Consider the following 64,091-nt stretch of genomic DNA (forward strand, 5'->3'; position numbering starts at 1 on the left):
CACTAATATTCTGATCAATATTCTTGTTTCAGTGTAAATATATTACTCATGTACCTGTAGCATTGAAACACTTTGATAAATCACATAAAGCATTAAGAGTCAAACTCAAAAAGTATTTACGCCTCGTGTTGACGAGGAAAACAATAACTTCTGAGTCAACGACTCCTCAGTAAAGTGACATTTGATCTTTATTTTGCCTTTTTATTCAACATATATTTACTTCTACAGTATATGAGACCAACCACTGTTTGCTGGGCTCATAATAAATACAATACAAATAAATTGAAAATGAAAAGTGCTACAGAAATCTTTATTTAAATAATTTAAAGTAAAAAAAAACTCTTATCATTGAAATATTGACATTAGAAAATGATCTTAAGCTCTGCCGACTGAAAACACTTTGTTTTTGTCTTTGATCGGTGAAGCATGAAGGTTTGGAAAAAGGAAAAAAGGAAGAAACATGAACCAGATAAACGGTTGATGCTTCTCTCAAATAGAAAATAATTGTGGTTTATCTTTCTAACCTCAAGAACCAAACGATTATCAAAGTTTTGAAAACGAAATTACAATTGAAAACGATTGTTCACGTGATATTCATTGATTATAAACAAGAATTGATCTTCGACTGTACAAGTTGATGGAATGTTTGGAGACATGTTTGAAGACGAGGCAGTTCTCGACGTCCCTGGAGGACGAGCACCAGAGCCTGGAACCGTCTGCTGGTCCAGAACAACATGCGTCCTTCACACATCAGAAGATGAAGCCGAGCTTCTCTCTGGTTTCATCTCCAGACAAACATGTATTCGTGGGTCGGAGGTCACAGCTGTCGCTGCGGTTCAGCTGATCAAACAGAGGCTGAAAAGGTTCTTTACGAGTCTTTTATTAACGTGAGACAGTAAATATGAGCCCAGAATAGAAGACAAACACCAGAGACGCGTCATTTGATCCGTGAGCTTCAGTCACAGATCGTCTTCAAAACAGACAGATTTGGTGAAAACCAACCGACGACTATTTCTTTACATCGTTTCTAACGAGAGAAATTCATTAAAAATGATCTATTTTGATGAAACTTGAGTCGACACGTAATCATTCATCCGTTAAACTATACGTACTTTATTAAAATCGATTTTCGTCGAAAGTTTCTAGAAGTTTCAGCATTTTGGTAAATAGTTCAATAAAGTGTGTTATAAAAGTTTAATATTTTAATTTTTTTTAAATTTACAATTAAGATTCAAACGTTCTCAGCGTTTGTTCACGTTTGTGTTGCTATTAAACTTCCGGCCTCTAGATGGCAGCAGTTGTTTCGTCCTCCACAGCTAAAGGAAGAATGGTGACTGAGGACGAGAGGATACAGTGAGTCCAGCAGCTTTTAAAGCTGATGTTTGGACATATTTTGGTTTGAAAACAAATGAAAGCAGTTATGACTTTGTCAAGAGTCATGTGGTCTGTAAATACTACAACACCAGAGTCAAGTACTGGACAATACTACACATATATCCTTGTTACTACACTATCACAACACCAGAGTCAAGTACTGGACAATACTACACATATATACTTGTTACTATGCTATCACAACACCAGAGTCAATTACTGGACAATACTACACATATATACTTGTTACTATACTATCACAACACCAGAGTCAAGTACTGGACAATACTACACATATATACTTGTTACTACACTATCACAACACCAGAGTCAAGTACTGGACAATACTACACATATATCCTTGTTACTACACTATCACAACACCAGAGTCAAGTACTGGACAATACTACACATATATACTTGTTACTACACTATCACAACACCAGAGTCAATTACTGGACAATACTACACATATATACTTGTTACTACACTATCACAACACCAGAGTCAAGTACTGGACAATACTACACATATATACTTGTTACTACACTATCACAACACCAGAGTCAAGTACTGGACAATACTACACATATATATACTTGTTTCTACACTATCACAACACCAGAGTCAAGTACTGGACAATACTACACATATATACTTGTTACTACACTATCACAACACCAGAGTCAAGTACTGGACAATACTACACATATATACTTGTTACTACACTATCACAACACCAGAGTCAAGTACTCGACAATACTACACATATATACTTGTTACTACACTATCACAACACCAGAGTCAAGTACTGGACAATACTACACATATATACTTGTTACTACACTATCACAACACCAGAGTCAAGTACTGGACAATACTACACATATATACTTGTTACTACACTATCACAACACCAGAGTCAAGTACTCGACAATACTACACATATATACTTGTTACTACACTATCACAACACCAGAGTCAAGTACTGGACAATACTACACATATATACTTGTTACTACACTATCACAACACCAGAGTCAAGTACTGGACAATACTACACATATATACTTGTTACTACACTATCACAACACCAGAGTCAAGTACTCGACAATACTACACATATATACTTGTTACTACACTATCACAACACCAGAGTCAAGTACTCGACAATACTACATATATATATGTACTTGTTACTACACTATCACTATATATCACTATACATCTCATGGCCTGTCGTTGACCTTGTTTTGTTATACGTATCATCAGATTCTTACAAGTACAAAAACCTAAACTGTAAAAACAAATTCCTTCAGTCTTGAACTAAATCAGCAGCAACATTACCTAGTAGTTCAGGATAAAAAGGGCAAACAGAGGCGACTATCAAACAACAACACTATCAAACAACAACACTATCAAACATAAACACTATCAAACATAAACACTATCAAACAACAACACTATCAAACAACAACACTATCAAACAACAACACTATCAAACAACAACACTATCAAACATAAACACTATCAAACATAAACACTATCAAACAACAACACTATCAAACAACAACACTATCAAACAACAACACTATCAAACAACAACACTATCAAACATAAACACTATCAAACAACAACACTATCAAACAAAAACACTATCAAACAACAACACTATCAAACATAAACACTATCAAACAACAACACTATCAAACAACCACACTATCAAACAACAACACTATCAAACAACAACACTATCAAACATAAACACTATCAAACATAAACACTAGCAAACATAAACACTATCAAACAACAACACTATCAAACATAAACACTATCAAACAACAACACTATCAAACAACAACACTATCAAACAACAACACTATCAAACAACAACACTATCAAACATAAACACTATCAAACATAAACACTAGCAAACATAAACACTATCAAACAACAACACTATCAAACATAAACACTATCAAACAACAACACTATCAAACAACAACACTATCAAACAACAACACTATCAAACATAAACACTATCAAACATAAACACTATCAAACAACAACACTATCAAACAACAACACTATCAAACAACAACACTATCAAACATAAACACTATCAAACATAAACACTATCAAACAACAACACTATCAAACAACAACACTATCAAACAACAACACTATCAAACAACAACACTATCAAACAACAACACTATCAAACAACAACACTATCAAACATAAACACTATCAAACATAAACACTATCAAACAACAACACTATCAAACAACAACACTATCAAACAACAACACTATCAAACAACAACACTATCAAACATGAACACTATCAAACAACAACACTATCAAACAACAACACTATCAAACAACAACACTATCAAACAACAACACTATCAAACATAAACACTATCAAACATGAACACTATCAAACAACAACACTATCAAACAACAACACTATCAAACAACAACACTATCAAACATAAACACTATCAAACATAAACACTATCAAACATGAACACTATCAAACAACAACACTATCAAACAACAACACTATCAAACAACAACACTATCAAACAACAACACTATCAAACATAAACACTATCAAACAACAACACTATCAAACAACAACACTATCAAACATAAACACTATCAAACATAAACACTATCAAACAACAACACTATCAAACAACAACACTATCAAACAACAACACTATCAAACAACAACACTATCAAACAACAACACTATCAAACAACAACACTATCAAACAACAACACTATCAAACACTGAGCGGTCGTCACCCTGGAGCGAAGTCTTGTTTATTTTATTCCGTCTTGTCTTCACGTTTCTCCGCCTCGGCTTTGATTCTCTGCCCGTCGAGTCCTGATCCGACACTTTACACTCGCCGGTGAGTAAGAAAACACAAGTGTGATGTGTGTGTGATGTGTGTGTGGTGTGTGTGTGTGAAGTGTGTGTGGTGTGTGTGTGTGAAGTGTGTGTGGTGTGGACGTCTCGTGGAGCGCTGGCCTGCTCCGGACCTGTCACTGATGTGGATCGGTGTCGAACTGATGCACTTCCATGACCTCATCCCTGAGGTCGCGCTTCATATTTCTGGCTCCGGGCCTGGAAACGCGAGACGGCGGCGCTGAGGTCGTCTGAGGTCGTCTGAGGTCGTCTGAGGTCGACTGAGGTCGACTGAGGTAGCTGCTGATGTTGTAATCCAGCTGAGACCTCAACATCTGCATGTGCGTGAGCGAGGCCGCACATCTGGCCACCATCAGCTCCCCCCCCCCCCCTCCTCAGCCCGGACCAGCTGACTGGACGACAGGTTCAGTGCCGACCCGACCCCGGCTGGCTGGGAGTCTGTCGACTGAAAGAAACCATTGACTCGACGGATGTTTGACATTGATCCGGAGCGACGGCGCCCGTTATGGATGCGTATTTAGTCATGTGACATGAACGACCTTTGACCTGCTCGGGTTTCATCTTACGAAACATCATCATTGTATACATTACTCAGTAGTATTACTCAGTAGTATTACTTAGTAGTATTACTCAGTAGTATTACTCGGTAGTATTACTCAGTAGTATTACTCGGTAGCATTACTCGTTAGCATTATTCGGTAGCATTACTCGATAGTATTACTCTGTAGTATTGCTCAGTAATATTAATCGATAGTATTACTCAGTATTATTACTCTGTAGCATTACTCGGTAATATTACTCAGTAGTATTACTCAGTAGTATTACTCAGTAGTATTACTCGGTAGTATTACTCAGTAGTATTACTCAGTATTATTACTCGGTAGTATTACTCGGTAGTATTACTTAGTAGTATTACTCGGTAGTATTACTCAGTAGTATTACTCGGTAGCATTACTCGGTAGCAGTACTCTGTAGTATTACTTGGTAGTATTACTCTGTAGTATAACTCAATAGTATTACTCAGTAGTATTACTTGGTAGCATTTTAACTTAACCAGACAGAAGAACACAAGGATACTCGATAGTATTACTCAGTATTATTACTCTGTAGCATTTCTCGGTAGTATTACTCAGTAGTATTACTCGGTAGTATTACTCAGTAGTATTACTCAGTAGTATTACTCGGTAGTATTACTCGGTAGCATTTTAACTTAACCAGACAGAAGAACACAAGGATACTCAATGGTATTACTCAGTATTAATACTCTGTAGCATTTCTCGGTAGTATTACTCAGTAGTATTACTCAGTAGTATTACTCAATCGTATTACTCGGTAGTATTACTCGGTAGCATTTTAACTTAACCAGACAGAAGAACACAAGGATACTCGATAGTATTACTCAGTATTATTACTCTGTAGCATTTCTCGGTAGTATTACTCAGTAGTATTACTCGGTAGTATTACTCAGTAGTATTACTCAGTAGTATTACTTGGTAGCATTTTAACTTAACCAGACAGAAGAACACAATGATACTCGATAGTATTACTCAGTATTAATACTCTGTAGCATTTCTCGGCAGTATTACTCAGTAGTATTACTCGGTAGTATTACTCAGTAGTATTACTCAGTAGTATTACTCTGTAGTATTACTCAGTAGTATTACTCGGTAGTATTACTCAGTAGTATTACTCAGTAGTATTACTTGGTAGCATTTTAACTTGACCAGACAGAAGAACACAAGGATACTCAATAGTATTACTCAGTATTATTACTCTGTAGCATTTCTCGGTAGTATTACTCAGTAGTATTACTCGGTAGTATTACTCAGTAGTATTACTCGGTAGTATTACTCATTAGTATTACTCATTAGTATTACTCAGTAGTATTACTCGGTAGTATTACTCGGTAGTATTACTCAGAAGTATTACTTGGTAGCATTTTAACTTAACCAGACAGAAGAACACAAGGATACTCGATAGTATTACTCAGTATTATTACTCTGTAGCATTTCTCGGTAGTATTACTCAATAGTATTACTTGGTAGTATTACTCAGTAGTATTACTCAGTAGTATTACTCGGTAGTATTACTCAGTAGTATTACTCGGTAGTATTACTCGGTAGTATTACTCGGTAGTATTACTCAGTAGTATTACTCAGTATTACTACTCTGTTGCATTTCTCGGTAGTATTACTCAGTAGTATTACTCGGTAGTATTACTCAGTAGTATTACTCAGTAGTATTACTCGGTAGTATTACTCAGTAGTATTACTCAGTAGTATTACTTGGTAGCATTTTAACTTGACCAGACAGAAGAACACAAGGATACTCGATAGTATTACTCAGTATTATTACTCTGTAGCATTTCTCGGTAGTATTACTCAGTAGAATTACTCGGTAGTATTATTCAGTAGTATTACTCAGTAGTATTACTCGGTAGTATTACTCAGTAGTATTACTCGGTAGTATTACTCTGTAGCATTACTCGGTAGCAGTACTCGGTAGTATTACTTGGTAGTATTACTCTGTAGTATAACTCAGTAGTATTACTCAGTAGTATTACTCGGTAGCATTATTCGGTAGCATTACTCGATAGTATTACTCTGTTGTATTACTCAGTAGTATTACTCAGTAGTATTACTCGGTAGTATTACTCAGTAGTATTACTCAGTAGTATTACTTGGTAGCATTTTAACTTAACCAGACAGAAGAACACAAGGATACTCGATAGTATTACTCAGTATTATTACTCTGTAGCATTTCTCGGTAGTATTACTCAGTAGTATTACTCGGTAGTATTACTCAGTAGTATTACTCGGTAGTATTACTCAGTAGTATTACTCAGTAGTATTACTCAGTAGTATTACTTGGTAGCATTTTAACTTGACCAGACAGAAGAACACAAGGATACTCGATAGTATTACTCAGTATTATTACTCTGTAGCATTTCTCGGTAGTATTACTCAGTAGAATTACTCGGTAGTATTATTCAGTAGTATTACTCAGTAGTATTACTCGGTAGTATTACTCAGTAGTATTACTCGGTAGTATTACTCTGTAGCATTACTCGGTAGCAGTACTCGGTAGTATTACTTGGTAGTATTACTCTGTAGTATAACTCAGTAGTATTACTCAGTAGTATTACTCGGTAGCATTATTCGGTAGCATTACTCGATAGTATTACTCTGTTGTATTACTCAGTAGTATTACTCAGTAGTATTACTCGGTAGTATTACTCAGTAGTATTACTCAGTAGTATTACTTGGTAGCATTTTAACTTAACCAGACAGAAGAACACAAGGATACTCGATAGTATTACTCAGTAATATTACTCTGTAGCATTTCTCGGTAGTATTACTCAGTAGTATTACTCGGTAGTATTACTCAGTAGTATTACTCGGTAGTATTACTCAGTAGTATTACTCAGTAGTATTACTCGGTAGTATTACTCAGTACTATTACTCAGTAGCATAACTGGGTAGTATTACTGGGTAGTATTACTTGGTGGTATTATTCGGTAATATTACTTAGTAGTTTTACTCATTAATATTACTCAGTAGTATAACTCAGTAGTATTACTCGGCTAGGTACGAGCCACCAGTACTATTGGATTTATTTTAAGACTCAACTACGTCTTGGTGTTTGGGATTAAACCAGAGTTAACAGCTCGAGTAAGAGTAGCTGCAGCTCTAACTATTAACCATTGTTTGAACTCGATCAATAAATCTGTTGGTAAAGTTGTGTTATTTCAACACAAACGACTCAAACACACAATCATTCTCTCGTCGACATCCTGCGCGATCAGGTCTTCCTGCGGCCGCCGAGTGAACGATGCTTTTGTTCTGCTGATCCTGAACTTCCCGTCGTCCTCGACGCAGATTCGATTAACGACGGAAGCGATGGATCCTCGTCAAAGATCCTCGTCAAAGATCTTCGTCAAAGATCTTCGTCAAAGATCTTCGTCAAAGATCCTCGTCAAAGATCCTCGTTAAAGATCCTCGTCAAAGATCTTCGTCACAGATCCTGGTCAAAGATCTTCGTCAAAGATCCTCGTCAAAGATCCTCGTCAAAGATCTTCGTCACAGATCCTCGTCAAAGATCTTCGTCACAGATCCTGGTCAAAGATCTTCGTCAAAGATCCTCGTCAAAGATCTTCGTCAAAGATCTTCGTCAAAGATCCTCGTCAAAGACCTTCGTCAAAGATCTTCGTCAAAGATCCTCGTCAAAGATCTTCGTCACAGATCCTGGTCAAAGATCTTCGTCACAGATCCTGGTCAAAGATCTTCGTCAAAGATCCTTGTCAAAGACCTTCGTCAAAGATCTTCGTCACAGATCCTGGTCACAGATCCTGGTCACAGATCCTGGTCACAGATCCTGGTCACAGATCCTGGTCACAGATCCTGGTCTTCCCTCGACGTCTGAACCCGAGTCTGCGTCGCATCTGTTTACTCGTCCAGCAAAACAAACTCTTGACACAAGATCCAAACACGGGGAACATTCCCGGCATCAGAACAACATGCTGGGACTGGATCACAGGTCCTTCTCTTAGGGGGTCTCGTCCCTCCAAACACATCGCAAACAATCGTGTTTTTCTGCGTCTACTTCACGTGCCACGTAAAAAAAACTGCTCAACGGTTTTCAGAAAAAAAGACGTAAGTCGGCGACATTTCCCGCGTTGGGGTGTTGTGTCGCTGAGTCTGGTGCCCCGGAGGTCCGAGTGAGTCATGCTGCAAACCTTCGCGACACACAGAGGAAATAAGAGCCAGATGCCAACAGATATCCAGCAGCACATGCTGCACAAGAACCGCTTTGTGTGAGTGTTCTTGTGCAGCATGACGGCTTCAGGTGCTTTTTACACTCGCACATCAGAGGCTACAACACAGTGTTTTCAGTCCGGTAGTATTACTCTGTAGTATTACTATGTAGTATTACTCTGTAGTATTACTCAGTAGTATAACTCGGTAGTGTTACTCAGTAGTATAACTCGGTAGTGTTACTCGGTAGTATTACTCAGTAGTAATCCTCAGTAGTAATCCTCAGTAGTATTACTCAGTAGTATTACTCAGTAGTATTACTCAGTAGTATTACTCAGTACTCAGTAGTATTACTCTGTAGTATTACTCAGTAGTATAACTCGGTAGTGTTACTCAGTAGTATAACTCGGTAGTGTTACTCGGTAGTATTACTCAGTAGTAATCCTCAGTACTATTACTCGGTAGTATTACTCAGTAGTATTAATCGGTAGTGTTACTCGGTAGTATTACTCAGTAGTAATCCTCATTAGTATTACTCAGTAGTATTACTCAGTAGTATTACTCAGTAGTATTACTCTGTAGTATTACTCAGTAGTAATACTCAGTACTATTACTCGGTAGTATGACTCAGTAGTATTACTCTGTAGTATTACTCAGTAGTATTACTCAGTAGTAATACTCAGTATGTGTGTTTAAGTGTGTGTGTGTTAAATTGTGTGTGTGTGTGTATGTTGGACTTTCATTTACATTATTTTTCCTCTAATATAAATATTTTAAGTGTAATACAAGGTTTCCTTACAAAACTTCCATCAAACTGATTTTCCAAATCTTTCCTATGAGTAAACGAAACTTGAAGCGGTTTCATGACGACACACATGACGACACACATGGCGACACACATGACGACACACATGACGACACACATGGCGACACCCATGGCGACACACCTGACGACACACCTGACGACACACATGACGACACACATGACGTCACACATGACGACACACATGACGACACACATGACGACACACATGACGACACACATGACGACACACATGACGACACACATGAAGACACCCATGGCGACACACCTGACGACACACCTGACGACACACATGACGACACACATGACGTCACACATGACGACAGACCTGACGACACACCTGACGACACACATGACGACACACATGACGTCACACATGACGACACACATGACGACACACATGACGACACACATGACGACACACATGACGACACACATGAAGACACCCATGGCGACACACCTGACGACACACCTGACGACACACATGACGACACACATGACGTCACACATGACGACACACATGACGACACACATGACGACTCACATGGCGACGCACATGACGACGCACATGACGACGCACATGACGACGCACATGACGACGCACATGACGAAACACATGACGACGCACATGACGACTCACATGGCGACACACATGACGACGCACATGACGACGCACATGACGAAACACATGACGACGCACATGGCGACGCACATGACGACGCACATGACGACGCACATGACGACGCACATGGCGACGCACATGACGACGCACATGACGACGCACATGACGATGCACATGACGACGCACATGACGACGCACATGACGACACACATGGCGACACACATGACGACACACATGGCGACACACATGGCGACACACATGGTGACACACATGACGACACACATGACGACAAACATGACGACACACACGACGACGCACATGGCGACACACATGACGACGCACATGACGACGCACATGGCGACGCACATGACGACGCACATGACGACACACATGACGACGCACATGACGACGCACATGACGACGCACATGACGACGCAAATGACGCCACACATGACGACGCACATGACGACGCACATGACGACGCACATGACGACGCAAATGACGCCACACATGACGGCACACATGGCGACACACATGACGACACACATGGCGACACACATGACGACCCACATGACGACACACATGACGACACACATGACAACACACATGGCGACACACATGACGACACACATGACGACGCACATGGCGACGCACATGACGACGCACATGACGACGCACATGAGGACGCACATGACGACACACATGACGACACACATGGCGACACACATGACGACACACATGGCGACACACATGGCGACACACATGACGACACACATGGCGACACACATGACGACACACATGGCGACACACATGGCGACACACATGACGACACACATGACGACACACATGAAGACACCCATGGCGACACACCTGACGACACACCTGACGACACACATGACGACACACATGACGTCACACATGACGACACACATGACGACACACATGACGACTCACATGGCGACGCACATGACGACGCACATGACGACGCACATGACGACGCACATGACGACGCACATGACGAAACACATGACGACGCACATGACGACTCACATGGCGACACACATGACGACGCACATGACGACGCACATGACGAAACACATGACGACGCACATGGCGACGCACATGACGACGCACATGACGACGCACATGACGACGCACATGGCGACGCACATGACGACGCACATGACGACGCACATGACGATGCACATGACGACGCACATGACGACGCACATGACGACACACATGGCGACACACATGACGACACACATGATGACACACATGATGACACACATGACGACACACATGGCGACACACATGACGACACACATGACGACACATGGCGACACACATGGCGACACACATGACGACACACATGGCGACACACATGACGACACACATGGCGACACACATGGCGACACACATGGTGACACACATGACGACACACATGACGACAAACATGACGACACACATGACGACGCACATGGCGACGCACATGACGACGCACATGACGACGCACATGGCGACGCACATGACGACGCACATGACGACACACATGACGACGCACATGACGACGCACATGACGACGCACATGACGACGCAAATGACGCCACACATGACGACACACATGGCGACACACATGACGACCCACATGACGACACACATGACGACACACATGACAACACACATGGCGACACACATGACGACACACATGACGACGCACATGGCGACGCACATGACGACGCACATGACGACGCACATGAGGACGCACATGACGACACACATGACGACGCACATGACGACGCACATGACGAAACACATGACGACGCACATGACGACTCACATGGCGACACACATGACGACGCACATGACGACGCACATGACGAAACACATGACGACGCACATGGCGACGCACATGACGACGCACATGACGACGCACATGACGACGCACATGGCGACGCACATGACGACGCACATGACGACGCACATGACGATGCACATGACGACGCACATGACGACGCACATGACGACACACATGGCGACACACATGACGACACACATGATGACACACATGATGACACACATGACGACACACATGGCGACACACATGACGACACACATGACGACACATGGCGACACACATGGCGACACACATGACGACACACATGGCGACACACATGACGACACACATGGCGACACACATGGCGACACACATGGTGACACACATGACGACACACATGACGACAAACATGACGACACACATGACGACGCACATGGCGACGCACATGACGACGCACATGACGACGCACATGGCGACGCACATGACGACGCACATGACGACACACATGACGACGCACATGACGACGCACATGACGACGCACATGACGACGCAAATGACGCCACACATGACGACACACATGGCGACACACATGACGACCCACATGACGACACACATGACGACACACATGACAACACACATGGCGACACACATGACGACACACATGACGACGCACATGGCGACGCACATGACGACGCACATGACGACGCACATGAGGACGCACATGACGACACACATGACGACACACATGGCGACACACATGACGACACACATGGCGACACACATGACGACGCACATGACGACGCACATGACGACGCAAATGACGCCACACATGACGACACACATGGCGACACACATGACGACCCACATGACGACACACATGACGACACACATGACAACACACATGGCGACACACATGACGACACACATGACGACGCACATGGCGACGCACATGACGACGCACATGACGACGCACATGAGGACGCACATGAGGACGCACATAACGACGCACATGACGAAACACATGACGACGCACATGGCGACGCACATGACGACGCACATGACGACGCACATGACGACGCACATGGCGACGCACATGACGACGCACATGACGACGCACATGACGATGCACATGACGACGCACATGACGACGCACATGACGACACACATGGCGACACACATGACGACACACATGATGACACACATGATGACACACATGACGACACACATGGCGACACACATGACGACACACATGACGACACATGGCGACACACATGGCGACACACATGACGACACACATGGCGACACACATGACGACACACATGGCGACACACATGGCGACACACATGGTGACACACATGACGACACACATGACGACAAACATGACGACACACATGACGACGCACATGGCGACGCACATGACGACGCACATGACGACGCACATGGCGACGCACATGACGACGCACATGACGACACACATGACGACGCACATGACGACGCACATGACGACGCACATGACGACGCAAATGACGCCACACATGACGACACACATGGCGACACACATGACGACCCACATGACGACACACATGACGACACACATGACAACACACATGGCGACACACATGACGACACACATGACGACGCACATGGCGACGCACATGACGACGCACATGACGACGCACATGACGACGCACATGACGACACACATGACGACACACATGGCGACACACATGACGACACACATGGCGACACACATGGCGACACACATGACGACACACATGGCGACACACATGACGACACACATGGCGACACACATGGCGACACACATGACGACACACATGACGACACACATGACGACACACATGACGACACACTTCGCGACACACATGACAACACATGGCGACACACATGGCGACACACATGACGACACACATGGCGACACACATGACGACACACATGGCGACACACATGACGACACACATGGCGACACACATGACGACACACATGGCGACACACATGACGACACACATGGCGACACACATGATGACACATCATGATGTGTGTGTCATCATGAAACCAACACAACGACCACGATGGCGTCAAACGAGGACACGTTGAAGACGAAGGTTCAGATACAACACGTCGGCTCATCCCTGGCAAGCACTCGCTCAAATTACAAAATCTGGAAAAGCTTTTCTCGAAGGCACCAGCCGTGAAGGACGATGATGTCTCAGCTGGCCTTGTTAAAAAATCAAAGGCCGTACATCTGGAGGAGAAGAGGCGAGGTCGGCGTCCATGATGGGGATCAGTCCTCGCCGGGATTCATCGGTTGTTATTAATCAGAAGATGGAAGTCGTCCATCATGGAGCGAGCTCATCCGTTCATCAACCACGAGGAAGTGAAGATGAGAAATCATCCCTCGCTCCTCCAATAACGATCAAAACACAGAGTCCGTTCCGTCGCTCCAACACGACGTCACTTCCGTCCCGGGTCTTATACTTCACGTCGTGGAGAGAGATGGACAATCCAGAGCGTGTCACGGGTCCTTTATTCGCCGCTTCAAGTCAAACAAAATACTAGCTTTACGATCAACTGGTCGCACTTTGTCAGCGCTTAATGGAGTAATACTACAGCGCTTAATGGAGGAATACTACAGCGCTTCGTGGAGTAATACTACAGCGCTTCATGGAGTAATACTACAGCGATTCATGGAGTAATACGCGCTTCATGGAGTAATACTACAGCGCTTCATGGAGTAATACTACAGCGCTTCGTGGAGTAATACTACAGCGCTTCATGGAGTAATACTACAGCAATTCATGAGTAATACGCGCTTCATGGAGTAATACTACAGCGCTTCATGGAGTAATACTACAGCGATTCATGGAGTAATACGCACTTCATGGAGTAATACTACAGCGCTTCATGGAGTAATACTACAGCGATTCATGGAGTAATACGCGCTTCATGGAGTAATACTACAGCGCTTCATGGAGTAATACTACAGCGATTCATGGAGTAATACGCAGCTTCATGGAGTAATACTACAGCGCTTCATGGAGTAATACTACAGCGCTTCATGGAGTAATACTACAGCGCTTCATGGAGTAATACTACAGCGCTTCATGGAGTAATACTACAGCGCTTCATGGAGTAATACTACAGCGCTTCATGGAGTAATACTACATCGCTCCAACACGACGTCACGTCCGTCCCGGGTCGTATACTTCACGTCGTGGAGAAAGATGGACAATCCAGAGAGTGTCACGGGTCGTTTATTCGCCGCTTCAAGTCAAACAAAATACAAGCTTTACGATCAACCGGACACACTTTTTTCCCGGAGACTTTACAGGTCAATAGTCCCGGGAGAAAAGGTCCCGATCTGTAGAAACATCGCTATATTTAAGGCAAATTTCCCGCCCAGGGGGTTGTCCTTTCCGGCCTAATGGTCCTTTCAAGTTCCCTGTGTCATCGATCATCCGCAGAGAGACATCCTGATTTGTTTTCTTGTAATCTAATCATTCAGCTGTTCACCCGTCACTTGACAAGACGATGGTCGACGTAAACGCTTCCACTCTGTGACTCACTGACCTGCAGAACTACTGCCGACATTCACTTCGAAACCTGAGACTCTCCATGTTTACTCTCCTCCGCAGATTTATCTCCTTCTGTTTGTTCCGTTTGACGGATCTACTGTCAGAGTAACTTTACCAGAGTACTGTAACTTTCTCAGAGGATTAAACGGTGGCGACTGGTGACAAATATTTAAGGTGGTTCTCTTTTCCAGGACATTTCCTCCCTATGTTAGAATGTCTATTATGATCCTTGTTTCATTCCAAATGAAAACGTATTTTAATTAAACTCTTATATACATCATACAGAATGAAATAAATTATTAAATAAAAAAACAACCTGTCGTCTGCGCCAGAACAAGATACTTTCTACAAAATTAACAAAAACACACAAAAATATACTGAAAAAACATCAATATATATATAATATAATAATAAATATGATTTATTCATCTTAAATTCAACTTTTTTTTACAGTGCATTTATTACATTTCAAAGGATTATTTAAAACATTCGTGTCTCAACAACACTCTCGGACTCAGGGACCTGATAAACTCAATCTCTAGTAGAAGAACTCACATTTCTCCGATCCTTAAATCTCTTCACTGGCTTCCAGTTTCTTTCAGGATCAACTTTAAAATTCTGGTTCTTACTTTCAGATCTATTCATGGTCAGGCTCCTCCTTACATCACTGATCTGATCCAGCCTTACACCCCAGCTCGGGCTCTGAGGTCTGTGGATCAGAATCTACTTATGGTTCCACGCACACGGTTCAGGACCAGAGGAGAGAAATATTTTCAGGCTGTTGCTCCTAAGCTTTGGAACGATCTTCTCTCTCTTTGCTCTTGATGATCTACTGACTCCTTTAAGAAACACCTTAAGACACTTTTATTTGTTCAGGCTTTTCCTTGAATTTCTCGAACTCCTGTGTTGTTCTCAGTATTATCTTGATCTTTAAAGTATGTACTTTTTTGAGTATTGTTTTGATTGTCTAAGCGCTTTGTGACCCTGGTCTCGAAAAGTGCTATACAAATAAATATTACTTACTTACTTACTTACTCCTGTCATGCTTTGCCGCCCAGCCGACCAATCCCAGCTGTCGATGACTCGAGTGATTTAAAATGTTTTGTTTTTTTTCATGATCAATCAATCGCAGCGAAAAACACAAAGTTCTTAAAAGACTGTTTGAATATCTAATGAATCATAACATAATAAATAAATAATCACTTCTTTCTTAAACAGCGACAACATTTTCAGGATTCATTGTTTTTATTCGACTCATTGGATCTCGACATAAAAAGCTTGTGACACTTAAAACGTTTTTGAATTCTGTTGTTCAGTTTTAATGCAGGAGCTGCTGCTGTTTTCGTTCTATTATTCTATTTATTCTATTAATGAAATATTCCCATGAATATATTCATAATATAGTCAAGAGGCCAAACAAAAATACTTTGAGTTTGAGATGCTCCTCGATCAATATTTGATGTTCAGTCGACTGTCAACTGCATTTAAATCTCTTTTCAGCCTTGAAAATGGAACAGAAGGCTTGAGTCGAGCTCCGGGCCTTTAAGTTTTGATACATGAATATCATGTTTCTACGATATATTCTTTTTTTTTTAAGACCTAGGAGACACTAGTACGAAGTAAAGTAGTGAACATTTTAATTTTTCAGTTGTTTGAATAAACTTGTTTGAACTCGTAACTCAACTTTGCATATGAGGCGCCGTCTCTCTCAACAACACTCTCAGTAACTACAGCGCTTCGTGGAGTAATACTGCAGCGCTTCATGGAGTAATACTACAGTGTTCATGGAGTAATACTACAGTGCTTCATGGAGTAATACTACAGCGCTTCGTGGAGTAATACTGCAGCGCTTCGTGGAGTAATACTACAGTGTTCATGGAGTAATACTACAGTGCTTCATGGAGTAATACTACAGCGCTTCGTGGAGTAATACTGCAGCGCTTCGTGGAGTAATACTACAGTGTTCATGGAGTAATACTACAGCGCTTCATGGAGTAATACTACAGCGCTTCGTGGAGTAATACTGCAGCGCTTCGTGGAGTAATACTGCAGCGCTTCGTGGAGGAATACTACAGCGCTTCGTGGATTAATACTAGAGCGCTTCGTGGAGGAATACTACAGCGCTTCGTGGATTAATACTAGAGCGCTTCGTGGAGTAATACTACAGCGCTTCGTGGATTAATACTAGAGCGCTTCGTGGAGTAATACTACAGCGCTTCATGGAGGAATACTACAGCGCTTAGTGGAGGAATAAAACAGCACTTTGCGGAGTAATACTACAGCATTTCGCAGAGTAATACTACAGCACTTTGCGGAGTAATACTAAAGCACTTCGTGGAGTAATACTTCAGCACTTCGTGGAGTAATACTACAGCACTTTGCGGAGTAATACTAAAGCAATTTGTTGAGTAATACTACAGCGCTTCATGGAGGAATACAACAGCACTTTGCGGAGTAATACTACAGCGCTTCGTGGAGTAATACTACAGCGCTTCGTGGAGTAATACTACAGCGCTTCATGGAGTAATACTACAGCGCTTCATGGAGTAATACTGCAGCGCTTCATGGAGTAATACTACAGCGCTTCGTGGAGTAATACTACAGCGCCTCATGGAGGAATACTACAGCGCTTCGTGGATTAATACTAGAGCGCTTCGTGGAGTAATACTACAGCGCTTCATGGAGGAATACTACAGCGCTTCGTGGATTAATACTAGAGCGCTTCATGGAGTAATACTATAGCGCTTAGTGGAGGAATAAAACAGCACTTTGCGGAGTAATACTACAGCATTTCGCAGAGTAATACTACAGCACTTTGCGGAGTAATACTAAAGCACTTCGTGGAGTAATACTTCAGCACTTCGTGGAGTAATACTACAGCACTTTGCGGAGTAATACTAAAGCAATTTGTGGAGTAATACTACAGCGCTTCATGGAGGAATACAACAGCACTTTGCGGAGTAATACTACAGCGCTTCGTGGAGTAATACTACAGCGCTTCGTGGAGTAATACTACAGCGCTTCTTGGAGTAATACTACAGCGCTTCGTGGAGTAATACTACAGCTCTTTGTGGAGTAATACTACAGCGCTTTGTGGAGTAATACTACAGCGCTTCGTGGAGTAATACTACAGCACTTCGCAAAGTAATACTACAGCGCTTCGAGAAGTAATACTACAGCGCTTCATGGAGTAATACTAGAGCGCTTCGTGGAGTAATACTACAGCTCTTCGTGGAGTAATACTACAGTGCTTCGTGGAGTAATACTACAGCGCTTATTGGAGTAATACTACAGCTCTTCGTGGAGTAATACTACAGTGCTTTGCAGAGTAATACTACAGCGCTTCGTGGAGTAATACTACAGCTCTTTGTGGAGTAATACTACAGCGCTTTGTGGAGTAATACTACAGCGCTTCGTGGAGTTATACTACAGCACTTCCCAAAGTAATACTACGGTGCTTCGAGAAGTAATACTACAGCGCTTCATGGAGTAATACTACAGCGCTTCGTGGAGTAATACTACAGCTCTTCGTGGAGTAATACTACAGCGCTTCGTGGAGTAATACTACAGCGCTTCGTGGAGTAATACTACAGCTCTTCGTGGAGTAATACTACAGCGCTTTGTGGAGTAATACTACAGCTCTTCGTGGAGTAATACTACAGTGCTTTGCGGAGTAATACTACAGCGCTTCGTGGAGTTAGTTACACTACACTTCTGACTCCTTTAAGAAACATCTTAAGACGTTTCTATTTGTTCAGGCTTTTCCTTGATTTTCTGGAACTCCTGTGTTGTTCTCAGTATTATCTTGATCTTTAAAATATATACTTTATTGAATATTGTTTTGATTGTTTAAGCGCTTTGTGACCGTGGTCTAGAAAAGCGCTATACAAATAAGAATTACTTACTTACTTACTTACTACTGTATTGTTTGTTTGAGGCCACAATAGTTACTAGTATATAGTATATATGCTTAAGAAACTGCAGAGCTAAAGCTAACAAATAAATATCTTGAGAACACGTTTTATACTGCACTAATGGAAAGTAGTCAAAGGCCAACAACTAGTTTGCTGTGATAACCTCAACATTCGATGGACTCAGAGATTGAGGCACATTTTCTACTTCACACCGAGAGAGAATCAGCCCAGAGTGTGAGCAACAACACGCCTTCCTAACCAGTGTCATTACAGTTAAAGGATTAGTGTTGGACTCATGCGCCCAGTATGCTAATGAAAACCATGATCCAGCACCGAGACAACCAGTCATCGTAGGACTCGCAAGTGCTGCTCCGAGAAGAAACTGGTTCGATCCCTCCTGGCTCGTACACGTCCACATCGTGCATGAGCGTCGGATGGATTTGAAATGTCATCTCATAATAGGAAAATGTCCACAGCTCAGACTTTATATCGAAGCCCTCACAGAGGAGCTCGGCTAATAGTTGCAACGTCACACAAAAGCCCTTTAATCACAACCAGGAAAGTATTTACAGCCTCCGAACGTCCAGACGGCTTCAAAGATACAACATGTTTCGGGGCCGTTCGGTTGAGATTCTCCAGACGGTTCTCATTCAATTAAAGTGACAGAAATAATTTGACTCGCAACATCTGATCAGTGACACGTTGCTATGAAAGCACAGGAGCCAGATCGCTTGTCGTCTGCGCTCATGTTTCTGTCTCTAGAAGCCTAATGGTGAGCCTCGGATAAAGTGTTTCCACGTTTCACACGTGACGTGACCTCACTCCTCTGACGACCTCAGTCCCAGGGAACGTCGAGAAGGTCTAGAGTTCAGATGAGGTGATGACCTTTGATCTCCAGATCGATTCACTTTGCAATTGATCTTTCCAGTCGTTAAAGACTTTGATATCTAATGTGGAAACATGTTGCAGACACGTGGTACTCATTTATTTCCACATGTTCACACACATGCTGAAATAAACACATTGGTTTGCAGCGTTCAGATCAGACACTCACACTTCTGTGTAAATCACACAATACAGTACAATCTCAATAAACAGCTATTTTCCTGGAGTAAGTAAGTAAGTAATACTACAGCGCTTTGTGAAATAATACTACAGCGCTTCGTGGAAGGAATACTACAACACTTCGTGGAGTAAGTAAGTAATTAATACTAAAGAGCTTTGTGGAGTAATACTACAACACTTCGTGGAGTAAGTAAGTAATTAATACTAAAGAGCTTTGTGGAGTAATACTACAACACTTCGTGGAGTAAGTAAGTAATTAATACTAAAGCGCTTTGTGGAGTAATACACAACACTTTGTAGAGTAAGTAAGTAATTAATACTAATGCGCTTTGTGGAGTAATACTACAACACTTCGTGGAGTAAGTAAGCAAGTAATACTACAGCGCTTTGTAAAATAATACTACAGTGCTTCTTGGAGTAAGTAAGTAAGTAATACTAAAGTGCTCCATGAAATAATACTACAGTGCTTCGTGGAGTAATACTACAACACTTCGTGGAGTAAGTAAGTAATTAATACTAAAGCGCTTTGTGGAGTAATACTACAACACTTCGTGGAGTAAGTAAGTAAGTAATTAATACTAAAGGGCTTTGTGGAGTAAGTCAGTAAGTAATACTACAGCGCTTTGTAAAATAATACTACAGCGCTTCGTAGAGTAAGTAAGTAAGTAAGTAATACTACAGCGCTTTGTAAAATAATACTACAGCGCTTCGTAGAGTAAGTAAGTAAGTAAGTAATACTACAGCGCTTTGTAAAATAATACTAGAGTGCTTTGTGGAGTAAGTCAGTAAGTAATACTACAGCGCTTTGTGAAATAATACTACAGTGCTTCGTGGAGTAAGTAAGTAAGTAATACTAAAGTGATTTGTGGAGTAAGTAAGTAAGTAATACTACAGCGCTTTGTGGAGTAAGTAAGTAAGTAATACTACAGCGCTTTGTGGAGTAAGTAAGTAATACTACAGCGCTTTGTAAAATAATACTACAGTGCTTCTTGGAGTAAGTAAGTAAGTAATACTAAAGCGCTTCGTGAAATAATACTACAGGGCTTCGTGGAGTAATACTACAAAACCTTAAAATTGATTAAAATACATTCCTTCCTTTAAGCTCAGCACTATCAACCACATTTAAAATGCTAAAAAGGTACGTAATTATATTTGATAAATGACAATAATACACAACATAAGTGTGTAAATAATTGGTGTAACATGATCACTGCACACTCGAGTGCTTTCCCAGTAACTAAACCCAATCGTGTGACATGATCAGATTAAACTAGTCGACATCAAAGTGCATGAAAATGATTCTCAAACTTAAAAGAAGACATAAAACAAGCCGAACACGATCTTTCTGCATCGTTGACCCGACTCTGACATCAACCTGATGACTCTGACATCAACCTGATGACTCTGACATCAACCTGATGACTCTGACATCAACCTGATACATTTTGATTACAGGGCAGGACGAGACACGAGCGAAGAAGATTAGCTTCACACACCACACGCAGCTTTTGTTTTCTACCCATAAAACCTGTGCACGAACACAAGAAACGTGTGGAAAATATTCGCAGCAGGAATGTTGGCTCGACGTCTGGTGAGCTGAGGCGCGATGAGAAAGCTTCGCTGACATTCATTTGTTGTGTTGACGGGAGGATCGTCAAGAACGCATCATCGTTGTCACGGCACTTTCATAACCATTCTTTCGTGGTTCAAGCACGAGTTCTCACACTTTTAATTGTTTGAAAGAGTTATTTATAATCCGTCATGTGACTCATGTTGTTCAACGAGCAAACAACAACCTCAGAAGATCAACTTTTGTGTCACAAATGACACGTTTTTCTGCGTCTTTTATTACGTTTGGTGGTGAAAACTTTATTCATTTTCTACGATCAACGATTGTTATGATTCTCATTGTCCGTCTCTACTCTGGTAATGAATGGAAAAACCTGCTTTTTGACTGAATATAACTTATTTATAGTTATAATACGCCACACAATGAAGCTTCTCTTCAAATACTTCATAACAGCGTCTGTGTATTTGCTACAAATGGTGACAGGAAGGGGATGATCAAAATTCAACCTTTTATCAGTCTTTGTGAGGATACTCTTTAATCTTTCTGCGCCAACTTCACGACCTTTGCATCGGCGACCTCTGGCAACTGAACGAAAATTTGCACCCACAAAGTTCAGACGACGACCGGCGACCTCCCAAAATTTGCCGCCGTCAGTCTTCCTGTTTGGCAACAGTTACGTTCCCGAATCGATATTTCAGTGCAAATTCAAATATTTGGGCCAAAAATTCAAGACCTCGTAGCGGCGACCACAGTGACGGTACGAAAAACACAGACTCTTGGCTTGCACAGCGCCCTCTAGTGACCTCGAACGCCACTTTTGTGTCTCTATCTCGGCCCGTCAATGTCTCGTGGACAGTGTAGTACTGTCTCGAATCAAACTACTACCCACTTGAAATGACTCGACAGCTTCTTCTTCTACTACTTTTTAACACTGATTGTAACCAGTCGTTGAAACACTATCATCAACACTTGACAACACTTTTCACATGTTATTAAGTTGTGTTTTATTGTGTAATTGTTGTGTTGTTTTGTGGTAAAAAAATGAGCGTTTTCTCGAGAAATGTACATCGGTATCTTCTCCGAAGACGCGTCGTCATTGACGTAGCTTCAGATTAGCTAAATCGATCACTAGTCGGTCACTAAGATGGAGGACGTATTTGTTGGAAAGTGTCCATCGATCCACACTCATTTTTGTTTACCGTTTGAGTGCTCATAGTGCACTACATTTTCACACACTGCTCAGTGTGAACTTAGCTGTGTACTCAAAATATGAAGTGTAAGTGCAGAAGTGCGTGATTTGGGACACACCATTGCTGTGTCTCAAATCACATACTTCTCTTAGTATACTAGAAGTAAGTATGAATCAGGATAGTGTACGTACTAACTAGTAACTAATCCTCCACAGATAGTATGTCTCAAACATACTTCTCTTAGTATACTAGAAGTTAGTATGAATCAGGATTGTGTACGTACTAACTAGTAACTAATCCTCCACAGATAGTATGTCTCAAACATACTTCTCTTAGTATACTAGAAGTTAGTATGCATCAGGATAGTGTACGTACTAACTAGTAACTAATCCTCCACAGATAGTATGTCTCAAACATACTTCTCTTAGTATACTAGAAGTTAGTATCATCAGGATAGTGTACGTACTAACAAGTAACTAATCCTCCACAGATAGTATGTCTCAAACATCCTTCTCTTAGTATACTAGAAGTTAGTATGAATCAGGATAGTGTATGTACTAACTAGTAACTAATCCTCCACAGATAGTATGTCTCAAACATACTTCTCTTAGTATACTAGAAGTTAGTATCATCAGGATAGTGTACGTACTAACTAGTAACTAATCCTCCACAGATAGTATGTCTCAAACATACTTATCTTAGTATACTAGAAGTTAGTATCATCAGGATAGTGTACGTACTAACTAGTAACTAATGCTCCACAGATAGTATGTCTCAAACATACTTCTCTTAGTATACTAGAAGTTAGTATCATCAGGATAGTGTACGTACTAACTAGTAACTAATCCTCCACAGATAGTATGTCTCAAACATACTTCTCTTAGTATACTAGAAGTTAGTATCATCAGGATAGTGTACGTACTAACTAGTAACTAATCCGCCACAGATAGTATGTCTCAAACCTACTTCTCTTAGTATACTAGAAGTTTGTATCATCAGGATAGTGTACGTACTAAAACTAGTAACTAATCCTCCACAGATAGTATGTTTCAAACATACTTCTCTTAGTATACTAGAAGTTAGTATGAATCAGGATAGTGTACTTACTAACTAGTAACTAATCCTCCACAGATAGTATGTCTCAAATATACTTCTCTTAGTATACTAGAAGTTAGTATCATCAGGATAGTGTACGTACTAACTAGTAACTAATCCTCCACAGATAGTATGTCTCAAACATACTTCTCTTAGTATACTAGAAGTTAGTATCATCAGGATAGTGTACGTACTAACTAGTAACTAATCCTCCACAGATAGTATGTCTCAAACATACTTCTCTTAGTACACTAGAAGTTAGTATCATCAGGATAGTGTACGTACTAATTAGTAACTAATCCTCCACAGATAGTATGTCTCAAACATACTTCTCTTAGTATACTAGAAGTTAGTAAGCATCAGGATAGTGTACGTACTAACTAGTAACTAATCCTCCACAGATAGTATGTCTCAAACATACTTCTCTTAGTATACTAGAAGTTAGTATCATCAGGATAGTGTACGTACTATCTAGTAACTAATCCTCCACAGATAGTATGTCTCAAACATACTTCTCTTAGTATACTAGAAGTAAGTATGAATCAGGATAGTGTACGTACTAACTAGTAACTAATCCTCCACAGATAGTATGTCTCAAACATACTTCTCTTAGTATACTAGAAGTTAGTATGCATCAGGATAGTGTACGTACTAACTAGTAACTAATCCTCCACAGATAGTATGTCTCAAATATACTACTCTTAGTATACTAGAAGTTAGTATCATCAGGATAGTGTACGCACTAACTAGTAACTAATCCTCCACAGATAGTATGTCTCAAACATACTTCTCTTAGTATACTAGAAGTTTGTATCATCAGGATAGTGTACGTACTAACTAGTAACTAATCCTCCACAGATAGTATGTTTCAAACATACTTCTCTTAGTATACTAGAAGTTAGTATGAATCAGGATAGTGTACTTACTAACTAGTAACTAATCCTCCACAGATAGTATGTCTCAAATATACTTCTCTTAGTATACTAGAAGTTAGTATCATCAGGATAGTGTACGTACTAACTAGTAACTAATCCTCCACAGATAGTATGTCTCAAACATACTTCTCTTAGTATACTAGAAGTTAGTATCATCAGGATAGTGTACGTACTAACTAGTAACTAATCCTCCACAGATAGTATGTCTCAAACATACTTCTCTTAGTACACTAGAAGTTAGTATCATCAGGATAGTGTACGTACTAATTAGTAACTAATCCTCCACAGATAGTATGTCTCAAACATACTTCTCTTAGTATACTAGAAGTTAGTAAGCATCAGGATAGTGTACGTACTAACTAGTAACTAATCCTCCACAGATAGTATGTCTCAAACATACTTCTCTTAGTATACTAGAAGTTAGTATCATCAGGATAGTGTACGTACTAACTAGTAACTAATCCTCCACAGATAGTATGTCTCAAACATACTTCTCTTAGTATACTAGAAGTTGGTATCATCAGGATAGTGTACGTACTAACTAGTAACTAATCCTCCACAGATAGTATGTCTCAAATATACTTCTCTTAGTATACTAGAAGTTAGTATCATCAGGATAGTGTACGTACTAACTAGTAACTAATCCTCCACAGATAGTATGTCTCAAACATACTTCTCTTAGTATACTAGAAGTTAGTATCATCAGGATAGTGTACGTACTAACTAGTAACTAATCCTCCACAGATAGTATGTCTCAAACATACTTCTCTTAGTATACTAGAAGTTAGTATCATCAGGATAGTGTACGTACTAACTAGTAACTAATCCTCCACAGATAGTATGTCTCAAACATACTACTCATTGTATACTAGAAGTTAGTATCATCAGGATAGTGTACGTACTAACTAGTAACTAATCCTCCACAGATAGTATGTCTCAAACATACTTCTCTTAGTATACTAGAAGTTAGTATCATCAGGATAGTGTACGTACTAACTAGTAACTAATCCTCCACAGATAGTATGTCTCAAACATACTTCTCTTAGTATACTAGAAGTTAGTATCATCAGGATAGTGTACGTACTAACTAGTAACTAATCCTCCACAGATAGTATGTCTCAAACATACTTCTCTTAGTATACTAGAAGTTAGTATCATCAGGATAGTGTACGTACTAACTAGTAACTAATCCTCCACAGATAGTATGTCTCAAACATACTTCTCTTAGTATACTAGAAGTTAGTATCATCAGGATAGTGTACGTACTAACTAGTAACTAATCCTCCACAGATAGTATGTCTCAAACATACTTCTCTTAGTATACTAGAAGTTTGTATCATCAGGATAGTGTACGTACTAACTAGTAACTAATCCTCCACAGATAGTATGTCTCAAATATACTTCTCTTAGTATACTAGAAGTTAGTATCATCAGGATAGTGTACGTACTAACTAGTAACTAATCCTCCACAGATAGTATGTCTCAAACATACTTCTCTTAGTATACTAGAAGTTAGTATCATCAGGATAGTGTACGTACTAACTAGTAACTAATCCTCCACAGATAGTATGTCTCAAACATACTTCTCTTAGTACACTAGAAGTTAGTATCATCAGGATAGTGTACGTACTAACTAGTAACTAATCCTCCACAGATAGTATGTCTCAAACATACTTCTCTTAGTATACTAGAAGTTAGTAAGCATCAGGATAGTGTACGTACTAACTAGTAACTAATCCTCCACAGATAGTATGTCTCAAACATACTTCTCTTAGTATACTAGAAGTTAGTATCATCAGGATAGTGTACGTACTAACTAGTAACTAATCCTCCACAGATAGTGTGTCTCAAACATACTTCTCTTAGTATACTAGAAGTTAGTATCATCAGGATAGTGTACGTACTAACTAGTAACTAATCCTCCACAGATAGTATGTCTCAAACATACTTCTCTTAGTATACTAGAAGTTAGTATCATCAGGATAGTGTACGTACTAACTAGTAACTAATCCTCCACAGATAGTATGTCTCAAACATACTTCTCTTAGTATACTAGAAGTTAGTATCATCAGGATAGTGTACGTACTAACTAGTAACTAATCCTCCACAGATAGTATGTCTCAAACATACTTCTCTTAGTATACTAGAAGTTAGTATCATCAGGATAGTGTACGTACTAACTAGTAACTAATCCTCCACAGATAGTATGTCTCAAACATACTTCTCTTAGTATACTAGAAGTAAGTATGAATCAGGATAGTGTACGTACTAACTAGTAACTAATCCTCCACAGATAGTATGTCTCAAACATACTTCTCTTAGTATACTAGAAGTTAGTATCATCAGGATAGTGTACTTACTAACTAGTAACTAATCCTCCACAGATAGTATGTCTCAAACATACTTCTCTTAGTATACTAGAAGTTAGTATCATCAGGATAGTGTATGTACTAACTAGTAACTAATCCTCCACAGATAGTATGTCTCAAACATACTTCTCTTAGTATACTAGAAGTTAGTATCATCAGGATAGTGTACGTACTAACTAGTAACTAATCCTCCACAGATAGTATGTCTCAAACATACTTCTCTTAGTATACTAGAAGTTAGTATCATCAGGATAGTGTACGTACTAACTAGTAACTAATCCTCCACAGATAGTATGTCTCAAATATACTACTCTTAGTATACTAGAAGTTAGTATCATCAGGATAGTGTACGTACTAACTAGTTACTAATCCTCCACAGATAGTATGTCTCAAATATACTACTCTTAGTATACTAGAAGTTAGTACCATCAGGATAGTGTACGTACTAACTGGTAACTAATCCTCCACAGATAGTATGTCTCAAATATACTTCTCTTAGTATACTAGAAGTTAGTATCATCAGGATAGTGTACGTACTAACTAGTAACTAATCCTCCACAGATAGTATGTCTCAAACATACTTCTCTTAGTATACTAGAAGTTAGTATCATCAGGATAGTGTACGTACTAACTAGTAACTAATCCTCCACAGATAGTATGTCTCAAACATACTTCTCTTAGTATACTAGAAGTTAGTATCATCAGGATAGTGTACGTACTAACTAGTAACTAATCCTCCACAGATAGTATGTCTCAAACATACTACTCATTGTATACTAGAAGTTAGTATCATCAGGATAGTGTACGTACTAACTAGTAACTAATCCTCCACAGATAGTATGTCTTAAACATACTTCTCTTAGTATACTAGAAGTTAGTATCATCAGGATAGTGTACGTACTAACTAGTAACTAATCCTCCACAGATAGTATGTCTTAAACATACTTCTCTTAGTATACTAGAAGTTAGTATCATCAGGATAGTGTACGTACTAACTAGTAACTAATCCTCCACAGATAGTATGTCTCAAACATACTTCTCTTAGTATACTAGAAGTTAGTATCATCAGGTTAGTGTACGTACTAACTAGTAACTAATCCTCCACAGATAGTATGTCTCAAACATACTTCTCTCAGTATACTAGAAGTTAGTGTGCATCAGGATAGTGTACGTACTAACTAGTAACTAATCCTCCACAGATAGTATGTCTCAAACATACTTCTCTTAGTATACTAGAAGTTAGTATCATCAGGATAGTGTACGTACTAACTAGTAACTAATCCTCCACAGATAGTATGTCTCAAACATACTTCTCTTAGTATACTAGAAGTTAGTATCATCAGGATAGTGTACGTACTAACTAGTAACTAATCCTCCACAGATAGTATGTCTCAAACATACTTCTCTTAGTATACTAGAAGTTAGTATCATCAGGATAGTGTACGTACTAACTAGTAACTAATCCTCCACAGATAGTATGTCTCAAACATACTTCTCTTAGTATACTAGAAGTTAGTATCATCAGGATAGTGTACGTACTAACTAGTAACTAATCCTCCACAGATAGTATGTCTCAAACATACTTCTCTTAGTATACTAGAAGTTAGTATCATCAGGATAGTGTACGTACTAACTAGTAACTAATCCTCCACAGATAGTATGTCTCAAACATACTTTTCTCAGTATACTAGAAGTTAGTATGAATCAGGATAGTGTACATACTAACTAGTAACTAATCCTCCACAGATAGTATGTCTCAAACGTACTTCTCTTAGCATACTAGAAGTTAGTATCATCAGGATAGTGTACGTACTAACTAGTAACTAATCCTTCACAGATAGTATGTCTCAAACATACTTCTCTTAGTATACTAGAAGTTAGTATCATCAGGATAGTGTACGTACTAACTAGTAACTAATCCTCCACAGATAGTATGTCTCAAACATACTTCTCTTAGTATACTAGAAGTTAGTATGAATCAGGATAGTGAACATACTAACTAGTAACTAATCCTCCACAGATAGTATGTCTCAAACATACTTCTCTTAGTATACTAGAAGTTAGTATCATCAGGATAGTGTACGTACTAACTAGTAACTAATCCTCCACAGATAGTATGTCTCAAACATACTTTTCTCAGTATACTAGAAGTTAGTATGAATCAGGATAGTGTACATACTAACTAGTAACTAATCCTCCACAGATAGTATGTCTCAAACGTACTTCTCTTAGCATACTAGAAGTTAGTATCATCAGGATAGTGTACGTACTAACTAGTAACTAATCCTTCACAGATTGTATGTCTCAAACATACTTCTCTTAGTATACTAGAAGTTAGTATCATCAGGATAGTGTACGTACTAACTAGTAACTAATCCTCCACAGATAGTATGTCTCAAACATACTTCTCTTAGTATACTAGAAGTTAGTATGAATCAGGATAGTGTACGTACTAACTAGTAACTAATCCTCCACAGATAGTATGTCTCAAACATACTTCTCTTAGTATACTAGAAGTTAGTATGCATCAGGATAGTGTACGTACTAACTAGTAACTAATCCTCCACAGATAGTATGTCTCAAACATACTTCTCTTAGTATACTAGAAGTTAGTATCATCAGGATAGTGTACGTACTAACTAGTAACTAATCCTCCACAGATAGTATGTCTCAAATCGCATACTTCTCTTAGTATACTAGAAGTAAGTATGCATCAGGATAGTGTACGTACTAACTAGTAACTAATCCTCCACAGATAGTATGTCTCAAATCGCATACTTCTCTTAGTATACTAGAAGTAAGTATGCCTCAGGATAGTGTACGTACTAACTAGTAACTAATCCTCCACAGATAGTATGTCTCAAATCGCATACTTCTCTTAGTATACTAGAAGTTAGTATGAATCAGGATAGTGTACGTACTAACTAGTAACTAATCCTCCACAGATAGTATGTCTCAAACATACTTCTCTTAGTATACTAGAAGTTAGTATGCATCAGGATAGTGTACGTACTAACTAGTAACTAATCCTCCACAGATAGTATGTCTCAAACATACTTCTCTTAGTATACTAGAAGTTAGTATCATCAGGATAGTGTACGTACTAACTAGTAACTAATCCTCCACAGATAGTATGTCTCAAACATACTTCTCTTAGTATACTAGAAGTTAGTATCATCAGGATAGTGTACGTACTAACTAGTAACTAATCCTCCACAGATAGTATGTCTCAAACATACTTCTCTTAGTATACTAGAAGTTAGTATCATCAGGATAGTGTACGTACTAACTAGTAACTAATCCTCCACAGATAGTATGTCTCAAACATACTTCTCTTAGTATACTAGAAGTAAGTATGAATCAGGATAGTGTACGTACTAACTAGTAACTAATCCTCCACAGATAGTATGTCTCAAACATACTTCTCTTAGTATACTAGAAGTTAGTATCATCAGGATAGTGTACGTACTAACTAGTATAAATGTTTACAACGTCACTAAGATGGAGGGCGTTTAGTGACAATCTAGTGTGTATGGAGCACTAACTACATTTACATACTAAGAATTGAGACGCACTTACACACTAAAAATACTAACTTTGAGTACACAAGTATGCCATTTGAGACACAGCACATGAGTCCGGCGGGACTCATAGTGGTTGGTTCTTCACGTGACGCGTCCACTGCTTCAAAAATGGCCCCCGAGGACGAGCGACACATTTGTGAGTCGCTCCAGGATAAGACAAAACTCCACAGAAGTGTTGAGTGTTGAGTGTCGGCGAGCTCAGGATCTGTCCTCCGGTCAAAGGCAGCTGTTAGAAGTCAGACAAAAAGAGAGCGAAGGACGAGATCTCGTCTCGTCGGTGACATTTGGAAACAAAGAGGCCAGTTATGAGCAGCTCTCTCCAGGACTACAGACCGACAGGCCAGATCCTCCCGGGCGGCCGAGGCCGTCGCCCACGGAGGGTGTGGTCGGCCGTCTGTGACTCACCCGGCAGTCACGGGGAGGCAGATGTGCACAAGTTCACACGCCCGCGAGGAAACGAGACGTCGTCGTTGTCACTGGCCGCCAGACCAAAGAAGACTTTTATAGACGCCGCGCCGCGGACGAGCGTCAATAGCTCGGCTTCCATTTTGTCGTGAGAAGGTGACGCAGGCCAGACAAATAAACAGCATTTACTGCACTTTGAGCTTCTCCTCTCATCGAGCGGCGGAACAATGACTTGCTCAAAGAGACGGGAAGAGATTCGGCCAATAATGTTTTCGCTAACTTGCCGGGTTGCGAGTTGTTGCTAGGCAACATAATATTTGTCCACTAATAGCGAGTCATGCATAAGTATCAGTGCGTCTGGCGACGGTCCAAACACCACCTCTTTATTTCAACCTTTCTATGAATGAGTCTTTTGGAAGCGAGTGGGAAGGTTCCGTGTTTGCATTAGTCAGAGCGAGTCCTGAGGAAAATATTAATCACCATCAACCCGTCTTTAGCTCCTGGAACGGAATACTCGGTTTTTGGGAGTTAAAAAAGTCACAAATACTTTTTCTTTCATGTACTTTTATGGCAGTTAACATAAACGAAAAAGCACTCAGAGAGTGCAGACCCCTGCCAAGCGGCTCATACGCCCTCCGTTCATCCTAAAGCTATATATTTCTACCCTTTTGTAATCAGTAGAAACACCTTTGATACTACAAGTGGCAAAAGAAGTCACTTGTACTGCACACACATCACCAGCAGAGATTGTTATTTAAACTATAATATGTCTTAAGATTACTCTGTTGTGATTTAAATACAATACAATCCAGACGGAACGATACTAAAATAAAATCATCCGTTCTTTGTCTTTCGATCAATATGTTCTAAATATTTCATTACAATCCAAGCATGAGCTTCAATGAGTTTTTTTTGATAACAGTTACAGTTAAAACTGTCTGATGGAAACAGACGTGCAAGAAAAACTCCTTCGGACAGAGAATGATCTACTACTACTTCTACTTCTGATTCTACTTTTACTTCTACTACTACTTCTACTTCTGATTCTACTTCTACTACCTATTCTATTTCTACTTCTAATTATTCTACTTCTACTACCTATTCTATTTCTACTTCTACTACTTATTCTATTTGTACTTCCACTACTTATTCTACTTCTACTACCTATTCTGTTTCTACTTCTACTTATTCTACTTCTACTACCTATTCTATTTCTACTTCTACTTATTCTACTTCTACTACCTATTCTATTTCTACTTCTACTTATTCTACTTCTACTACCTATTCTATTTCTACTTCTAATTATTCTACTTCTACTTATTCTACTTCTACTACCTATTCTATTTCTACTTCTACTTATTCTACTTCTACTACCTATTATATTTCTACTTATTCTACTTCTACTACCTATTATATTTCTACTTCTACTTATTCTACTTCTACTTATTCTACTTCTACTACCTATTCTATTTATACTTCTACTTATTCTACTTCTACTACCTATTCTATTTCTACTTCTACTTATTCTACTTCTACTACATATTATATACTTCTACTACTTATTCTACTTCTATTACCTATTCTATTTCTACTTCTACTACTTATTCTATTTCTACTACCTATTCTATTTTCTACTTCTACTACTTATTCTATTTCTACTTCTACTACATATTCTACTTCTACTACCTATTCTATTTTCTACTTCTACTACTTATTCTATTTCTACTTCTACTACATATTCTACTTCTACTACCTATTATATTTCTACTTCTACGACTTTTTCTACTTCTATTACCTATTCTATTTCTACTTCTACGACTGATTCTACTTCTACTATCTATTATATTTCTACTTCTACTACTGATTCTACTTCTACTACCTATTCTATTTCTACTATTTCCACTACTACTACTACGTCTACTACTTATTCTACTTCTACTACTCATTTTATCCCTCAAGGATTTGACAGTTTGACATCAGACACACATAGTTCCTGCTAAAGGAGTGACGGTTACAAAAAGTTTGGTAAATATAAATCCTGCTCCACCCAAGGGGCTGGACTGTGGTTTTCCAGACGCCCGTGCAGTAGGCGAGGAAAAGTTGTTTGACCAGATTTGTGGCTGCGTGCGATTTGTGGCTATTGGTGTTCATTTGGAAAAACCAACTCAAAATATAATCACCTGCTCATTTATTTTTTATTTTTTAAATGATTTTCCTCGAACGAGCGATAAAAGCGGACGATCCCATGACCTCCTGCTCAGGTGAGGAAGAGAGACGTCGAGGCACCGAGGAGGAGGTTCTCTCGTCTAATTCTTTCTCTGGAAGCGCCAGCGAAGGCAAACCGTCTTCCGAGAATCGTTTTAATCGACAGTCAGTCGTGAGCTTTAATCCGACGCCGCGTGAGCTGAGAGTGCAGCTAATTAAGAGTAAAAAAAAAAAACACAATAATGTCTCGTCAGGAACGACCAGAGCAGAGGTCGCAGAGGTCACAGAGGTCACAGAGGTCACTCTGACCCTCGTCCTCCGGCTTTACGTCGATGTTCCTCATGGGTTCGTGGCTGGACTTGGACGCAGAAGAAGCGACGGGACTCGACGCAGACGCTCCAACGAGCCGACGATAAAAAGAGAGACCAGTTAGCCGCTCTCGCCGCCGCCGCCAGACGCGAGCTCTCGTGCGTCCAGCGCGTTGTTAAACCTTCACATGAAAGACTGGAAAAGTTATGTTATACTAAAGCGAAGATCAAATACGCGGCGGGAGCAGAAAAAAAAAAAAAAATGGCTTCGCACGTGCTCGGCTAACGCCGACCAGATGTGGCGTACTGTATGATTACGGCTATATTGTATACCCACTCAGACAGGAAAGAGATGGCAGCTGGTAGCCATCAGCGTGGAGGCACGGAGTGCAGCGCGGGCCTACACAAACACCGACGCACAACCGGATGTGCACACAACACCACGTAATCCCTTTTATCTGATGTTTAACATGAAGGCCGCGGCGTACGCCTGGCCGTACCGACGTAAACATCCTGAGCGAGCGCCGCACGACGTCATCGTTTACTTCTCACGTTATTTCAAGGGTGACCCTGAAACCAGAAGTTTCCTCGCTCCCCCCTCGGCAGTTATTTAAAGAAAACTTCCCATTCTCTGCCCTTCTCTCTCTCCCTCCCTCTCTCGCTCTCTCGCTCCGCTGGGTGTGGTTATTTAGAGTCAAACTTGTGTGAATGATGTCGACGCACCCGAGTCCAGGCTCACGTCCACACCCTGCAACTTCTAGAGGGTTGGAGGGCGAAGGTGCAGCCGGGAGTAAAGCTTGCTGGAGTTTTGCTGGAGTTGGTCTTGGATGGTGGAGGAACGTGTGGAGAAACGCTGAAGGTAATTCATTCCAGTTCTGCTGTTGGATGCGTTGAAGGAAGTCTGAGGAGATTCTTGTTAGCAAAACACAAACTGAACATTAGAATGTTTACAAAGCAACGTTCTAATGTTTGGACTTGAACTCAGAGGCAACAATCACATGTTTAGAATCATTTACACAAATCAACAAACTATTTACTAAGTTTTTTATTTTTCTTTGATCTCGTTGAATGTTTTTAAATAAATATATATATTTTTACTGTTTTTTAAAAAAGTATATATTGACGTGTGTTCGAACTAGTTCAGGAGATATATTTACACGTCGCCTCCATCTTTAATGATATTGTATTTATTTATGATTTTATATTATGTTTTATTGACTGAAAACGCTTCGACACGTGGTGCTTCACTATTTTAAACTTCCTAGTTACACGTGTGAAAACCTTCCGTGACTTTGTTTTTAATTATCGCGTCGATGGATGAAAATAAACCAGAAGAAAAAGCCTTTAAACCCCTGGATTTAAAAACTTTATTTGTCGTCTATTGTTTCACGCACAGGCCGCGGTCGAACTATTGTCTGAAGCCAGTGACTTGTTGTTTATTGTTTACTCTTGTTTATCGTCTTTATTTTAGAAAAGTCATCAACACGTCAGTAGATGGAGATTTGTTTTAATTGAGGAAGTTTTTCTTTTTAAGTTAGAAATTCCAGTGTGAAAGGTATTTTAAAATACATGTATTATACATGTACTATACTGTATATGTACTTCTCTTCCTTGCACTGTATTATCCTCTAAAATGACCAGAATTTCAGTAAAAAATGCTTCAAAATAAACATCAAGGCAAAAACACTGCGCTTTTATGCTGACGTATCGTTTGAACAAAAGAAAACGACCAAAAATGACATTAAATGTCAGATTATTAGAGATTAAAATCACAAAGTCAAGTTGAATTTCTTGTCAATCATTGGATTCACTTGTTGGATCTTCATGAAAATGACAATTAAAGTTATTCCGTGCCAACCTTGACCACCTGTCAATCACAAATAGATGTGTGAGTCGATATATATATATATATATATATATATATTTAAGAAAAGAAAAATAATAAATTCTCTTTCAAGTGACGTGGCTACTTTCTCCTGCAGCGTATCTCGCTGAACAGCTTCCTTCCTTCGCTCTATATGTTGGCACAAAGGAAGCAACTGGTCTTTTTCCACCTGACATCATTCTGCACACACACACTCACACACACACACACACACACACTCACACACACTCACACACACACACACACTCACACACACTCACACACACACACACAGCTTCATAATGGCATTGCTCTTCTGGAGGTTCTGTTTCATCCATCTGGGTTTGCTTAATGAGCGGCAACATTGAAGTGATCCAGTCCAGGACTGGAAAGAGGAAATGCGGTCGAACGACTCGACGGAGACTCGCGCCTGAAAATTGACACAATCATTAGTTTGTTTCGTGAAAACAATGAGCGGATTGTCGTCCGTCTGGACTTTATTACAGTCCAGTCAATAATTCCATTTTTATCATTTTAAATAAAGATTGATGGATGTATTGTTTTTATATGTATGCATTTTATTCATACATTTTACAAACTACCCTTGTTTTAAGTTAAAAAGTATTTATAAATGTTGAAAACTCAAAATGTACTAATAAATGAAAACAAAAAAATGTATTTAAAGGTGACACAAACATTTAAAGTCTCTCAGTAAAGGATATTTAAAGTATAAACAACTTTATAACATCAACTGAACTCACACTAACTTTCACGTGAAGCAAGCTAGCTGAAAGTAGCATTAGTCTTTAGCCGTGAGCGAAGTAGCATCTGATCTTAAGATCATTTGAAGAGTGTTTCACCAAAATACTAAATGCTAACGAACAGATGAATGCTAATAAACAAAGCTAAATGCTAACAAACAAAGATGAATGCTAATAAACAAAGCTAAATGCTAATGAACAATGATGAATGCTAATAAACAAAGCTAAATGCTAAGGAACAAAGATGAATGCTTACAAATAAAGCTAAATGCTAATAAACAAAGCTAAATGCTAACGAACAAAGATGAATGCTTATAAATAAAGCTAAATGCTAATAAACAAAGCTAAATGCTAACGAACAAAGATGAATGCTTATAAATAAAGCTAAATGCTAATAAACAAAGCTAAATGCTAACGAACAAAGATGAATGCTAATAAACAAAGCTAAATGCTAACGAACAAAGATGAATGCTAATAAACAAGCTAAATGCTAACAAACAAAGATGAATGCTAATAAACAAGCTAAATGCTAACAAACAAAGATGAATGCTAATAAACAAGCTAAATGCTAACAAACAAAGATGAATGCTAACACAATAACAACCAAAAGCAGACATTATTGATACTATTTCAGTTTTTAGGTTTAAAGACACAAACTTAGAACAACAACAGGTGAAAGTGAAGAAAACTATATTTTGTGTTTTCTGTTGTTTACAGTGTTTTTTTCTCAGAGCCTGAAAATCACATTTTTCTTCACTTTTGTTTGGAAACAAAAAATGTTTTTTTCACTACATGTTTGTGTCTTTTATTAGTTTATGACTGTAAGGACTTTTGGGTGTGTGTATGTGTGTGTCTGAGTCAGTGTGTATGTGTGTGTGTGAGTGAGTGTGTACGTGTGTGTGTGTATGCGTATGTCTGAGTGAGTGTGTGCGTGTGTGTGTGTGTGTACGTGTGTGTGTGTATGCGTATGTCTGAGTGAGTGTGTGCGTGTGTGTGTGTTTGCGTATGTCTGAGTGAGTGTGTGCGTGTGTGTGTGTATGCGTATGTCGGGGTGAGTGTGTGCGTGTGTGTGTGTATGCGTATGTCTGAGTGAGTGTGTGCGTGTGTGTGTGTATGCGTATGTCTGAGTGAGTGTGTACGTGTGTGTGTGTGTGTCTGAGTGAGTGTGTACGTGTGTGTGTGTGTGTCTGAGTGAGTGTGTACGTGTGTGTGTGTATGCGTATGTCTGAGTGAGTGTGTGCGTGTGTGTGTGTTTGCGTATGTCTGAGTGAGTGTGTGCGTGTGTGTGTGTATGCGTATGTCGGGGTGAGTGTGTGCGTGTGTGTGTGTATGCGTATGTCGGGGTGAGTGTGTACATGTGTGTGTGTATGCGTATGTCTGAGTGAGTGTGTACGTGTGTGTGTGTATGCGTATGTCTGAGTGAGTGTGTGCGTGTGTGTGTGTTTGCGTATGTCTGAGTGAGTGTGTGCGTGTGTGTGTGTATGCGTATGTCTGAGTGAGTGTGTGCGTGCGTGTGTGTATGCGTATGTCTGAGTGAGTGTGTGCGTGTGTGTGTGTTTGCGTATGTCTGAGTGAGTGTGTACGTGCGTGTGTGTATGCGTATGTCGGGGTGAGTGTGTACGTGTGTGTGTGTATGCGTATGTCTGAGTGAGTGTGTGCGTGTGTGTGTGTGTGTATGCGTATGTCGGGGTGAGTGTGTACATGTGTGTGTGTATGCGTATGTCTGAGTGAGTGTGTGCGTGTGTGTGTGTATGCGTATGTCTGAGTGAGTGTGTGCGTGTGTGTGTGTGTGTGTATGTCTGAGTGGGTGTGTGCGTGTGTGTGTGTATGCGTATGTCTGAGTGAGTGTGTGCGTGTGTGTGTGTATGCGTATGTCTGAGTGGGTGTGTGTGTGTGTGTGTATGCGTATGTCTGAGTGAGTGTGTGCGTGTGTGTGTGTATGCGTATGGCTGAGTGTGTGTCTGAGGCTATGTCTGTGTGTGTGTGTGTGTGTGTGTGTTTGCGTATGTCTGAGTGAGTGTGTACGTGTGTGTGTATGCGTATGGCTGAGTGTGTGTCTGAGGCTATGTCTGTGTGTGTGTGTGTGTGTGTGTGTGTGTGCGTATGTCTGAGTGAGTGTGTGCGTGTGTGTGTATGCGTATGTCTGAGTGTGTGTGTGTCTGAGGCTATGTCTGTGTGTGTATATGTGTGTGTGTGTGTGTATGCGCCTGTGTTTCCGAGTGTGTGTACGTGTGTGTTTCCAAGTCTGCACTTATTGCTTTCTAAAGACAAATAACGATGTTTATTTCTCTTCCTTCAACATTAAACTGCAGTAAAGTCACCAAAAGAAACTTCTTTAAAAGGTTAAAGACGTGAAAAACGACAACATGAGTCACTTTAGTGGAGAAACAATTGTTCCTAAAAAAAAACATTCCAAGGAAATGACTTTATTGTTTCCTGTGAAGGGATTTTCGTGGTTTGCAATTAAAGATAATTGATGGTTTTATTCATAATTGCCGTACATTTAATTTAATTTCATCTTCACCTTCATCAAAGAGAACAACAACTTTATTTATCATTAAAAATATAAACATTCATGAAATAACTGAAGATAATTTAACTTGAACTTGTTTTTTCCTGGTTTTGTGTGATTGACTTTTAAACAACATATACACACATGCCAGGAATGAATGAATGCTAATAAACAAAGCTAAATGCAAACAAACAAATATGAATGCTAATAAACAAAGCTAAATGCAAACGAACAAAGATGAATGCTAATAAACAAAGCTAAATGCAAACGAACAAATATGAATGCTAATAAACAAAGCTAAATGCAAACGAACAAAGATGAATGCTAATAAACAAAGCTAAATGCAAACGAACAAAGATGAATGCTAATAAACAAAGCTAAATGCAAACGAACAAAGACGAATGCTAATAAACAAAGCTAAATGCAAACGAACAAATATGAATGCTAATAAACAAAGCTAAATGCAAACGAACAAAGATGAATGCTAATAAACAAAGCTAAATGCAAACGAACAAATATGAATGCTAATAAACAAAGCTAAATGCAAACGAACAAAGATGAATGCTAATAAACAAAGCTAAATGCAAACGAACAAAGATGAATGCTAATAAACAAAGCTAAATGCAAACGAACAAAGACGAATGCTAATAAACAAAGCTAAATGCAAACGAACAAATATGAATGCTAATAAACAAAGCTAAATGCAAACGAACAAAGATGAATGCTAATAAACAAAGCTAAATGCAAACGAACAAATATGAATGCTAATAAACAAAGCTAAAAGCAAACGAACAAAGATGAATGCTAATAAACAAAGCTAAAAGCAAACAAACAAAGATGAATGCTAATAAACAAAGCTAAATGCGAACGAACAAAGATGAATGCTAATAAACAAAGCTAAATGCAAACGAACAAAGATGAATGCTAATAAACAAAGCTAAATGCAAACGAACAAAGATGAATGCTAATAAACAAAGCTAAATGCAAACGAACAAAGATGAATGCTAATAAACAAAGCTAAATGCAAACGAACAAAGATGAATGCTAATAAACAAAGCTAAATTCAAACGAACAAAGATGAATGCTAATAAACAAAGCTAAATGCAAACGAACAAAGATGAATGCTAATAAACAAAGCTAAATGCAAACGAACAAAGATGAATGCTAATAAACAAAGCTAAATGCAAACGAACAAAGATGAATGCTAATAAACAGAGCTAAATGCAAACGAACAAATATGAATGCTAATAAACAGAGCTAAATGCAAACGAACAAAGATGAATGCTAATAAACAGAGCTAAATGCAAACGAACAAATATGAATGCTAATAAACAGAGCTAAATGCAAACGAACAAAGATGAATGCTAATAAACAGAGCTAAATGCAAACGAACAAAGATGAATGCTAATAAACAGAGCTAAATGCAAACGAACAAATATGAATGCTAATAAACAGAGCTAAATGCAAACGAACAAAGATGAATGCTAATAAACAGAGCTAAATGCAAACGAACAAATATGAATGCTAATAAACAGAGCTAAATGCAAACGAACAAAGATGAATGCTAATAAACAGAGCTAAATGCAAACGAACAAATATGAATGCTAATAAACAGAGCTAAATGCAAACGAACAAAGATGAATGCTAATAAACAGAGCTAAATGCAAACGAACAAAGATGAATGCTAATAAACAAAGCTAAATGCAAACGAACAAATATGAATGCTAATAAACAAAACTAAATGCAAACGAACAAAGATGAATGCTAATAAACAAAGCTAAATTCAAACGAACAAATATGAATGCTAATAAACAAAACTAAATGCAAACGAACAAAGATGAATGCTAATGAACAAAGCTAAATGCAAACGAACAAAGATTAATGCTAATGAACAAAGCTAAATGCAAACGAACAAATATGAATGCTAATAAACAAAACTAAATGCAAACGAACAAAGATGAATGCTAATAAACAAAGCTAAATTCAAACGAACAAAGATGAATGCTAATAAACAAAGCTAAATTCAAACGAACAAATATGAATGCTAATAAACAAAGCTAAATTCAAACGAACAAATATGAATGCTAATAAACAAAGCTAAATGCAAACGAACAAAGATGAATGCTAATAAACAAAGCTAAATTCAAACGAACAAAGATGAATGCTAATAAACAAAGCTAAATTCAAACGAACAAATATGAATGCTAATAAACAGAGCTAAATGCAAACGAACAAAGATGAATGCTAATAAACAAAGCTAAATTCAAACGAACAAAGATGAATGCTAATAAACAAAGCTAAATTCAAACGAACAAATATGAATGCTAATAAACAGAGCTAAATGCAAACGAACAAAGATGAATGCTAATAAACAAAACTAAATGCAAACGAACAAATATGAATGCTAATAAACAAAGCTAAATGCAAACGAACAAAGATGAATGCTAATAAACAAAGCTAAAAGCAAACGAACAAAGATGAATGCTAATAAACAAAGCTAAAAGCAAACAAACAAAGATGAATGCTAATAAACAAAGCTAAATGCGAACGAACAAAGATGAATGCTAATAAACAAAGCTAATTTGGTTAGCTAGGTTTGTTCGTACGACACAAGTGTCTTTCAGGTAAACAACTACATGGTGTAGTCAGAGTGTGTTTATTAAGAAGAGATATTTATTCACGACTCAATCGTGGATCTGATCGACTTCGGATCTATTTTTATTTCTCAAACACTCGCTGTATGAAGAGAATCTAACACGACAAATCCACGCAGCTGATTGGCTCCTGACTATGACACAGTATCACTAGCGAGGTTATTTGTTTACGTGTTACATGTTAAATGGTAACTTATAACGACCAGTTCCATGAGAAGTTTCGTCGTAACATCCGAACAAACATGGCGTCGTCTCTCAACAGGTAACAGTGGAGCCACATAAACATAGAGCAGGTTCACCTGCATCAACACACCTGTACAATTACTAGGTAAGGATTTAGAAACAAGTTTAGTTCGTTATTATACAGACGGACGTTTATTTTGGACAAAGATACTCATTCAGAGTCAAAAACACAATCAAATGTGGTCATAAAACGTAGTATCAGGATATGTTTTCAAAGGTATCGATATATATTTATATATATATATATATATTTTTTTTTTTAAATACTTCAGACCTGAACCTTGTTATCATAGTTGTTTTTTATCATAAATATTGAACCTGTGGTTCTGTTCGTTGTTACATGTTGTTCATTTATTTTACTTTTTAATGAAAATATTTATTTACAAAATGAACTTTCATCCTTATGCTATCAAAATGGTTTAGAGTATTTTTTTCCCGAGTATCGAGTTGAAAAGTATCGTAAGAATCTGAATAAACTCAACAAATAAATACATTCAACCATGAATCGTTGGACGTTTGTACCGAAGTCGACGTCTAGCAGTAGTTATTAATCATTGAAGCAGTTCTAGAAGGTTTGGACTCGACCAGACCGGGGTTATGTAGAGTAACCAGAGTATTTTCCACTTTAGATCGACGCTTGAAAAACCTATTGACGGTCGATGACGCAACAGCTTTAGCTCCATCGACGTCCGATCACAGTCGATCCATGAGTGTCGCTGCAGAGCTCGACGCCTCCTGATTATCCATCGATCTAGAGAAGCAGAGTCGTTTGAAACCGTTCACATAACTGTCGTCCAAGTGCTCTCTGGAGTCACAGAACCACCTCGAGACGCACCAGCAGACGAGACGCAATCAAGCCGAGCTTCACGAGGAGACGCCGCCGGAGATTTGTTGCCGCTGAAGATGTGGCGCCGTTTAGATGAAGCTTCAGGAGTCAGATGTGGGTCACCACGACCCGACCAATCACACGCCGGCGTTTAGGCTTCGACCGATGGATGACACCAGTGCGTTTGTGCCATTCACAAGAAACAAACACAACAAGAAAGAAACACAACAAGAAACAAACACAACAAGAAACAAACACAACAACAAACAAACACAACAACAAACAAACACAACGAGAAAGAAACACAACAACAAAGAAACACAACAACAAAGAAACACAACAAGAAAGAAACACAACAAGAAAGATACACAGCAAGGAAGAAACACAACAACAAAGAAACTCAACAACAAATAAACACAACAAGAAAGAAACACAACAAGAAAGATACACAACAAGAAAGAAACACAACAAGAAAGAAACACATCAGGAAAGAAACACAACAAGAAACAAACACAACAAGAAAGATACACAGTAAGAAAGAAACACAACAACAAAGAAACTAAACAACAAAGAAACACAACAAGAAAGAAACACAACAAGAAAGATACACAACAAGAAAGAAACACAACAAGAAAGATACACGACAAGAAAGACACACGACAAGAAAGACACACAATAAGAAAGAAACACAACAAGAAACAAACACAACAAGAAACAAACACAACAAGAAACAAACACAACGAGAAACAAACACAACAAGAAACAAACACAACGAGAAACAAACACAACAAGAAACAAACACAACAAGAAACAAACACAACAAGAAACAAACACAACGAGAAACAAACACAACGAGAAACAAACACAACAAGAAACAAACACAACGAGAAACAAACACAACGAGAAACAAACACAACAAGAAACAAACACAACAAGAAACAAACACAACGAGAAACAAACACAACAAGAAACAAACACAACGAGAAACAAACACAACGAGAAACAAACATAACAAGAAACAAACACAACAAGAAACAAACACAACGAGAAAGAAACACAACAAGAAAGAAACACAACAAGAAAGATACACAGCAAGGAAGAAACACAACAACAAAGAAACTCAACAACAAAGAAACACAACAAGAAAGAAACACAACAAGAAAGATACACAACAAGAAAGAAACACAACAAGAAAGAAACACATCAGGAAAGAAACACAACAAGAAACAAACACAACAAGAAACAAACACAACGAGAAAGAAACAACAACAAAGAAACTAAACAACAAAGAAACACAACAAGAAAGAAACACAACAAGGAAAGAAACACAACAAGAAACAAACACAACAAGAAACAAACACAACGAGAAAGAAACACAACAACAAAGAAACTAAACAACAAAGAAACACAACAAGAAAGAAACACAACAAGAAAGATACACAACAAGAAAGATACACAACAAGAAAGAAACACATCAGGAAAGAAACACAACAAGAAACAAACACAACAAGAAAGAAACACAACAACAAAGAAACTAAACAACAAAGAAACACAACAAGAAAGAAACACAACAAGAAAGATACACAACAAGAAAGATACACAACAAGAAAGACACACAACAAGAAAGACACACAATAAGAAAGAAACACAACAAGAAACAAACACAACAAGAAACAAATACAACAAGAAACAAACACAACAAGAAACAAACACAACAAGAAACAAATACAACAAGAAACAAACACAACAAGAAACAAACACAACAAGAAACAAACACAACAAGAAACAAATACAACAAGAAACAAACACAACGAGAAACAAACACAACGAGAAAGAAACACAACAAGAAAGAAACACAACAAGAAAGAAACACAACAAGAAAGAAACACAACAAGAAAGATACACAGCAAGGAAGAAACACAACAAGAAAGATACACAGCAAGGAAGAAACACAACAACAAAGAAACTCAACAACAAAGAAACACAACAAGAAAGAAACACAACAAGAAAGATACACAACAAGAAAGAAACACAACAAGAAAGAAACACATCAGGAAAGAAACACAACAAGAAACAAACACAACAAGAAAGATACACAGTAAGAAAGAAACACAACAACAAAGAAACTAAACAACAAAGAAACACAACAAGAAAGAAACACAACAAGAAAGATACACGACAAGAAAGATACACGACAAGAAAGACACACGACAAGAAAGACACACAATAAGAAAGAAACACAACAAGAAACAAACACAACAAGAAACAAATGCAATAAGAAAGAAACACAACAAGAAACAAACACAACAAGAAAGATACACAACAAGAAAGAAACACATCAGGAAAGAAACACAACAAGAAACAAACACAACAAGAAAGATACACAGTAAGAAAGAAACACAACAACAAAGAAACTAAACAACAAAGAAACACAACAAGAAAGAAACACAACAAGAAAGATACACAACAAGAAAGATACACAACAAGAAAGACACACAACAAGAAAGACACACAATAAGAAAGAAACACAACAAGAAACAAACACAACAAGAAACAAATACAACAAGAAACAAACACAACAAGAAACAAACACAACAAGAAACAAATACAACAAGAAACAAACACAACAAGAAACAAACACAACAAGAAACAAACACAACAAGAAACAAATACAACAAGAAACAAACACAACGAGAAACAAACACAACGAGAAAGAAACACAACAAGAAAGAAACACAACAAGAAAGAAACACAACAAGAAAGAAACACAACAAGAAAGATACACAGCAAGGAAGAAACACAACAAGAAAGATACACAGCAAGGAAGAAACACAACAACAAAGAAACTCAACAACAAAGAAACACAACAAGAAAGAAACACAACAAGAAAGATACACAACAAGAAAGAAACACAACAAGAAAGAAACACATCAGGAAAGAAACACAACAAGAAACAAACACAACAAGAAAGATACACAGTAAGAAAGAAACACAACAACAAAGAAACTAAACAACAAAGAAACACAACAAGAAAGAAACACAACAAGAAAGATACACGACAAGAAAGATACACGACAAGAAAGACACACGACAAGAAAGACACACAATAAGAAAGAAACACAACAAGAAACAAACACAACAAGAAACAAATGCAATAAGAAAGAAACACAACAAGAAACAAACACAACAAGAAACAAACATAACAAGAAAGAAACACAACAAGAAAGATACACAGCAAGAAACAAACACAACAAGAAATAAACACAACAAGAAAGATACACAACAAGAAACAAACACAACAAGAAACAAATACAACAAGAAACAAACACAACAAGAAACAAACACAACAAGAAAGAAACACAACAAGAAAGAAACACAACAAGAAACAAACACAACAAGAAATAAACACAACAAGAAAGATACACAACAAGAAAGATACACAACAAGAAACAAATACAACAAGAAACAAACACAACAAGAAACAAATACAACAAGAAACAAACACAACAAGAAACAAACACAACAAGAAACAAACACAACAAGAAACAAATACAACAAGAAACAAACACAACAAGAAACAAACACAACAAGAAACAAACACAACAAGAAACAAATACAACAAGAAACAAACACAACGAGAAACAAACACAACGAGAAAGAAACACAACAAGAAAGAAACACAACAAGAAAGAAACACAACAAGAAAGAAACACAACAAGAAAGATACACAGCAAGGAAGAAACACAACAAGAAAGATACACAGCAAGGAAGAAACACAACAACAAAGAAACTCAACAACAAAGAAACACAACAAGAAAGAAACACAACAAGAAAGATACACAACAAGAAAGAAACACAACAAGAAAGAAACACATCAGGAAAGAAACACAACAAGAAACAAACACAACAAGAAAGATACACAGTAAGAAAGAAACACAACAACAAAGAAACTAAACAACAAAGAAACACAACAAGAAAGAAACACAACAAGAAAGATACACGACAAGAAAGATACACGACAAGAAAGACACACGACAAGAAAGACACACAATAAGAAAGAAACACAACAAGAAACAAACACAACAAGAAACAAATGCAATAAGAAAGAAACACAACAAGAAACAAACACAACAAGAAACAAACATAACAAGAAAGAAACACAACAAGAAAGATACACAGCAAGAAACAAACACAACAAGAAATAAACACAACAAGAAAGATACACAACAAGAAACAAACACAACAAGAAACAAATACAACAAGAAACAAACACAACAAGAAACAAACACAACAAGAAAGAAACACAACAAGAAAGAAACACAACAAGAAACAAACACAACAAGAAATAAACACAACAAGAAAGATACACAACAAGAAAGATACACAACAAGAAACAAATACAACAAGAAACAAACACAACAAGAAACAAATACAACAAGAAACAAACACAACAAGAAACAAACACAACAAGAAACAAATACAACAAGAAACAAACACAACAAGAAACAAACACAACAAGAATGAAATACAACAAGAAAGAAACACAACAAGAAACAAACACAACAAGAAACAAACACAACAAGTAACAAACACAACAAGAAACAAACACAACAAGAAATAAACACAACAAGAAAGATACACAACAAGAAACAAACACAACAAGAAACAAATACAACAAGAAAGAAACACAACAAGAAACAAACACAACAAGAAACAAACACAACAAGAAACAAATACAACAAGAAACAAACACAACAAGAAACAAATACAACAAGAAACAAACACAACAAGAAAGAAACACAACAAGAAACAAACACAACAAGAAACAAACACAAGTCGCAGAAGCTTCTCTGATATAAAGAGAACGAGCAGTTGTTTCTGTTCGTGGTGGAAAAGCATCATTTACAGTAAAAAAAACTGACTCATCATTTATTTATTCAGTGAAGAATCTTGTTTATCTTTTACGATGATTCATGTGAGAACTTTAACCATCGACTCTCCAGTGAATCTAATAGTGTTTTTAAATCCAACAAACGTTATGAAGATCATTTCGCAGCAGGTTTGTCGACAAAATGTTCGACTTCACGACGTCTCAGACACGTTCTCCGATCTGCATGAAAAAACTGACTTTATTTAAACTTTTAAAACTTCTAGTAAATAAATACTATTTATATTGTACCAACGTTCATTCTCACTACAGCTACTACTTATTCAAATGTATTATGCTAATGCTAACGCAAATGCTAGTGCTAATGCTAATGCTAATGCTAGCTTTTGTTAGAAAACCCATTTCATGTTAATAGTTGTTATTTTGTGTCAACACATTAATAGAAACATCCACGACTTCTGATAAAACTACTTCCTATTATCGAAACTTACAATCATCGGCACAAAAGGTTGTCGTTAATTAACCGATTGATTATTTAGTGAATATCTTTCAAAAATACTAGAAGCTCCTACTTTTGCCAGAGTAACGACCTTTATTGCGTTAATAATACTAGTATCAGAATGATAACCATTTAACTAACTTAACTCTCCTTGACATTCATTTATTTATCATGTGTATTAAAGGTCGATCAATGTATTCTTAGTTCTATAGGAAAACAAGATGTAAGAATATTATATATTTACGTTTGTTAGCAGTAATACCTCAGTATTAGAAACGTAAAACCAGTGTCTACGTTGACCGTAGTAAGAAAAAGTGAAGTATTATTAATGATATTGTTTGGTTAATAGATATTCTGACATATTTTCTTCACCTGAGACAAAGGATTTTTCAAATGAATTGTGACTTTTCTTGATCAGGTCGAACTATTGATCGTCCGACAAACACAAACTACTTCTCATTCTTTATTTTATAAATATATCTATATATTCTAGTGGTATAATCCGTGTCACAGTACAGTTGCTGCACCGGATCTCCCGACACTCCCAAAATACCTCCGGGCGTCTGACTCGAGGAGGGCGAGGAGGGAGAGGAGGGGGAGGAGGGCGAGGAGGGCGAGGAGGGCGAGGAGGGCGAAGGCGAGGAGGGCGAGGAGGGCGAGGAGGGCGAGGAGGGCGAGGAGGGAGAGGAGGGCGAGGAGGGCGAGGAGGGCGAAGGCGAGGAGGGAGAGGAGGGAGAGGAGGGCGAGGAGGGCGAGGAGGGCGAGGAGGGCGAGGAGGGCGAGGAGGGCGAGGAGGGCGAGGAGGGCGAGGAGGGAGAGGAGGGCGAGGAGGGCGAGGAGGGCGAAGGCGAGGAGGGAGAGGAGGGAGAGGAGGGCGAGGAGGGCGAGGAGGGCGAGGAGGGTGAGGAGGGCGAGGGGCGAGGAGGGCGAGGAGGGCGAGGAGGGCGAAGGCGAGGAGGGAGAGGAGGGCGAGGAGGGCGAGGAGGGCGAGGAGGGCGAGGAGGGCGAGGAGGGCGAGGAGGGCGAGGAGGGCGAGGAGGGCGAGGAGGGCGAGGAGGGAGAGGAGGGAGAGGAGGGCGAGGAGGGCGAGGAGGGCGAAGGCGAGGAGGGCGAGGAGGGCGAGGAGGGCGAAGGCGAGGAGGGCGAGGAGGGCGAGGAGGGCGAGGAGGGCGAGGAGGGCGAGGAGGGCGAGGAGGGCGAGGAGGGCGAGGAGGGCGAGGAGGGCGAGGAGGGCGAGGAGGGCGAGGAGGGCGAAGGCGAGGAGGGCGAGGAGGGCGAGGAGGGAGAGGAGGGCGAGGAGGGCGAAGGCGAGGAGGGAGAGGAGGGAGAGGAGGGCGAGGAGGGAGAGGAGGGCGAGGAGGGCGAGGAGGGCGAGGAGGGCGAGGAGGGCGAGGAGGGCGAGGAGGGAGAGGAGGGCGAGGAGGGCGAGGAGGGCGAAGGCGAGGAGGGAGAGGAGGGAGAGGAGGGCGAGGAGGGCGAGGAGGGCGAGGAGGGTGAGGAGGGCGAGGGGCGAGGAGGGCGAGGAGGGCGAGGAGGGCGAAGGCGAGGAGGGCGAGGAGGGCGAGGAGGGCGAGGAGGGCGAGGAGGGCGAGGAGGGCGAGGAGGGCGAGGAGGGCGAGGAGGGTGAGGAGGGCGAAGGCGAGGAGGGCGGCGAGGGAACGTAGACTGGCAGTCGTCCTCGCGCCGCTCGCTGCCGTCCAGCTGTGGATCTGGACCTCGGTGACGAGCGAGTCGTCAGAAACCGGATCCTGGTCCCGGTCGCACACGTGTAGCAGCAGCTGGCGCTTTGGATTTAGAAACAATAGGTCGAGTGAGAACTGGGAGGGAAGTAGGATTTGGTTCAGGAAATGTCAGCGAAAAAAACAATGAAAAAAATGATATTAATAATTGAGAGAGTGTGTTACGTGTGGTTGTGTTTCAGTGAAGATTAGAGATAACATTTAATAACCTTCAGATATGAAGCTCGTTTATAAGTCTGGGCCAAGAATACCTTGAAAATAAATTCAAATACTTCATCAGAATTTAGTGGATTAACTACATAATGTGTGAAGTTATTAACACACTAATATAACAGGAGATATACTCAGAAAGGATTCAACACATAATACACAGCAGATTCACAATATTATTATTATTGATGTACAATAATGTGACCACAAAATACCATCAATAAATGAATCAATAAGATTCTTGATCAACGTACCAAGAAATATCAATGTTATTCAAAAACAAATAATAATAATAATATAATAAATAATAATTGTTATTGTCATCGTTGTAAACGCTGTTGCAACTTATATAGAAAGATATATATGCATCTTATTTCCATTCACTCTTATATTATCTCTTGTTTGTACAGTTTTGATAATATTTTGTAATCTTGTGTGTATCATTTTTTATTGTGAATATAACTTTTTATTGTTGTTTATGTGTAAATTGAGCTGCTGTAACTATGTTCTCTCACCACTGTGGGAAAAATAAAACCGTTATCTTATCTTTTTCACTCATGACTCAAATCTGCGGGTTCTATCGAACATTATCACATAAATATTTACTACATTCTCTCGGAGGAACTGCCCAGTTCTGCTCCCGAAACTAACGATTCAAGAAGTTATAAATAAATAACTTCTTAGTGGATAAATGTTTGGCCTTAAAGTAAAAAAATATTATTATTATTAAATATAAATAACATTTCTGGTGAACCATCTTTTATTCTCACTACAGCTACTGTTTATTTAAACCTCTACTGCTACTGCTACTGCTACTGCTACTGCTACTGCTACTGCTACTGCTAATGCTAATGCTAATGCTAATGCTAATGCTAATGCCACTTTTGTAAGAGAAGCCATTTTCAGTTACTGGTCGTTTCTTTTTGTCAACACATTAATAGAAACATCCACGAATACTAATAAAACTACTTCCTATAATCAAAACGAACAATCATCGGCACAAAATGTTGTCGTTAACGATTTAGCCGATTGATTATCGAGTGAATATCTTTCATTAAAGAACTACTGATCCGTGAAAAATGCTGAAAAAAAACCAAACTCATTTATCTGAAGCTTTAATGTAATAAAACGTTTGTATAATCATGTATATGTAGTGACAAACAAGATAACTATAAATGTTTGTTTGATTATTAATTATATGTTTAATTGTTTTATTGTTGTATATTTAATAATATTTCACGGCTCTGTTACGATTGCATTACGGAATAAAAAAGTTTTAATACTTTCAAATAAACCGGTTTTTATGATCATATTTTTCCAAGGATTAACGTTTTTGAAAGAAACATAAAGACATGAAAGAAACATAAAGACATGAAAGAAACATAAAAAAATGAAAGAAACATAAAAACATGAAGGAAACATAAAAACATGAAAGAAACATAAAAACATGAAGGAAACATAAAAACATGAAGGAAACATAAAAACATGAAGGAAACATAAAGACATGAAGGAAACATAAAGACATGAAGGAAACATAAAGACATGAAAGAAACATAAAAACATGAAGGAAACATAAAAACATGAAAGAAACATAAAGACATGAAGGAAACATAAAGACATTGAAACGATGAGTCACTCGTCATCTCTGAGTCTGGAGTCGACTCCAGGACAGAAGTTAATTCCTCTTTAAAGGATGAGGAGCATCAACGTGATTCCATGGATCAGTGACACACACTCTGGCCGGCGCGCCTTAAACACACTCACAATGGTGGACACACACACACACACACACACACACACACACACACACTTGTGGTGTTTGTGCAGGTGTGTCAGGGTCAGAGCCCTCTGTGTGCAGAGTGTGTGTGTGTGTGTGTGTGTGTGTGTGTGTGTGTGTGGACATTTAAGAGTGTGTGTGTCATGACTGTGATGAGAGAGTAAATGAGCCGTGACATGTAGATGTTGTCGACCGAACCCTCGCTCGCGTCTGTACCTGCAGACATGGATCAAGACCTGCTGAGAGACGAGTCCACGTCTGCCCCCTGCACGAGTCTGTGACTCCCCCCTGCACCAGTATCTGACTCCCCCCTGCACGAGTCTGTGACTCCCCCCTGCACGAGTCTGTGACTCCCCCCTGCACCAGTATCTGACTCCCCCCCGCACCAGTATCTGACTCCCCCCTGCACCAGTATCTGACTCCCCCCTGCACCAGTATTTGACTCCCCCCTGCACCAGTGTCTGACTCCCCCCTGCACCAGTATTTGACTCCCCCCTGCACCAGTGTCTGACTCCCCCCTTCACCAGTATTTGACTCCCCCCTGCACCAGTATTTGACTCCCCCCTGAACCAGTATCTGACTCCCCCCTGCACCAGTATCTGACTCCCCCCTGCACCAGTATCTGACTCCCCCCTGCACCAGTATCTGACTCCCCCCTGCACCAGTATCTGACTCCCCCCTGCACCAGTATCTGACTCCCCCCTGCACCAGTATTTGACTCCCCCCTGCACCAGTATTTGACTCCCCCCTGCACCAGTATCTGACTCCCCCCTGCACCAGTATCTGACTCCCCCCTGCACCAGTATTTGACTCCCCCCTGCACCAGTATTTGACTCCCCCCCGCACCAGTATCTGACTCCCCCCTGCACCAGTATCTGACTCCCCCCTGCACCAGTATTTGACTCCCCCCTGCACCAGTATCTGACTCCCCCCTGCACCAGTATTTGACTCCCCCCCGCACCAGTATCTGACTCCCCCCTGCACCAGTATCTGACTCCCCCCTGCACCAGTATTTGACTCCCCCCTGCACCAGTATCTGACTCCCCCCGCACCAGTATCTGACTCCCCCCTGCACCAGTATTTGACTCCCCCCTGCACCAGTATTTGACTCCCCCCCGCACCAGTATTTGACTCCCCCCTGCACCAGTATTTGACTCCCCCCTGCACCAGTATTTGACTCCCCCCCGCACCAGTATTTGACTCCCCCCTGCACCAGTATTTGACTCCCCCCCGCACCAGTATCTGACTCCCCCCTGCACAGTATCTGACTCCCCCCTGCACGAGTCTCAGACTCCCCCCTGCACGAGTCTCAGACTCACCCCTCAACGAATCTGTGACTCACCCTCGCCTCAGACTTGTTGGTGTGGCTGGAGGGATTCCTGGCAGAGTGATTTGGTTTTCATGTGATGTAAATCACATTGCCAGGGATTTCCAACCAGCTTCATCCGAAACACACACAAGCCTCACAAATACACACATCTTGGAGACGCAGGACAAACTAACAGGATCTTATATGAAGAATATTGTGACGTCAAGAGTCACAAAGATTAAAAATGTGTTTTATTTGCCTTTATACGTCATTGATATTAGTTTGTATCTTCAAGAGTGTGTTGGTACGTATCACGATACAAGGATACGATATATGGTGAGGTATTTTGATAGTGTAGTAACAAGTATATATGTGTAGTATTGTCCAGTACTTGACTCTGGTGTTGTGATAGTGTAGTAACAAGTATACAGTATATGTGTAGTATTGTCCAGTACTTGACTCTTGTGTTGTGATAGTGTAGTAACACGTATATATGTGTAGTATTGTCCAGTACTTGACTCTGATGTTGTGATAGTGTAGTAACAAGTATATATGTGTAGTATTGTCCAGTACTTGACTCTGGTGTTGTGATAGTGCAGTAACAAGTATATATGTGTAGTATTGTCCAGTACTTGACTCTTGTGTTGTGATAGTGTAATAACAAGTATATGTGTGTAGTATTGTCCAGTACTTGACTCTGGTGTTGTGATAGTGCAGTAACAAATATATATGTGTAGTATTGTCCAGTACTTGACTCTGGTGTTGTGATAGTGTAGTAACAAGTATATATGTGTAGTATTGTCCAGTACTTGACTCTGGTGTTGTGATAGTGTAGTAACAAGTATATATGTGTAGTATTGTCCAGTACTTGACTCTGGTGTTGTGATAGTGTAGTAACAAGTATATATGTGTAGTATTGTCCAGTACTTGACTCTTGTGTTGTGATAGTGTAATAACAAGTATATGTGTGTAGTATTGTCGAGTACTTGACTCTGGTGTTGTGATAGTGCAGTAACAAATATATATGTGTAGTATTGTCCAGTACTTGACTCTGGTGTTGTGATAGTGTAGTAACAAGTATATATGTGTAGTATTGTCCAGTACTTGACTCTGGTGTTGTGATAGTGTAGTAACAAGTATATATGTGTAGTATTGTCCAGTACTTGACTCTGGTGTTGTGATAGTGTAGTAACAAGTATATATGTGTAGTATTGTCCAGTACTTGACTCTTGTGTTGTGATAGTGTAATAACAAGTATATGTGTGTAGTATTGTCGAGTACTTGACTCTGGTGTTGTGATAGTGCAGTAACAAATATATATGTGTAGTATTGTCCAGTACTTGACTCTGGTGTTGTGATAGTGTAGTAACAAGTATATATGTGTAGTATTGTCCAGTACTTGACTCTTGTGTTGTGATAGTGTAGTAACAAGTATATATGTGTAGTATTGTCCAGTACTTGACTCTGGTGTTGTGATAGTGCAGTAACAAGTATATATGTGTAGTATTGTCCAGTACTTGACTCTGGTGTTGTGATAGTGCAGTAACAAATATATATGTGTAGTATTGTCCAGTACTTGACTCTGGTGTTGTGATAGTGTAGTAACAAGTATATATTTGTAGTATTGTCCAGTACTTGACTCTTGTGTTGTGATAGTGTAGTAACAAGTATATATGTGTAGTATTGTCCAGTACTTGACTCTAGTGTTGTGATAGTGTAGTAACAAGTATATGTGTAGTATTGTCCAGTACTTGACTCTAGTGTTGTGATAGTGTAGTAACAAGTATATATGTGTAGTATTGTCCAGTACTTGACTCTGGTGTTGTGATAGTGTAGTAACAAGTATATATGTGTAGTAGTGTCCAGTACTTGACTCTGGTGTTGTGATAGTGTAGTAACAAGTATATATGTGTAGTATTGTCCAGTACTTGACTCTAGTGTTGTGATAGTGTAGTAACAAGTATATGTGTAGTATTGTCCAGTACTTGACTCTAGTGTTGTGATAGTGTAGTAACAAGTATATATGTGTAGTATTGTCCAGTACTTGACTCTGGTGTTGTGATAGTGTAGTAACAAGTATATATGTGTAGTATTGTCCAGTACTTGACTCTGGTGTTGTGATAGTGTAGTAACAAGTATATATGTGTAGTACTGTCCAGTACTTGACTCTGGTGTTGTAGTATTTACAGACCACTTGACTCTTGACGAAGTCGAAACTACTTTCATTTGTTTTCAAACCAAAATATGTCCAAACATCAGCTTTAAAAGCTACTGGACTCACTGTATCCTCTCGTCCTCAGTCATGGCCCGGATCTGATTTTAACCGAGGATTTTTTTTGTTGCCCAGCCCTGATCTAGTGCAACACAACATTGGTCACAGGTTGTCACAAAAGAGTTTGCAGGAGGCGCAGGACTTAGCTCACTCCGTGAACAGTCAAGTCAGTGTTGTGTTCACAGTGGCTAAGTTCCGCTCCTCGCAAACATCTCCAGCTCTTCGCCCTGTTTTTAGCCGCAGAAGCGACGACTTCCCTCGACAAACACACTCGTGCTGAGGTCGCGGACGACGGTTCGGACGCACGCCGTCGGCGCTGATTAATGAAAGCAAACAGCAGCTCCTCGCGGTCGTCATTAGAGAAGAACACATTAGACAAACACGATAACAGCCGGGGAGGAAGGAGACGTCTCGCTCGTACAGGAAGGAAGTTCAGGAAGTTCCCCGTGGCGAGAACAAGTAGCAGCGTAATCGTGACCCTGAGCTCATCCACCGCCTGGGTGGTCAGAGCGACGTGTTCTTCGGCAAAACATCTTCTCAAAACAAGGATGTTTGTTCGGTATCTCGCTGTCATTTGCGTGTTTCTCTCGTCTACTCGCCCTTTTCTAAACGTGGTTTTCTCTCCTTTCACAGGCACTGAGGCGTCAGCGGCTCCACCACAGCACTGAGGGTTTGAAAATACTCTTGAACCACGGAGTACAAAAGCACGAGAAGAAGATCTTTTTCACATTAGCAGACGTTTCTCTTCGGCTGTGATTCAACAAGACTATTAAGTGAAAGATTCTTGGTTTCGATTATTTTCTGCTTCTCTTTAGAAAAACCGTACAACCTTGGAAAAGAATCTTTCCTCCCGTCAGACGTTCATATGATTGTGACCCGGAGCAGAAGATTCATTAGTGACGACACAGTGAAGGACGTTTGTTCCATTTATTTGAAAAGATTTCACTAAATTCAAGGGTTTTTTTTCCTTTGTGTCAAGAAATCTCCTCGTTTATTATCATCAGTTCATTATTAAATTAAGGTAATTATTGTAACAAAGCTAACAAATACACAAGATGTGTAAATGTAGTGCTCCATGTACACTAAAATAATAAAACACACACAAAACTGAGTATGGATCGATGGACATTTTCTACACTAAACAACTCCATCTTGACGTCGATGTTACTAAATATACTATACTAATTCTCCACAGATAGTATGTCTCAAATCAAACTTGTTTGTGTCTCAAATCACATCCTTCTCTTAGTGCACTGGTTAGTATCATCAGGAAAGTGTACGTACTAACGTAAGGTGTATTTTCAGCAGCAGTTGGAGGATGACACACGATGATACTGGCGTAAATATTTCGTCAATATTTCTCATATTTCTTGAAACCAAACGTGCTGCTAGCAGGTGGCGATAGTGTTCCTACAGCTGCTTGAAATCATCCTTAAATAGTAGTAGAAGAAGAAGCTGTTGCGTCATTTCCTGTTAGTGTGTAGCAGCAGAGTTTGATTTGATACTATCTGTGGAGGATTAGTTACTAGTTAGTACGTACACTATCTACACTACTGATGATACTAACCAGAAGTATGTGATTTGAGACACAAACAAAAAGTTTCATTTCACTTCATGTGATGTAAAGATGTTCACTCTCTACATGTGAGACAAAGTGGAAAAGTTCACTCATTTTCTACTCCTGTGTGAACTGAGGGTTGGGTTTATTTCCAGAGTGATCCATGGATTACAGTTACAAACAGAAACATGTGACAGTTTTGAACCGTTACTGCATCACAGAGAGCAGAATTTTTGTTTCATGTATTTGTGGATGAATGAAGAGTCGACACGAGGGTGAGTAGAAATAAGGTGAAGCATCCCTTCAACTCCCCAACAAACAGTATCAAATTGTGTGCCAACGTATGTGCCCGAGACCTCGGCTCCTGCATGTGTTTGAGTGTTTCTCGTGGAGCTGCATTAAATCATACGTTTGTGGGATGACGTCGGCGTGGCTCGCTCTCTGCCTCCCCCTGAGGCGACAGCTGGTCGGTGCAGCTGGCTGGGCTCAATCTCCTGTGCCTACTGAGCTGATAACAGTTTGACACTGAGCACTGGCTCAGTTCAGCAGGAACCGGAGTTAGGCCCACTGCGAACTGCAAGCACTGCAAACCAAACACTGCAAACACTGCAAACACTGCAAACACTGCAATCACTGCAAACACTGCAATCACTGCAAACACTGGGAACACTGCAAACACTGCAAACACTGAGAACACCGCAAACACTGCAAACACTGCAAACACTGCAATCACTGCAAACACTGCAAACACTGAGAACACCGCAAACACTGCAAACACTGCAAACACTGCAATCACTGCAAACACTGCAATCACTGCAAACACTGCAATCACTGCAAACACTGAGAACACCGCAAACACTGCAAACACTGCAATCACTGCAAACACTGCAATCACTGCAAACACTGAGAACACCGCAAACACTGCAAACACTGCAAACACTGAGAACACCGCAAACACTGCAAACACTGCAAACACTGCAAACACTGAGAACACTGCAAACACTGCAAACACTGGGAACACTGCAAACACTGCAAACACTGGGAACACTGCAAACACTGAGAACACTGAGAACACTGAGAACACTGCAAACACTGGGAACACTGCAAACACTGTGAACACTGCAAACACTGAGAACACTGCAAACACTGAGAACACTGCAAACACTGGGAACACTGCAAACACTGTGAACACCGCAAACACTGCAAACACTGCGAACACCTCAAACACTGCAAACACTGGGAACACCGCAAACACTGCAATCACTGCGAAAACTGGGAACACCACAAACACTGGGAACACTGCAAACACTGCAAACACTGGGAACACCGCAAACACTGCAAACACTGGGAACACCGCAAACACTGCAAACACTGGGAACACTGCAAACACTGCAAACACTGGGAACACCGCAAACACTGGGAACACTGAAAACACTGGGAACACCGCAAACACTGCAAACACTGGGAACACCGCAAACACTGCAAACACTGTGAACACCGCAAACACTGTGAACACCGCAAACACTGCAAACACTGGGAACACCGCAAACACTGCAAACACTGGGAACACCGCAAACACTGCAAACACTGTGAACACCGCAAACAATGTGAACACCGCAAACACTGCAAACACTGGGAACACCGCAAACACTGTGAACACCGCAAACACTGCAAACACTGTGAACACCGCAAACACTGCAAACACTGGGAACACCGCAAACACTGCAAACACTGGGAACACCGCAAACACTGTGAACACCGCAAACACTGCAAACACTGGGAACACCGCAAACACTGCAAACACTGTGAACACCGCAAACACTGTGAACACCGCAAACACTGCAAACACTGTGAACACCGCAAACACTGTGAACACCGCAAACACTGCAAACACTGTGAACACCGCAAACACTGCAAACACTGGGAACACCGCAAACACTGCAAACACTGGGAACACCGCAAACACTGCAAACACTGTGAACACCGCAAACACTGCAAACACTGGGAACACCGCAAACACTGCAAACACTGTGAACACCGCAAACACTGCAAACACTGGGAACACCGCAAACACTGCAAACACGGCAAACACTGCAAACACTGTGAACACCGCAAACACTGCAAACACGGCAAACACTGCAAACACTGTGAACACCGCAAACACTGCAAACACTGAGAACACGGCAAACACTGCAAACACTGTGAACACCGCAAACACTGCAAACACTGGGAACACCGCAAACACTGCAAACACGGCAAACACTGCAAACACTGGGAACACCGCAAACACTGCAAACACGGCAAACACTGCAAACACTGGGAACACCGCAAACACTGCAAACACGGCAAACACTGTGAACACCGCAAACACTGCAAACACTGGGAACACCGCAAATACTGCAAACACGGCAAACACTGCAAACACTGGGAACACCGCAAACACTGCAAACACTGGGAACACCGCAAACACTGCAAACACTGGGAACACCGCAAACACTGCAAACACTGTGAACACAGCAAACACAGCAAACACTGGGAACACCGCAAACACTGCAAACACGGCAAACACTGCAAACACTGGGAACACCGCAAACACTGCAAACACGGCAAACACTGCAAACACTGGGAACACCGCAAACACTGCAAACACTGTGAACACTGCAAACACTGCAAACACGGCAAACATTGCAAACACTGCAAACACCGCAAACACTGCAAACACTGCAAACACGGCAAACACTGCAAACACTGGGAACACCGCAAACACTGCAAACACTGCAAACAAGGCAAACATTGCAAACACTGCAAACACCGCAAACACCGCAAACACGGCAAACACGGCAAACACTGCAAACACTGCAAACACCGCAAACACCGTGAACACCGTGAACACTGCAAACACGGCAAACACGGCAAACACGGCAAACACTGCAAACACTGCAAACACGGCAAACACGACAAACACTGCAAACACTGCAAACACTGCAAACACTGCAAACACGGCAAACACTACAAACACGGCAAACACGGCAAACACTGCAAACACTGCAAACACTGCAAACACTGCAAACACGGCAAACACTACAAACACGGCAAACACGGCAAACACTGCAAACACTGCAAACACGGCAAACACTGCAAACACGGCAAACACGGCAAACACGGCAAACACGGCAAACACGGCAAACACTGCAAACACTGCGAACACTGCGAACACTGCAAACACTGCAAACACTGCAAACACTGCAAACACTACAAACACTGGGAACACGGCAAACATTGTAAACAGCTCCAGAACACCTGCAGGCCGAGGGTGAAGCTCATGTGGATGTTTGTGTGTCTCTGACTATGAATGATTGATCAATAAACTGAATACATCGGAGGTGAAGCGAAGGAAATGCGTCCACGTGTTCTCGCTGTGATGGAGGAAATCTGTTTCTGTTGGTCGTGAATAAATAAAAGATCACAGGAGCAGAGTTTTTCCAGCTGGACTCTCAACACCGACAGCATCGAGACTCGGCATCTGACAAATGAACAGGTGTCGCTGAAACTTCTTCAATTTGAATTAAAACTGTTTCACTCTTCCATCCAAAATGATGTTTTCTGATGCAAGTATGTGAAGTTCGATCAGAACCGTGGAGAATCTGCCGCCAGTTAGTAAATAGAGACAAAATCTTTACACTAAAGAAACACAACTTTTGTCGTCATGATCTTCTGTAACCCTGAGATGGTCTTCAGAACACACAGAAACTTCATGAAGAACTTTTTTTAATATCCTTTGTATCCTTTGTCTTTGTTATTTTTCTTTGATCTATGTTCTTTATCTTTAGACTTAGATTGTATCATCTTGTTCTTTCTCTTTATTTCTCTTTGTTCTTGTTCTTATTTTTATTTTTAGGGATCAATAAAGTTCTAACCTTCCTAACATTAATAGCAAAATCATAAACTGTAGATATAATTTCACATCATTATTAGCAGCATTTTCTGTTTCGTTGACATGTTTTAAAACATGTTTAGATTCTAAAGTCAAAAATAATAAAGTATTTAAATATATTTTTTGTTCAATTTCAAACTGCCAGGTTTATTTAAAAGCATTAAATGTATAAAAATAACAACGATTATACATTAGATGCAGCATTTAACAATTAGTTAGTTTATCAACTCTAAATAACCATAAGAAGATGTTTAAATGTTCAAGAGTTCGTAGTTCGTTGCTCTTTAATAAACTGCCTAGGAACCTTTCTTTTTGTTGTGAGGGGACACATTTAGCGACCGGACTCTCATTGAAACTTGTTTGTGTTCTAGTGTTTTTTATTTTTCTATTTCTGTTATTTTCCCTTTCAACCATAACAACGCATTTAATGGAGAGTAAAAGGTAAATTGAACTTTAATTATTATTTATTAAAACCGTCATTTATCTTGTTTTCTCTAGTGTGTCGATTTGATGGTAAATAAACATTAAATGAGCGATTATTTAACATAACTTTACTAAATGTTCTATAAACACACACTTAGCTACTAAAATATATTAAATTGTCTTTTTGAAAAATAGATTTTACCATAATAGTTAAAATCTAAACCACAAAATAACAACATGAACTGTTACTTCCTGAAACATTAAGTAATAAAAATAAAATACAATTATTAAATCAGATAACGAACTAAAAATAGAGATGATATTTAAAAAGGAAAATTAGACGTATTTTTAAGGAAATTTAATGAGTAAGTAAGTTATAGTTATTTGTAAAGATCTTTCTAGACCAGGGTCACAAAGAGCTTTAACAATTATAAATAATACACAGTTAAAATATATACTTTAAACGTTAAAGACACATAAGACAAACAAAGGAGTCTCAGATAATCAGGTAAAAGCTCAAATAAAAGTGTCTTGAGATGTTTCTTGAAGGAGTCAGTAGATCATCAAACACAGATGTTTCTTGAAGGAGTCAGTAGATCATCAAACACAGATGTTTCTTGAAGGAGTCAGTAGATCATCAAACACAGATGTTTCTTGAAGGAGTCAGTAGATCATCAAACACAGATGTTTCTTGAAGGAGTCAGTAGATCATCAAACACAGAGATGCTTATTGAAGGAGTCAGTAGATCATCAAACACAGATGTTGCTTGAAGGAGTCAGTAGATCATCAAACACAGATGTTTCTTGAAGGAGTCAGTAGATCATCAAACACAGATGTTTCTTGAAGGAGTCAGTAGATCATCAAACACAGATGTTTTTTGAAGGAGTCAGTAGATCATCAAACACAGATGTTTCTTGAAGGAGTCAGTAGATCATCAAACACTGATGTTTCTTGAAGGAGTCAGTAGATCATCAAACACAGATGTTTTTTGAAGGAGTCAGTAGATCATCAAACACAGATGTTTCTTGAAGGAGTCAGTAGATCATCAAACACAGATGTTTCTTGAAGGAGTCAGTAGATCATCAAACACAGATGTTTCTTGAAGGAGTCAGTAGATCATCAAACACAGATGTTTCTTGAAGGAGTCAGTAGATCATCAAACACAGATGTTTCTTGAAGGAGTCAGTAGATCATCAAACACAGAGATGGTTCCAAAGCTTAGGAGCATCTGTCTGGAAGGATTTCTCTCCTCTGGTCCGGAAGTTCAGGAACCATCAGTAGATTCTGATCCACAGACCTCAGAGCCCGAGCTGGGGTGTAAGTCGGGATCAGATCATGAAGGTCTGACCATGAATAGAACTGAAAGTAAGAACCAGAATTTTAAAATGATCCTGAAAGAAACTGGCAGCCAGTGAAGAGTTTGAAGGAGAAATGTGAGTTCTTCTACTAGAGCGGCTCAGAATTCTGGCTGCAGAGTTTAGTATGAACTGCAGGCGAAACACATCCTTCTGGTTTAGACAAGGAAATAAACTGTTAATAGTGAACAATAGTGTAAACGACGCAAACACATAGATTATAAACTTCAGATCTTAATATTTTAGTGAGAGATATTCTTGTTATCATCATTATTTTTCCTCATTCTTCTCAGGAAACTGTGACACACACACAACTCCAGTTAAATCCAGAGATTAATCCTTCCACTTGATATTGTTTCAGTAACACCGTCGCGTCCAAACAGCCTGAGTGGATTTTTCACCTCGGAACATTTGAACAGCTGTGCAGTGAGTCTGTTAACACGGCTCCAGAATTAAAGCAGCGAAGCAACAGTAATGTTGCTATTAATACTCGCTGAGGCCCCGACACTAATGCAGGATCCTCCACATCTTGAAACGTAAGACCCTCAAAACACGGCGAGATGTTTTTCTCAGGGAAAGAAAGGAGGTTTGCGTGACAACATCATCCTTTTCCATCCACCACAGCTAACAGCTGTGTGTGGATGTTCCACAGCTGAGTGTGTGTGTGACGGGCGGAGAATGAA

The 64,091-nt window shown here is 39.8% G+C and overlaps 1 long non-coding RNA gene across 1 annotated transcript; it reads left to right on the top strand.

The window, feature by feature from the left end:
• The first annotated feature begins 34,509 nt into the window (after nt 1–34,509).
• On the top strand, nt 34,510–56,916 carry LOC148064208 (uncharacterized). The gene is made up of 2 exons (XR_015713551.1): nt 34,510–35,442; nt 56,771–56,916. It is a non-coding gene; the product is annotated as an uncharacterized LOC148064208 (long non-coding RNA).
• Nucleotides 56,917–64,091: the final 7,175 nt, after the last annotated feature.

This window comes from Callionymus lyra, chromosome 16, assembly GCF_982586985.1.
Source record: "Callionymus lyra chromosome 16, fCalLyr1.hap1.1, whole genome shotgun sequence".
In the NCBI taxonomy this organism is placed as follows: domain Eukaryota; kingdom Metazoa; phylum Chordata; class Actinopteri; order Syngnathiformes; family Callionymidae; genus Callionymus; species Callionymus lyra.